Source organism: Megascapheus bottae, chromosome 32, assembly GCF_031878675.1.
Source record: "Megascapheus bottae isolate mThoBot1 chromosome 32, mThoBot2.hap1, whole genome shotgun sequence".
Taxonomy (NCBI): Eukaryota; Metazoa; Chordata; class Mammalia; order Rodentia; family Geomyidae; genus Megascapheus; species Megascapheus bottae.
In genome coordinates, this window is record NC_143540.1 from 5,124,254 (window position 1) to 5,185,201 (window position 60,948).

Below are 60,948 nucleotides of genomic sequence, written 5' to 3' on the forward strand. Positions count from 1 at the left end.
TGGGAACCACACTTTGAGAACCACCAACTATTTTTTCCCACAGAACTAATGAAATACAATGTATTCAAGGAAAGCTCCTGCTCACTCCTGTGTCCCTTGTGTCTAGCATGACATAACTAACAGGAATTGTGTATTGAGCTCACATTCTAGGCGAGGCACAGTGTCAGTGAATGAAGTTCTCAAGGATCCCTGGTTTGAAGTGTTTGGAGGTAAGTGGTGGCAAAACATTCACTGAAAGTGGTCAGTAGAGGTAAGGGATTCATTGTAATGACAATAATAACAGATATGACACCCAGAGGGTGTCTGTCCAGATGTTTTAGATACAGCTTCTCTAATTAAAGCCTTCTGGAAGCTCTGCAAGTCAGGCCTCAGCACCTCTGCTTTAAAAATGTGAAAACTAAGGTTTTCAAGGCTACACTAAGAAATATGAAAATCTATCCTGACAGCTCTATGTGATCTAGAAGTGCTAAAGGTGCTCTAGAAAAGTAGCTTCTACATTCTAGGACTGCCTTTTTTTTTTTTTTTTTTTTTTTTTTTTTTAATGCAGGTAAACTGGGCTCTGGTGGCTCACGCCTGTCATCCTAGCTACTCAGGAAGCTGAGCTCTGAGGATTGAGATTCAAAACAGCCCAGGCAGGAAAGTTCTGAGACTTTTTTTTTCTTCTTGTGGGACTTGAACTCTGGGCTTGGGTGCTGTCCCTGAGCTCTTCAGCCCAAGTCTACTGCTCTACCCATTGGAGCCACAGAACCACTTCTTTATAAGACTTGTATCTCCAATTAATCACAAAAAGAGTTGTAGCTCAAGTGATAGAGCTAGCCATAAATAAAAAGAGCCCAAGGACAATGCCCAGGCTCAGAGTTCGAGCTCTATGACCAGCAAAACAAAAACAAAAACAAAAAACAAATAAAAAAGCAGGACTATACCATGGGGGAAAAAAAAAGCTTTAGGTCCCAGTGGAAAATCCTGTCTACAAGCAGTACATTCCCAGCTTCAGGTCCTTCCTGGCAGATTCATGGCTCCTCACTTGGTAGAAGTAGCCACCTCTAGCAAAGTATTTTGGCTGACTTTTGGGGCTTTTAATCAATTCAGGTGGCACAGTTTTCTTTAGCTCTCGTTCTTCTCCTAGCTCCTGGATTAAGACAATGACCACTATAATCTGTGTCCAGGAAAGGTAACTACTAAATGGAATTCATCCTTCTCACTGTAGGGAAAATCCAGATCTGAATCTTTCCTCCTTATCAATCTGTTTCCCTATCCTTTGGAGGATAAAAATAACTCTCTCCAGGGCCTCTTTGAGGATGGAACAACTTCAGCTGGACTGGAAAGCATCTGCTTTCCTGAGGTGTGTGTGGGAGAGGGGGCCTTAGAATCAGAGCCCTGCAGGAATGAGGTGACAGGCTAAGTGACAAAGGGCACTTAGGTGCCTCTCTAGTGGAGGATTGCTTGGAGGATGTTTGACTGACATGGTAGGCCGCTCCCCAAAATAATTTACTGACAGCATGGATGCCTATTGGTGATTTTTAACTTCTAAGGAGACAGAAACTGCCAAGAATAAATGATGAGATGCATACACTCCTTCTGTGTGTATGCAAAATATACAGATGTAGATTGATCCAAGCATACACTGAACACACTTTTGAGCATTATTTCATATTACGTAGACAGATCCAAGCACACACTGACACACAAATCCACTTTTGAACACTATTTTATATTATTGGGGTCCTATTGACTCTTGGCATGGACCACAGGGTAAGAAAACAGCTGCATGATGAGTACTGTGATGCCGAAAAAATTTGTTTCAAGTCTGGGTAGGGAAAGAAAAAAAAAGAGGGTGATGGGATTGTGCTGGTACTGGGCTTGAACTCAAGACCTTAGTGCTGCTCCTTGGCTTTCTTCACTCAAGGTAGTATTCTACCACTTGAGCTACATTTCCACTTGTCTTTTTTTTTTTTCCTGGTTAATTGAAGATTAAACAGCCATACTCAGATCTCAGTCTCTTGAGTAGCTAAGGTTATAGGCATGAATCACTTGTGCCTAGCATATATTAAATACTTGTATGAAAATAAAATAGTGAAATCTATTAAAAGTTTACTAAAAGGGAAGACGGGTAGAATGGGGACAAGAAAGAGGGGTTGAAATTTAATAAAAATGTATAATTAAAAATCCCTTTGGACATTAATAGGTGCTGACAAAAAAAAAGAAACTATCCAATAGTACTGACAAATGTGGGGAGGGGAAAGAGGCATAATAATCTGTAAGATGGGGGGGCAGTGACTCATGCCTGCACTCCTAGCTACTCAGGAGGCTAAAATGTGAAGGATTATAAAGATAGCCCAAGAAGGAAAGTCTACTAGACCCCTATCTCTAATTACCCAACAAAAAGCCTCAAGCAGAGCTGTGGCTCAATTGGTGAAGCAACAGCCTTGAGCAAAAAAAACTCAGGGACAGCACCTAGACCCTGAATTCAAGACCCAGGACCAGCACCCACACACGCACACAAATTTGTGCTGGACACAAGTGCCTGCTACACAAGAGGCTGAGATCCGAGGATTATGGTTCAAAGCCAGCTGAAGCAGAAAAACCTGTGGGACTCTTATCTCCAATTAACCACTCAAAAGCTGTGAAGTGGAGCTGGGGCTCAAATAAATGATAGCGTGCCAACTTTGAGCAAAAAAAGTTCAGGGAAGCTAGGTATGTGGCTTAGTGGTCTAGTTGCTTTGCCTAGCATGCATGAAACCCTGTTTGACTCCTCAGTACCACCTATGCAGAAAAAAAAAAAAGCCGGAAGTGACGCTGTAACTCAAATGGTAGAGGGCTAGCCTTGAGCAAAAGCAGCTCAGGGATTGGGTTCAAGCCCCAGGACTGGCACAACTAAATGAATAGATCCTTCATTCATTCAGGGACAGCACGCAGGCCCTGACTTCAAGCTCCAGGGTTGAAGAGCATACACACTTTTTGTTGTTGTTAACTTATAAAAAGTCTAGGGAGTGTGTGTGTGTGTGTGTGTGTGTGTGGTGGGGGGGAAGTGAGAGAAAAACACAGGTGGGGGTCTCTGTACGTCACCGTGACCATAAAACTAAAAAAAAATATTTTTTTTTAAATTAAAAAAAGAAATACTGCTACTGAAGTCTAAGTTGTTTCTGAAGTTAAGGTGTGTGCGGCATGAACCCACGAGGGCAGGGGTATGTGGACACTGACACCCCCACCCCCCTCCCGCAGACGTGGGAATAAAGGATAATTCCTTGTCCCCACTAAACAAAAAGCAAAACAAATAAAAACAAAAGTGAAGGCATTTTTCCCTTTCCACCCTTCCCCCCCCGCCCCCCCCCCCCGCCCTCCTCCCCACTTCCCCACCCCGAGCGTCCGGGACCTGAGCGGCGCCCACCTCAGCCGCAGGCCTCACCGAGACCTCTCTGACAGACCCACGAGGGGTGGGGGAGAGGCGCCCAGCAAGCTGGCGACACGGCGGCGACCACAGGGACCGGCATAAAAGAAGGTGCCACCACGTCCGCGCCTCACCGGGCCGGTGTCACTTCAACCCTGGGCGGGCGGCCTCGAGACGCCGACCAGAACCCGGGCGGTTCGGGAAGGTGCGCGTCCGGGCGAGCGGCGCATGCGTGCGCGTTCCCGAGCCTCTAAGGCCGTACGCACGTACGTGCGTCCCCCCCCCGCCCTCCGGGGGGGGGGGAGGCATCGAGCACGCGCACGTGCGCGCGCCACCAGTAGACGATGCCGCCTGAGAGGAGGAGGAGAAGGAGGAGGAGACGGCGGCTGCGGCGGCGGCGCGCTCTGACGGTCTGAAGCGGGGTGGTGGCTGGTTGCCACGGGCCGGCGGCGCGATGAGTTGGGTGGCCGCCCCCGGCTCGGGGCTGTGAGGGTCTCGGAGCCGGGGGTGGGTAACGGCAACGCAACAGGTCACCGGCTTTTCGTCCGGGGAGCGGCGGCGGCGGCGGCGGCGATGGTGGGAACGGCGGCCGCCGCCATGCGCGAGGAGGAATCGCGGCCGGGTCCGGGTTACCTCCCTCGGGCTCGCGGCCTGAGAACCCCGCGGCCGCCGCCGCCGCTGGTGCTGCTGCTGCTGCTCCTCACGCTGCTGCCCGCGCCCGCAGCCGTCGTCGCCGCTGCCGCCGCCGCCGCCGCTGCCGCCGCCGCCGCCGCCCAGGCTCTGAGGCCTCCGGGGCTGCCACCCGGCTCCGCGGGGCCCAGCGTGAGCCTCTACCTGAGCGAGGACGAGGTGCGCCGGCTCATCGGTGAGTGTGTGTGTGTGTGTGTGTGTGTGCGGGGCGGGGTGGGGGGGAGCCGGGGCTGGGGCCCGGGGGTCGGGCGTTTGGGGCCGGGCCGCGCTACTCCCGACTCCCCCTCTTCTTCCCTCCCCCCCCCACCACCATCCCGGACACCTCCGCCCCACAGTTCGGGGGGTCACAGCGGGCCCCGACCTCCACTTGCGGTGCTGGGGACGTGGTGCGTCCGCCCCCCTCCTCCCCCCTTTAACCCTCAGTCCTCGTCCCGCCCCCGCCCCCGTCCCTTTGCTCCATCCAGATCAGCTTCCCTCCACCGTCCCGGGCCACTCTTCGCCGCCCCAAGGCGCCCCCACTCCGCCTCCCTGTCCCCCCCCCCACCCCCACCCCACCCCGAGCCTTCTCCCGAGGACCCGGATTCCCAGCTCCCGTCCTGACTCGCACACAACTTTTCTTCCATAAGTTTTTTTTTGTTGTTGTTATTTTCTTTTTTTTATCTCCATCCTCCACAGCCGCCTGTCACTATCCAGGGCCTCCAGAGTGTGCAGACAACTTTTTTATAAAGTTTTTTTTTTATTTTAGATTTTTATTTATTTTTTTTTTTGCAAAGCCTTCACTCTGTTTGATTTTTGTTGTTGTTTTGTTCTTGTTTTATGTTTTTGTATTTTTTTTTTTTTTTTGCATAGCCCTAGGTAGGGGGCCATGCTTCAAGTGTTCATTCATAGGATGATTCCGGTTACGTACTTGTAAAATTATTTTACCATAGTGGTATTATCTTTAAATAGTTCTTTATACATTTACTTTACTTGGGTTTTTTTGTTTTTATTTTTTTCGATTGGTCTTTAAATAGTTGTCCAGAAGGGTCGCAGTTCATCCAGTCAGTTTTATGTGGATGTTTGATGGATATGAGTGGATACTTTTTTTTTTTTTTTTTTTTGCCAGTCCTGAGGTTTGAACTCAGGGCCTGGGCATTGTCCTGGAACTTTCTCAGAGCCATAGCACCACTTCCAGCTTTGCAAGCACTCTATAGGAGGCCAAAGTCCTGGCCCTGGTTGGGTACTTTCATAAAAAAAACAAAGAGGAAAGGTTGGAAGGGTATTAAATGTTAGTGCAAACTCCATATCTTGGGACTAACATGCATATTTATTTATTTATTATTGTGCTGATCTTGGGGATTGAACTCAGGGCCTGGGTACTGTCCTTTAATGTGCTCACTCGCTCTCGCGCGCGCGCGCGCGCGCTCTCTCTCTCTCTCTCTCTCTCTCTCTCTCTCTCTCTCTCTCTCTCTCTCTCTCTCTCCTTTTTTTTTTTTTGCCGGAGACTAACCCTCTACTACTTGAATCACAACTAGATCTCTTGCATTTTGGTGGTTAATTGGAGATGAGTCTCTTGGACTACCTTGCCTAGGTTGGCTTTGACGCTCCATCCTCAGATTTCAGCCTCCTTAGTAGCTAGAATTACAGGCATGAGCCACCATTGCTCAACTTTATTATTGTTGTTGTTATTATTATTATTATTATTGGTGGTTGTGGGGCTTGAACTCAGCCTAGGTGCTGTCTGAGCTCTTCAGTTTAAGGTACCGCTCTACCCGTTGAGTGGTTAATTGGCGATGAGAGTCTTTGGGTCTCTAGTGTCTGGGCTGGCTTTGAACCGCAATCCTCAGATTTCAGTCTCCTGAGTAGCTACGATTACAGGCATGAGCCACTGTGCTTGGCCCAACTTATTTTTTTTAATATATTTTTATTATCATTAAGTAGGGGAACATAGGAATTGATATTAGTGTCACCCCTTCCCTGACCTTTTTTTTTAACTTTGTAGGCTATGCATTGAATTTTAAAGCATATATTTATTTATTTTTTATTGTAATGTATACAGGAGTTACAGTTATATTCGCCAGGTAGTAGGTACATTACTTCTCATACATTGATACCCCTTCTTATGTTTTTGCCCCCATTTCCCTCCCTGTAAAGCATATATTTAAACAGCAAACAAATCTCAAAATAGCAGGTCTTCGAGCTTCTACACAGTACTTTTTTTTTTTTTGGCATTTGTCATAGGCCTTGGGAAAGAACTTGGCATTGGGTCCCTCGTTGATTCTCTTTGCCTTTGTTGTTTGGGAAAATAATGTGAGAAATGACAGATTTGGTGAAAGGCCTGACATCCTCTCCCCCATGATAGTCAGACCTAGACATTGAATTCCTTCTGTGCACTATGCAGCTTTCAGTTCATCTCATTTTAGGGTTTAATACTTCTTGAGTATGTGAGGAGAGAGTTATTCTCTTAAGCGTTCCATTACCTGTGGGTTTTACTTTGTAGCTCCCCCCCCCCCCTTTAAGGTCTGAGATCAACTCAGTGTTGACATGGAATTGCTTTTAGCAGACTGTTTGGATGTTGATATATATATATATATATATATATATATATATATATATATATGGGTTTGTAGTCTTTAACCAAAGAATTCAGTGTTTTTGTAATGTGCCCTTCATAATCCTCTTTTTAGTGTAGCTGAATTTAGTCTAGCAGAATTGAAACTGCAAATTGGGTTAGTCCTGGAACATAAGACTAAATCATATTAAAATATCAATATATTATGCATACTTCTATCAAGATTTTTTTGGTGAAAAGAATTTATATAATTTGTAATATTTATGTAGATTTCTTCTCTGTTCTCAGTCAAGGGCAGAACGGAAGACATCTAAAGACTGACATTGATTGATTTCTTCTAAATACTTGCTCCTGTCAGGACTGGGAGTTTGGCCTAGTGGTTAAAGTGCTTGCCTAGCATGCATGAAGACCCGGGTTCGATTCCTCGGTACCACATACATAGAAAAAAGCTGGAAGTGGTGCTGAGGCTCAAGTGGTAGAGCTCTAGCCTTGAGAAAGTCCAAGGACAGTGCTCAGGCCCTGAGCTCAAGCCCAGGACTGGCAAAAAAAAAAAAAAAAAAAATATATATATATATATATATTAAATACTTGCTCCTGTGTACTTCACTAGTGACCCAGTGGGACAGATCTATTCTCATTTTAGAGATGAGAAAAGTGATGCTTTAACTTATTTAAGGTCACATAGTTCATTCATTCAGTCAGTCTATCTGTCTATGAAATACATATGTATACATGAAAATTTTGGCACAGGCTGCTGACCAAAGTTTATTGCCTGTAATAAAATATTGTGCATAGAGAAGTTTGATTATGGCATGGTGGAGAAACCGTCATTTTTAATTAATGCTTAAAATGATGTCCTTGTAAACCAGGAACTGATTTTCTTAGCAGTGTTTATAGCAGAGGAAGCTCCTGATTGATGACAATTCAGTGGGTCTGTTGTCTCCCTGAGCTGCTGCCTCCACTGCTGGAATAAAGGATCCTAGAAGTACTTTCTGTTTTGCACAATCGAGGCCTTCTGTTACCATGGGCATCTCCAGTCTCCATACAGCCCCACCAGTTCCTATCTTTCTAACCTCCATCTCTCTTCTTCCTTCTACCTTTAAAGGACTTTCAGGATCCCACTGGGAAGAGAACAGCAAGTGGTGCTTCTTGAGTACTTGTGCATCTCCCTCAGTCCTCAGAATGTGCTTTTCCCTGGGAGCTATTATGGTGCTTAAGACTACTTGAAATAGTGCTCTTGAACAGTATTTCTTAAATTCCTTACGAGTTAAATGCCTTTTGAAAGCTGGTACAAAAATTAACCATCATTTTATATGTCTTAAGACAGTAAATTTAGAATTCCAAGTAAGAAACTTGTAAGTTGATAGTGATAGCTTTATACATTGAAAGAATTGTGCCTGATATGAGAAGTTGTTTAAATCTAATAATACATGAAACACACACACACACACCACACAAATAATACTAGAGTCTTAAAACAGCAACAAAAACTAGTAACCTTCCTTTGGCTTCTACATCCTCCAGGCTCTGCTTTCCAGGGATTGTTGCTATCTCCACTATTCTGTTTATATTTTCTCCCTTTTTCTTATATTTCTAAACTAATGAAAAATAAACATTCGGCTTCTTAGTGTCAAATGGAGCTCTTAATTCCTTTTCTCCCTCTCTCCCTTCCTTACTCTATCTTTTCTCTTTTCCTTTTCTTTCTTCTTTCTTTGTTTCTTTGTTTCTGTGTATATGTGTATGTGTATATATGTGTAAGTGAGTGTGTGTTGGGGCTTGAACTTCCTGTTTTCTAGAGGTTAATTGGAGATAAGAGTCTCAGGTCTTTTTGTGTTCAGGCTGGCTTTGAACCTCGATCCTCAGATCTCAGCCTCTTGAGTAGCTAAGATTACAGGCATGAGCCACTGTGCCCAGCTGTTCTCTCTTTTTCTTTCTTTTTGTGCGGTTTCTTAGAGATAAGAGTCTCACAGACTTTCCTGCCCAGGGTGGCTTCAGCCCATGATCCTCGGATCTCAGCCTCCAGAGTAGCTAGAATTATAAACATGAGCCGCTAGGGCCTGACTTTTATCCTCTTTTAAAAATGTAGCCTATTTATTTTTACTTTTAAAAGAAAAATCTATTTTTTTTTCTCTTGCCAGTCTTGGGGCTTGAACTCAGGGCCTGGGTGCTGTCCCTGAGCTTCCTTTGCACAAAGCTAGCACTCTACCACTTGAGCCACAGCACCACTTCTTGCTTTTTCTGAGTAGTTTTTTGAAGATAAGATGTCTCATGGACTTTTTTGCCTAGGCTGGCTTCAAACCATTATCCTCAAATCTCAGCCTAGTTCCTGAGTAGCTAGGATTACAGGTGTAACCACTGATCCTTGGCTAAAAATTATCTTCAAGTAAATGCACAGTGGGGTTTCAATTATTCTTGTCAGTTCACGAATACAGTGCATCTTGATCAGTGTCATCCATTGTTCTCCCTCATCTTTCCTTTACCTCTTTTTTTTTCTGCCAGTCCTGGGCTTGAACTCAGAGCCTGAACACTGTCCTTGGACTTTTCTCAAGGCTAGAGCTCTACCAGTTGAGCCTCAGCACCACTTCCGGCTTTTTTCTATATATGTGCTACCGAGGAATTGAACCCGGGTCTTCGTGCATGCTAGGCAAGCACTCTACCACTAGGCCAAACTCCCGGCCCCTCCTTTACCTCTTTTTTATCCTTTTTTTTTTTTTGTTGTTTCATTCCAGTTTATTCTTACCATTTCACTACATTGATTGGAAGACTCTAGGGAAAAGACAAAGAAATAGGGCCATTTTTCTACTTTGCCCACTCTGTCAAAATCAGAAAAAGTCTACTTGACCTCAAATTCTATTAATATAGTATTGGTCAGAGTCAGGTAAAACTTCCAAGTTTAAGAGCAGCTAGAATAGGTGCAAGTCCTGGTCTCAGCGGTCATGACTGTACAACAAGAAGTAGAGTGCTTGGGTAAAGTGATTATGTGCATTGCACTGGGAGACCTAGGTTGGTCATGTAGTTTCTTTACTTTCCTGCTGAGCATTGGCCCACACCCTACCTCTTCAAAGAGGTAAGCCACTCTTCTGTAACTTTGGAAGAAAACAGAGAGGAAATAAGTATCATAGTGGCTATGGTTGCTTCAAGGCAGGTGGGCATGCAGGGATGAGCTGGCCATCATCTCTTTCCTACCGTGACTGACATGCATGTTTGTACTAATACTTTTTCTACACATGTATCTTCAATCTAGTAAGGCTTTTTTTTTTTTTAAAGGCACCTGCTATCTTTATTTGTTTTTATTTATTTTTTTGTTTGCCAGTCCTGGGCTTGGGCTCAGGGCCTGAGCACTCTCCTTGGACTTTCTCAAGGCTAGCTCTCTACCACTTGAGCCTTAGCACCACTTCCGGCTTTTTTCTATGTATGTGGTACCAAGGAATCGAACCCGGGTTTTCGTGCATGCTAGGCAAGCACTTTAACCACTAGGCCAAACTCCTGGCCCTAAGTAAGGCTTTTTTTATACAGAATAACAAGAAACTCCCAGTGGTTGCTGGTTATGTTCTCTTAGCAGCTGGTCGTGGTCTTTTTTACACCATTTTTTACCTCAGACCTGTTTTCACGGCTCAAGGAGCTCTACCCCGACACAACAACACTCCAGCCCACCAACCAGAAGTTACAGCCAACATTGCTGATTTTCACAAACAGGACTTTGGGTCCATTGGCACTGCCAGTGATAGTAAGCTGTTTCCTGGGAAGAAGAGGAAGTTCTCCACAAATCTGTTTGAGCACGTGCAAGTGGCATTTCAAAGGAGTCCCATACGCATGGAGTCCATCAGCCAGTAGGATAAGCAAAGATGCCTTGACATTCCAGGGCTGTTCAAATCCAATTCTGGTGCTTAGGAGCAGGGACCCATGCTGAGGCCCAAGGGCAAAAAGCCCCACTTCCTTTAATGGAGCAGCTTTGACCCTGATGCTCCTAAGAATAATTCTAGGCTTTATTTTTTTTTTCTCCTTTTTTCTGTTGGCCTTGTGCTGGGTTTGTTTACAAAAGATGTGTTTTGTTTAACCAGATATTAAAAATGGAAAACTACTAACAATCACTTTGGATAACTTACATTTTCTTTTCCTATAAATACATTTTAGAAGAGTTATGCTTATTCATATCTTACTTAAAATCAGTTCATACTAGTTTACATTGTTGCTTCCCCAAAAAGTCAAGAAATAATAATTTGCAGTCAAACTAAGTAACACATATTATAATAGAAAATGGTGATTAAAAATGATTAGATTCCAGCTGGGTGCCTGTTACTCATGGCTGTAATCCTAGCTATTTAGAAGACTTGAGATCTGGAAAATTACAGTTCAAAGCTATTCTAGGCTCAAAAGTCAAGAGAGACTCATCTACCAAAATGTTCAACAAAAAGTTGTACCTGGGGTATAGCTTAAGCGGTAGTGTGCAGAGGATTGGAGTTCAGATTCTCGTACCACTGACCCCCTCCCTCCCCAGACCCCCAAAATATGATAGACTCCACCTGAGGCCGAGCAAGGTCCTGAGTTCAAACTCTGGTACCAGAAAAGGGAGGGGGAAGACTCCTTTCCTTGGGGGGATTAAAATGTCAAAGGGGGCCTTTGTAGTAGTAACACTGAAATGAGTTACATTGCTGATATGAATTACTGTAGGAATGATTACTTCTGACCACAATTGATAGAAGTAAGTTATTATAGGAATGATTTTTTTTTTTTGGCTGTTAAGTATTTTTGAGAGTGGGAAGAGAGAGTGGGAAGAGAACTTAATGAGTTCAGTTAAGGTATGGGTTGTAAGAAAGAAAATATTTGCATTTTATCTTGAAGGATGAGTTGGATGGGCAAAAGAGCACTTCAGAGAAAATGGCAAGAACAGAGGCATAGAAGTGTGGGAGCAGATGTGTATCAAGTCAAAGAGTTAGAAAATTAATGTGGTCAAATTGGGAAAAATTAGCAAGGCTAGGGAGTGCTAAAATGGAAAGCTGGGAAGTAGGTTGAGATTCGAGTAGGAGTTTGAACCTTGTCTCACAGGGCATGAAAGGCTGTTGAAGAATTTATAACAAGAGTGTACATACCTGGTTAGGACTGAGTATAGAAAAGATAACTTTGAACCAGTGAAAAAGGTATCCTGGAGACTGAAAAGCTGGGTCTGGGAAATGGGGTGGTCAGCCTTGAGATGATAGATAAGTAGGGTCACTTGGGGCAGTTGAAGGAGTGGGATGGATCTTTGAGGAATTTGCAGAGTTTGGAGAAGATTTAATGGAGAGAACTGAGGGCAGGAGCCCCAGGAATTCAGGTTTCAGATAGAGCCTTCTGTGATCAGAAGGACCCTTTTCTTTTAGGAGAAGTGCTCCAGGGAAAGAAAAATAAGATGAGCCATGTGTTTCTCTCCCCCCCCCCCCCCCTTTCCAGCTCCTCTGTTTCCTTTTAAATCTCTGGCCAAATGCTGGGTGAGGAAGCCGGGTGGGGGGAAGGTGTTCCCTGTGTTGACTGGACTAGCATAACCTGCCATGGGCCCAGATACAGGGCTGTAGGGGTTGAGAGTGGGGGAAGGTGTGGTGGAAGTGGGCTAGCCCCTGCAGCCAGTCCTTAACTTCAGGCATCTTGGATAGGATTGGTGGTATCCACACAGCATTAATTTGAGTCCCATGTGTTCTTCATTGGGAGAGCAGAACTGAGACATTGTGCAATTGTGGGTTTGAGGCTTTTTTTCCCCCCTTTCTTTCTTTTTTTTCCCTCTACGCATATGGGAGAAAGTTCTATCCAATTATGGCTAAACCTGTCCCCTGTGAGTCATATCCTATACCATATTAGTTCTGAAGGTGCTGCTTAAAATGATGCTTGGGTTTTAAACATCACTTTAGGAGCAAATGAAATGTGTATATTTGTTCAAGTACTCTAAATTGAGAAGATGTGCAGCATTACTTTTGGTGTTTTGATGAAATTATGCCAGTGTTCTGAAAAACCTTACCAGCTATGCATAGGAAAACATAACAAAAAACTTGTACATGAAACAGAACCATTAGCCATTCTGAAATTATATTAGAAATATACTTTTTTGTTATGCTTGCTATATGTGTTTTTTTTTTTTTTTTTTTTTTTTGTCAAGGGGCTTGGCCCATGGGGCTTGACTCAGGGGCTCTGTCCCTGAGTTTTTCTGCTAAAGTATAGCACTTTGAGCCACTGCTCCACTTCCAGTTTTCTAATGGTTAATTGGAGATAAAAGTCTCAGGGATTTCCTGCCCTGGCTGGCTTTAAACCTGCATTCTTAGCTTTCACCTTTCTGAGTAGCTAGGATTATAGGCATGAGCCATCAGCACCCAGTTTGTAAATATTTTCCAATTAAAATGTTATTAACCAACTTCCATTTGTATGTTCTTAACTTCCATTTGTGTAGGACTTCTGAAAATTATATATACCAAACAAATCTCTGTATATTGCTTGTATACTGAATGTGTTATGTTGTCCCCAGTATTGGAAATGATAAATAAATTTTGTTCTAGTCCTATATAAATTTAAAGTTGGAATGGAAAGCCCACAAATCAAGGAAGTGTGATAGAGGGGTCAGTTTGATCCAGATGCATTGTATGCATGTGTAGAAGATTCGCAGAGCCCCTTTTGTATAACTTAAAAAAAAAAAGAATACAGAAGTCTAATTAGGAATCACTTATAATTTACAGAAGACTAACACATCTTACTACATTCCACATGTTCTCTCTCACGAGCTGTGGGATTGACTTTTTTTTTTAAGTTGGCATCAACTTATTTACTTTATTTGTTCATTGTGCCGGTCCTGGGTCTTGAACCCAGAGCCTCGGCACTGTCCCTGAGCTTCTTTTGCTCAAAGTTAATAATCTACCACTTGAGCCACCAGTGCTACTTCTGGCTGTTTTTGTTTATGGGGCACTGAGGAATCGAATCCAGGGTTTCATACAAACTAGGCAAGCTCTCTACCACTAAGTCACATTCCCAGCCTTTAGCTTTTTTTTGTGTGTGTGTGTGGGTCATGGGGCTTGAACTCAGCCTGGGCACTATCCCTGAGCTCTTCAGCTCAAGGCTACCACCCTACCTCTGGGTCTGGGCGTTGTCCCTGAGCTCTTCACCTTAAGGGTACGGCACTACCCTTGAGCCAAGCCCTACTTCCGTTTTCTAGAGGTTAATTGTTGATGAGAGTCTCAGGTCCTTTTATGCCCGAGCAGGCTTTGAACTTCGATCCTCAGGTCTCAGCCTCCTGAGTAGCTAGGATTATAGGCATGAGCCACCTCGCCGGCAACTTTTTTTTTAAACAGATAAAACCAAGGCTTGAAAAATAAAATGACAGAATTTGATGGGATTTTAGATTCTGTAGATCTCCTGACTCCATAGTGCTTGCCTTCTTTATTGTGCAGCCTCTGAAAATTAGTAGAATATTATCTGAGGAGCTTAAATGAAATACAGGTTCCTGTGTACCTGAGAAATTAATTGATCTGAAATGATGTTCAGTGAATGAGTGAATGCTATGTGTAATTGATTGTGAGAGGACAGTTTTTCCACTTTGAACATCTCTGAAGTCTTATAGTCGGTGGTGAATCATCAGTTAATTGACCACTTCTTTTTCCTTAGTGTCACAAAAAATGAAAGTATACTTTAGAAAAAATATAATTTTGCATCATCAAAAGATAACATTGCAACAGAAGCTTAGAAATAAATTGCCATCTTTGCATGTTGCCATCTGTCTATGACTGCACTGCTATCTTTGAGAGTTGTAAAATTCACTGGAGATATTTATTATTTGCTGGTTAAAATGGCTATATAATAATGTTCTTGTATGATGGATGAGATAATTAGGAATCACCTGTAATTTACACAGAAGGAAGACTAACATCTTGTTATGTTCCAGGTAGCAATAGCAAATTACTCTTCATCTATACTGACTTACCCAAGTTATCAAATTTGGAAGGCTTTATTAAGACCCCTAATGAAAGTTTCTGTGTGTGACTGAGTTTTTTTTTTTTTTTTTTTTTTTTGCCAGTCCTGGGCTTGAGCTCAGGGCTTGAGCACTGTCTTTGGACTTTCTCAAGGCTAGCACTCTACCACTTGAGCCTCAGCACCACTTCCGGCTTTTTGCTATGTATGTGGGGTACCGAGGAGTCGAACCCCGGTCTTTGTGCATGCTAGGCAAGCACTCTACCACTAGGCCAAATTCCCGGCCTGTGTGACTGAGTTCTGCAGAAGCTGGGACCTGTATTCTGACCTCTTATATCTCTGAGGAGTCCTGTGAAAAGAACATGCTTATAAATATTCTATTTCTGTTTTAAATAAGTGTTTTTTGAAAGTGTATTCATTGTTGAGTGTGTAACTCACTGGTAAAAATACTTGGCTAGCATGGCATGTGCATGAGACTTTGGGTTTGAGCCCCAGTGTAGGAGGGGATGTGGGATAAAATGTATTTATTTATTTATTTATTTTTTGCCAGTCCTGGGGCTTGAGTACTTGGGTTTTCTCAAGGCTAGAGCTCTACCACTTGAGCCACAGCACCATTTCCGGTTTTTCTACGTATATGGTACGGAGGGCTCAAACCCTGGTCTTCATGCTGCTAGGCCACCACTCTACCACTAGGCCAAACTCCTGGCCCACATTATGAATTTTATTCTGCTGGTGCTGAATATTTTTGTATTCTTATAAATATTACGTTTTCCTTTAGAGGCAGTTAAATTATTTAGAAATAATTTGACTTGTTGCATGGGACAGGAACAGTGCTCAATGTAGGGCTAATTATTCCCCATTACTGAGTCAAGACTCTTATGTACTTTCCCTGATGAACTGTGAAGTCTGGCTGTTGGGAATGGCTCCAAGTTTTCTAAGTGCTAGGCACTGTGTGCTTTTATCTTTTCTCTGTCTGTGTATCATTTTCTTATATTTCTGATTAGTTCTCAGCTGAATACTGGAGGGCAGCCATGTGCAGTTCTTGAATGTCTCTCTGTAAAGCTCTCCTTTTTGATAATTCGTTCTGCATATTCCAGCTGTCTTTCTGGACTTTAACCTTTGTTTTCTTAGTTTCTTAGCTCTGCAAATGTAGAGCTACTTTCAGGAATCATTGTTTCTTACCTAATACTCAGTGTTATAAAATGGTATTTCACATAGTTTTGTTTTGGTATTTTTTTTTGTTTATTTTATTATTTATTTAATCTTGCTGGTCCCGGGGCTTGAATGCAGGGCTTGAGCATTGTCCTTGGGTTTTCTCAAGGCTAGAGCTCTACCACTTGAGCAACAGCACTACTTCTAGCTTTTTCTATGTATGTGGTACAGTAGAGTCACACCCAGGGCCTCATGCATGCTAGGCAAACACTCTACCACTAGGCCAAACTCCCGACCTTTTTTTGGTTGTTTTAAATAAGAGGGTTAATCTGTCAAAAATAACCAAGAATTGTATATATTATTTATTCATCTTCCCTAAAGTTTAATTCCTAAAACTGTTTGCTAAAGGAGAGAACTTAGTCCAACTTAAAGAAATAATGCTTAAGGTTTATATGTATATGTGCATATACTTGTGAGTATATAGTAGATAATATTATGTGGGGGAGTATTGGGTTTGGAATGTGCACATTGGAGTTTTATTTGTACCCCCTTCTGCTGTTTTTGGATTGGCATGTTATTAATGTTTGTGTTTATTTTTCACATATGTAAAATGGGATGCTCACCAGTCCAACAACTATGATGTTAATGAAGATGATGCATAATTTTCAAAATACTTTAGTCACTGGCTGGCATTTGCATATATTTGGATTGAAAACCAGTGTCTAAAATATTTTGGCAGCCTCTTTTTTGACCCAGACTAAGCCAAGCAGCTGCTTTACTTTTTGTGAAAAAAAAAAAAGTCTTATTTAATTGTGTTATTATTGCTAGAACAATGATGGCTTGAGGACTTAGGTAATTTTTGTTGTTGTTGTTGGCCATGGGGCTTGAACTCAGGGCCTAGGCAGTCTCTGATCTCTTTGTCTTGAGGCTAATACTCTACCACTTTGAGCCACAGTGCCACTTCCAGTTGTCTGGCAGTTAATTGGAGGTGAGTCTCACAGACTTTCCTGCCCAGTCTGGCTTTGAACCATGATCCTCAGATCTCAGCCTCCTGAGTAGCTAGGATTACAAGCGTGAGCCACCAGAGTTCAGCTCTTATGTGATTTTTTTTTTGGACTGTGAAGAAAGGATATTGCCTTCCTATAGTTTTAACATTCATAATTCCTTGCTTATGATGTTAAATATAAAATATCAGCAAACTTTCTAGGATAATCTGATTATAGCTAGATTTAGTGGACTTTAATTAGCTATCTTATTTCAATTTACTGTTTTCTGTGCATTAGAAGTATTTGAGATATGATAGTTTTTGTGTTTGTTTTTGCCAGTTCTGGGGCTTGAACTCAGGGCCTGGGCACTGTCTTTGAGCTTTTTCAAGGTTAGCACTCTACCACTTTAACCAAAGCACCATTTATGACTTTTTCTGTGTATATGGTTCCAAGGAGTTGAACCCAGGGCTTCATGAATGCTCAGCAAGTACTCTATTGCTAGGTTGTACTCTGGCCTCTAATAATTTATTTTTATTTAGCATTGACTGAAGTATATTTAGTGGTTTAATGCATACTCAGTGACTTTTTTTTCCTCTTCTGATTAAGGGCTCATGAGATTGTCTTGACTAAATGCAATTTTAGTTTTGACTGGTATATAGGAATTATGGATGATATCATAGAATAATTGTATGTTGGCTGACATTTGCAAACCACGATGATATCATAGAATAATAGATTTTTATGGTTAAGGAGGGACAACACCATCTGGCCTAAATCTTTTGTCTTACAGTTGAGAAAATTTGATGTCTAGAGAAGGCAGTTAAATAATTGATAGTCAAAGGACACTCAGCTACTTAATAGCAAAGCCAGGAAGAGAAGTCAGTACCTTGAACTCTTGCTTCAGTGCTGTCTCTGCATTATTCACTTTTGTTTCCCTAACTTAACTGATTCCTGACATTTTTTAACATACCATTTCCTTTAAACCCATGTTTGATGTAGTCCGGTTTTACTATCTGATAGCTGAATTTGAGTAGCTAGAAATACACTGAGGCCCTGGCTCAGTTAAGCAAAGCAGTGGGAAACATGTGAACAACTCCTTGAAATATATTTGTGAGGTGCTATAAAGCTAACTCTTTTCATAAAGGGAGATGGTTTGATGATTTGCATTGGCAAACAATAGATAAGGCTTTTTGGTTTTTTTGCTTTGCTAGTCTTGGGGCTTGAGTTAAGGGTCTGGGCACTGTCTCTGAGCTTCTTTTGCTCAAGGCTAGTGCTCTGTCACGTTGAGCCATTGCGCCACTTCAATTTTCTGCTGGTTAATTGAAGAAAAGAGTCTCAAGGACTTTCATGCACAGCCTGACTTTGAATCACAGTTCGTAGATCTCAGCCTCCTGGGTAGCTAGGATCATAGGCATGAGCCACCAGCATTAGGCCAGATGCTACTATGATTGGTTTTGATATTTCCTTTTTTCCAGTTTTCTGGTTCTAGTTTGTTCCCACTTTCTTTCATCTCCTGAATGTGTACTTTGTGAAGAGATGTATATTTGAGTATATGATGAGAAATATGGCATTCTGTACCTTCTAGTGTCAGTAGAATGGAAAAATGTGCTGTGGATAGCTGAGGTTTGTATGGAGGAAGGAGAGATCCATGGAAGCTGAAAGTTTGAAGGTTTTGGCTCATACTTAGGGTTTGTTTGTGTTTGTTGTTGTTGGGGTGTTTTGTTTTGTTTTTGGCCGGTGATAAGGCTTGAACTCTGGGCCTGGGCGCTGTCCCTGAGCTCTTCAGCTCAAGGCTTCCACCCTACCCCTTGAGCACCACTTCCAGTTTTCTAGGGGTTAATTGGAGATAAGAGTCTTTGGGTCTCTAGTGCCTAGGCTGACTTTGAATCTCCATCCTTAGATCTAACCTCCTGAGTAGCTAGGATTACAGGTGTGAGCGACCACACCGGCCACACTTAGGTTTTAATTAGGTCTCCCTTCCATTTTGAATCTCTCTTGCTAAATCTGAATCAACTTTGAAAGAAAGGCTGTTTCTTTGTACATACCACTCAGGCAAGCACTTTCTAGAAAACAGTGTCATGTTCCTCAGAAGATAGAGTGTCTACCCAAGTTCTGGTCCTGTATACCGATTCTTATAGTTAGCTACTTTTTTCTTTTTGGTCAGTCCTGGGGCTTAAACTCAAGACCTAGGCACTGTCCCTGAGCATCTTCTGCTCAAGGCTAGTGCTCTACCACTTGAGCTACAGTACTACTTTCAGTTTTTTCTGTTTATGTGGTACTGAGGAATTGAACCTAGGGCTTCATGCATGATAGTCAGACACTCTACCACTAAGCCACATTGTTGGCAAAGATTTTTTTTTTAAATCAGTTGTGGGGTTTGAACTCAAGGCCTGGGTATTGTCACTTAGGCTCTCTGTGTTCAATGATAATGCTCTACCACTTGAGCCACAGTGCCATTGGCAGAGCTACATTTTTTTTTAATTAAAGAATTTATTAACATTGATTTTTACATCATATTTCAAATGACAGGTTTAACAAACAAGTGTTCAAGAAGGGAATCTCTATATACAATCACTGGCACTTAGTTTTTAGAACTTAATCAAAATTAGGCAAAGGGTTTGTATGTCATAGATATATATTAGTTTATGAAATAAAACATTATGTCTATACAGTCATAGGTTTTTATGTCTATATAGTTATGTTTATATTTCCATTACCATGTCCACAGCATTGGGTATGCAAATATTGAGTCCTCGCTCTTGTACTCTTTGGATCTAATAGCCACATATTAAGGATACCATGCGCCTTTTGTACCTTAGGTCTTGACTTGTCTCACTCAACAAGATTCATTCTAGATTCATCCACTTCCCTGCGAATGCCATTATTTTATCTTGTCTGTTGGCTGTGTAGAATTCCATTGTATATATATATACCACATTTTCTGTATCCATTCATCCGCAGGGAGAGCTACTTTTTGAGTCCTAATTTCTTCATCTTTGTGGGTGGTAATAAAATACAGTGTCCCCCTGTTTTATAAGGTAGCACAGCACATGTGTGAGATGTTTGTGATGTACATGTGTACATCAATATTCTCTTCACTGTGTTTGAGGTACTGATTGTCTTATTTTGAGGATATTTAGGTGCTTAATTATTTTTCCCTATTTTGTTCTAGGTCTTGATGCAGAACTTTATTATGTGAGAAACGACCTTATTAGTCACTACGCTCTATCTTTTAACCTGCTAGTACCCAGTGAAACAAATTTCCTGCACTTCACTTGGCATGCGAAGTCCAAGGTAAGAGAGCTAGTGGTTGGCAGTTGCCATGACAGGGCCACACAGACCCCAGAGGCAAGGGCTGTATTTGACAGAAGGGTCAGTGGGTGGTATGCCCTTATAATACTTAGTCTTTCCAGATTTATATTTTAAATTTTGAGCCTCTAAAGTTCCTGTACTGTGTTTGGCACATACTTGATCTTTTTAGGTTTTGTTTTGTTTTGTGGGTCATGGGGCTTGAACTCAGCCTGGGCGCTGTCCCTCAGCTCTTCAGCTCAAGGCTAGTGCCCTACCCCTGGGCCTGGGCTGTGTCCTTGAGTTCTTCAGCTCAAGGCCATCACCCTACCCTTAAGCTAACCCCTGCTTCCTGTTTTCTAGAAGTTAATTGGAGATAAGAGTCTGGGGTCATTTAGTGCCTGGGCTGGCTTTGAACCTTGATCCTCAGATCTCAACCTCCTTAGCAGCTAGGATTACAGGAATGAGCCACTTGTGCCTGGCCTTTTTAGGGTTTTTTATGGAATTCGGATCTAGGCTGGGGAAAGGACAGTCAGATCTGATAATGACCCTATTGTTCGGGAGACCCCACCTGTGAGGAGATTTGAGGGATCTGGTACATGTTTTATAGTTGTGACATTCAAGGTGAAAGCAAAGTGCAGCAGATGAACCCGTTTGTCTGTACTGTGATGCTTTTTAACCTGAGGGTTTAACCCCCAAAACTTAACACCTTTCCCCCCCCTCCCCTCATTGGTACCAGGGTTTGAATTCAGGGCTTCACACTTTGCTTGGCTTCTTCTGCACTCATGCATTCTATCACTTGAGCTATTCCCCTACCCTGCCCCGCCCCCCATTTCTGGCTTCTTGCTAGATAATTAGAGATAAGATTTTGTCTACTTGAGTTGGCTCTGAACTTGGATCCTCAGATCTCAGATTCCTGAGCCACCAGTGCCCAGCTTGCACTTCAGAACCTCTTGCCCAGAACCTTGCTTGTTGCTGAATTCTTTATATCTCCTCCAACTGTTCAGGTTCCTCGGATATAAGATTTTCCTCAGAGAGGCTGTATGTGGAACTTCTACTTCCTCTCTCCTAACCAAGATTATTTTTATCAAGTTTATATATAGGCTTCTGAGTAGAATCTTACTTGAGAAATAAAAATAGTTCCACTACTAAAAATAAGAATCCCACCAAGACATGAGAAAGGGTATCAATTTATGTGAAGTAATGTACCTTCTATCTAGTGAATATAATGTAACCCTTCTATTTACTACAAAAAAATATATGAAAAAAATCCCTATTGTGGCTATTTTTTAAATTATTACAGAGTAGTTATATGATATTGATTGTATTGAACTTGTGTGTGTAGGTATACATAAATAAATCTTATGCATACTTTCGTGCATTTGTAGAGTACTGAACAAGGTAACCTGATAAAGTCTCTGCTCCTTCATATAGAGTTGTACTTTCATCCCTCTTAAGTGGCTATATCATATTCCCTTCTGTAATTGGACTTTGATCAGGTCCTACAAGAGTAAACTAAGACCCAGAATTGGAAAGGGTCTTACCTAATCCTGTAGTGTAGTATGGTCAAAAGCAGCATGTGGACATGATCTGACATAGATAAGTCACCCCAAGAGGGCAGGAGAGGGACAAGTTCTTTACTTGGTCATTTGGCTCTGAGGCAAAGTCATGAATTTTCAGAAGGACAGCTGTGGTTCCTAAGCTCTAACACTTTATCAGAAACTCTCAGTTCCTGCTTTTGAAAATCTTCCAGAAAATTAAATACCTCAAAAGATCTTCAGACTCCCTAATATATCATTTCAACGCCAGCTATTTTAACATTAGTTTTCACATATCAAAGGTTTTGATAATAGTGTTGCTTTCCAATGTTTACATGACTGTTCTGTCTTGCCAAAGATTGTGGTTCCCTCAGAGACCTTAGTTGTGTTTGTCTTAACATGTATGTCACACATGCCTCAGTGAGTGCTAATTTTATTTGAGATAGACATAGATGCTCTCATAAGGCTATGTATATTTTTTTAAAGAGAGAGAAAACTACTGGGTTGTTTTCACCAGCACCTTGGTTCTTCCGTATTTCAGAACATTCCTCCAATGTTCAGGAAATAGATGCAATTACACCTCTTTAGGTGGCATACTTTAGCTGGCCCAAAGATACAAAAAAATACGCTGATAGCGCATGATCTCCCACCTCTCACCCTTTCTCTATAGCTGCTCTCTGGCTTTAGGGATTCCTTCAGCATTGTCAGGAAACTCTGTAGGTGCTTGCTAGAGTTCTACCAGCAACCCCTTGCGATCAGCCTTCTGTGTCCCCTCCACAGTGGGGTACACTGGCAGTACACTGGTAAGTTCAGAGAAATTAAAAGGCTATTGAGAAAAATCCAGGGACAGTGCTCAGGCCCTGAAACCTTAAGCCCAAGCCCAGGTCTGGGGGGAAGAAGAAATTAAAAGGCTATTGGCAAGGGTAGGCAAATGTATTCACTTTAAACTCGTACTGTATGTGTTCCAGAAGGAGGTAGATTTACTTGTCATCTGCCTATTTGCAATTGCCATTTGCTCCAAGTAAAGAATGATTGCCAAAAATGTTTATATTGTGGTATATTCACATTTTTATATTTTCTCTGGTTACTAAAGTATTTTGGCACATTCTTCTTTTTTTCCCTTAACAACTGCTGTTTAAATTTCTTCATTCCAGTAGATTATAAATTTAGCCTTTGAATAGATTGGTTTCTTCAAAGAGGAATTAGCAAAGATTCTTTAGAGATCAATACATGTGGAAAATGTGGAGAAAGCTGGATTTCAATAATAGATATTTTCTTCTTTGATTTCCAGAAATTGCAATTTAAAAGTCCCAAGGACCTCCAACATTTAGCAGTCCCTCAAAAAGCGTAGGCAGGTTTCCATGTTTTCATTCTTTATATTCTTCTAAGCTATTATTGATGATGTGCCCAAAAGATCACCTTTTCAGCCTCTCTTCTCCACTACTTTATCACTCCTTCCCAGCTCCCCTCAACCTCATCTTCACTGCCTGTTCCATTGCTCTACTAACAGATTAGTGCTAGACTGTTCTGCACCCTCTCTGCTTTCTTGGGGGTCAGCTATTCTTGCTTATAACATCGGACCTACAGTAAAGGAAACAGTGAATTTGGAGAAATGTAGTAGTATGTTCAACTTTGAGTCTGTTCAATCTGAAGGCTGTAGGATCATTAGATAGACAGATCGGCCTCATAGCTAATTGTACATGTAGGGGAGATTGATAATAAAGGAGAGCAGGAGAAGCAAGCTGATGTTAATGAGAGCTCATTAGTAGCTAGAACCTAGTGTACTAGGGAAAGGAGAATTTGTCTTTGGAAGAGAATAGAGTTTTTCTTGAAAGTAGAGTTTGAAGAAGAGGTCTTCTCACAGAAGGCTCAGTGCTGGAAAGAGGTCAGAAAGTGAGTTCCACAGTGTTAGTTGAGGGACAAGAACCTTGTTTGTGAGTGAGGTTGCAAGAAGGGCAATTTGTGAAGTCCAAAAGAATTTGTAAAGTCCAGAAGAGATTGGAGAAAGCAGTGGGGCGCCTGTGTCTCATGCCTAACTAATCAGGAGGCTGAGATCTGAGAATTGTGGTTTTAAGCTAGCCCCAGCAGGAAAGTCCGTGAGACTCTTATATCCAATTAATCACTGGAAAACTGGAAGTGGCACTGTGGCTCAAGAGGTAGAATGCTAGCCTTGAGCTGAAGAGTTCAAGAACAGCGCCCAGGCCCAGAGCTCAGAAGCACCACGACCAACAAAAAAAGAAATTGGAGAGAAAGCTCAGTGGAGGAGGGACTGCTGAGCACAACTCAGGGCCTCTCTTCAGGATGTGATTCCCTCAGCTGGACAGCAGCAGGAGTGGAGTAAGGGACAGTGAGATTGCTAGGGTCATCCAGCATGGTAAAAGAGGGAGCAAACCAGCTAAAGGTATCAAAATATTTGTGTCAGTAATACCCCTTTGGAATACAGACTACATAAAAGCCAAGTAGCCTGGCTGAGCTAGAGAAAAGATAGTTTATTTGACTCCTGCATCCCCTCATAGGGCCATAGCCTCATTCCCAGCCCATACTTGCCTAGCTAGCTCTCTGGCATCCTCTGGTGGTAACCATGGTACTGCCATGTGCTAAGGCTAGTAATGTTTCCTAGCTGAAATAGCAAGTCATTGACTCACTACAGCAGAATGTGGCACAGAGTCTGGCTTCTAATAGATGATACTCATGTTCCCATCTTATCAGAGAAGAAAGGTTTAGTATTCACATACATCTGCAGTGTTTAGCTTAGGAACTTTCAGGTAGAGTGTAGGGCAGGTAGAGTGTAGAGTGTAGGATAGGGCAGTAGCCTTGAGCTGAAGAGCTCAGGGTCAGCACCAAGGTCCAAAGTTCAAGCCCCACAACCCCCCCCCCCCCCAAAAAAAAGTGGAAGGTTTATTTGGCTTGTATTTATTGATGTTTCTATCCTTGATCTGTTTGGCCTGTGAAAAAGGCAGCACATGATAGGAACTTGTGGGAGAGCAGAAGTACTCATCTCATGACCAGAAAGCTAAGAAAAAGGAAGGGGCAGGTCTCCCCATCCCATATGGGGGCATGTTCTCAGTGACCAAGAACCCCTGACTAAGTCTACTCACCAAAGTCCACAAGCTTCCAATGGAGCCCTGCTAGGGACCAAACGTTAAACACTTGAACCTTTAGGTGATACTCATCATTCAAACTATAAATGTGGGAAGAGCAAGACTAGAGAATATGGCTTATGTGCTGGAAACTTTTTTAGCCACATAGATGCTTCCAGAGCTTTTTATTTTCATCCATGAGAGAAGGCATTGGTAAGTAGTTACTACCTGCAAAGTATGTATTACAATTCATTGGTTGTTTATCTGACTCTCCAGGCTTCTTTGTTGATGGCTATGTAGATCTCAGACGGATTTCTGAAATCATCTTTGATAGGCTTTAGGGGAGAGTGGTACTAGTATTCTGGACACCAAAGAGAGGGAAGTTTCTAGAACTGTTTCTGACAATGTAGATTTGATAGCTGAGTTATTTGTGTTTATGAAAGTTTCATTATTTGTAATGTTACAAAGCTAATCAACAAGGTTAATATATTAATGTCCTTTTAGTTATTACAGATCTGATGTGCATTATTTCTCTTCATTTTGCAGGTTGAATATAAACTAGGATTCCAAGTAGACAATTTTGTGGCTATGGACATGCCCCAGGTCAACATTTCTGTTCAGGGGGAAGTTCCACGCACTTTATCAGGTAAGAGTCCTTGAAGACAGAGGTAACATACTGGCTTTTGCTGCCCTTCCCATGTTCCCAGAAGGACAGTTTACTGATTTGTAGTGTCTTACTAGATATATATAGATATAAGTTCTCTGAAAAGTAATTTTCATAAGTATGATGGTTTACATTGTGTTCCTGAACTATTCCCTTTTCTTCCATCTTTCTGGAATTGTTAGTGCTCAGCTTTTCCTTACTTTCTTACGTGCATTGCTGACTTGGCCTCCACATGAGTCTCTGTCTCTGGTTTTTCCTTTCTTAGATTAATTTCCAGTGTGTCCTGCCTTGGCATTTCCCATGTACATCTGACCACATGGCATTAAGTTTATTAGCATCCCTTACTCCAGTAAACTTGTGGGAAAAGAATCCTAAACTAAACGATTGAAAAAATGATATTCATTAAAGCAGCTGTTCGATTATTACGGCTATGTAAGGTAGCTTTTCATAATTCCATCAAATCTGAGCCATCCCTCCAGCACTTATTTGCACTGGATATTTATTTATTTATTTATTTACTTTTTGTTGTTGGGGGGGGGAGGTGGACTGGGCCTGGTTGCTGTCCCTGAGCTCTTCAGCTCAAGGGTACCCCCCTGCTCCTTGAACCACAGCATCACTTCTGATATTCTAGTGGTTAATTGGAGATAAGTATCTTATGGTCTTTGGTTCCCAGCCTGGCTTTGAACCATGATCCTCACACCTCAGCCTCCTGAGTAGCTAGGATTATAGGCGTGAGCCACTGGGCCCAGCTGTGTACTGGGTATTTTTGAGATAGAGTATAGAGTCTTGCTTCCTGTTCTGGGAGGATAGTGCTTCCAAACATACTACATGACTATCAGTTCCCAATATGGATATAGTGGTATATTTTAAAAAGCTGTATTAGTTAACAACTTTTAAGCTCACAGGAGCTCCACCATCTTACAGTTTCAGTATTTATCTGATTTTCTTACTTTGACCCTATCTAAGAATGGTGGCATATTTTATTTTTGATGTCTCATGCTTACCCCACATAGAACAGTACATAATAATGATGCTGTTAATGCTATTTTTTATAGTGTTTACTTATTTTAATTTTTTTTAAACTCAGGGCATTGGCACTGTTCCTGAAGGTCTAATGCTTTACTACTTAAACCATGTAGCTCCACTTTTGGTGGTTGGTTAAATGAAGATAAAAGTCTCATGGACTTTCCTGTCCATACTGACTTCTAACCATGATCTTCATATTTCAGCCTCCGAGGTGGCTAGGATTGCGGGTGTGAGCCACCAGGTTCTAGCTCAGTATTTACATTTTTAAATGAATTAACTAGAACACTTAAGAACAATAAATAATTGTTTTTTGGTTCTGAGTTGTTTTTCTTTTTTTTATATGATTTTTGTTATTGTTGAAATGGTGGCTGGAAAAGTCCACGTGTTCTGCCTTATTCTGTAACTTTAGTGTATTAGAATAACAGGATTTGTAAGAAAAAGTGATATAGTAAAACTACTGAGCAAAAGTTGAAAATAATTGTTCATTTATGTCTGTTCTTCAATGTTCTTTTGTTCTTATATAACTGATTTTTTTGTTTCTTTTTTATTTCTCCTTTTTCCCCTCTCTCTCTTCTTCCCTCCCTCTCCTCCTCTCTTCCTTCCTCTCTTTCTTTCTTTTTCTTCTCCTTTTCTTTCCTTTTTTGATGCCTTTTGCTTGCTAGGCAGGTACTCAGCTACTTGAGCCATACCCCTAGCTCTTTGTATTTAGGTTATTTTTGAGAACATTGAATAGCTAGAATTACAGGCATGAGCCACTGTGCTCAGCCTTGTAAAGAATAAAATACTTATATTTAAAGCTATAGTGATCTAAAAGTATACTTTCTTATAGCTTTTAAAATTTTTATTTAAATGTATTTTTTATTAGAAATGATTTTGAAATGTCTTCTATTGATATTTGGGGTATTGATTTTTAGAAAATTAAAATATTTTTCTCTTTCCCTTTAAACAGTGTTTCGGGTCGAGCTTTCCTGTACTGGCAAAGTAGATTCTGAAGTGATGATACTAATGCAGCTCAACTTGACAGTAAATTCTTCAAAAAATTTTACAGTCTTAAATTTTAAACGAAGGAAAATGTGTTATAAAAGTAAGGAAGCTATTTAACAAAATATTTTATATAGATGTAAGAGGGTAATTGATACTTTGGTACCCTAATGCTATCGATAGCAGAATTCTAGACAAAATATGGTCTTTATTCTGTGGATCTCCCACTGCTACTGTCTGCTAAGGTTAATGTAATGATAAATAGAAGGATTCATACCTTCTCAATTTGCTTAATATGTACAAAATTGAGAAAATGTTATTATAGTACTTAAAGATTTCAATGCAAAAGAATGTCTAAATTATTTTTTTCTCATTTTAATACAGAACTTGAAGAAGTAAAAACTTCAGCAATGGACAAAAACACTAGCAGAACTATTTGTAAGTTTACTGTATTATCTTTCTCCATTATTGAGGGTGAAAAATGGTTGATTGCCTATGAGCTTGGAAGGCTTACGTTTTCTACTTTGTTAAACAATTGTAACACCTTGCTATGTATTTCACTGCTATATTACAGTTCAATATAGATTAAGTGAAACTTTGAAGATTTAATACCTTTAGAATTAAATTCATATGTTTTGTAATAAGTTGAACTCTTTTAGAAGCAAGATATTGTGATTTGCTTCATTGAGTGATCATAATTAAAGAAGGAACATAAAACAGGTGTAAAATCTTAATAGCAGAAGTTGGAAAATGCAGTTTGTGCCTTGGACCTAAACCCTTAGCCAATTTCATTCAGATTTTAAATTCAATGAAATAAAATTAAATTTTCATTCTAGTGATACATTGCCAGTGTGGCCAGAAGCCACATTTCTTGGCCTCAGAACATTTCTTGGCCTCAGAAAATTCTGAGACAGCAGTGCTCTAGTATGTGTTACACACTGGTGTATTTTAGTTATGCCACTTGTGCATATCTGTTATTAACCTGGTTTTATTTAAAATCGTTTTTATGAATATAGCAAAACCATCAAAAATTATGTGACCATATACCAACACCAATAGGTAACTGATAAAGTCAAAGGTGCATGAAATGGAACCTTTTTACAAAGAACATGTTATTCACTATGGATATTACGGTAGTTATTTGTATAAAAAATTTAATGTGCTTTTTTTTTTTAGATGATCCTGTACATGCAGCACCAACCACTTCTACACGTGTGTTTTACATTAGTGTAGGAGTTTGTTGTGCAGTAATATTTCTTGTAGCAATAATTTTAGCCGTTTTGCACCTTCATAGTATGAAAAGGATTGAACTGGATGACAGGTACTGTATATATTTTTGGAAATGAAAAAAAAAACAGATTATTTATATATGTGTGGAAATCCACATATTGTGCCACATACCCTGACACAGTGGGATGTTAGCTCTAGCTAAGAGAAAAATAATTTATCACTGTCTTATGTCTTGTAAAATTTGTATAGTCATGAGTTATAGTTTATTACTTATTGAGAAGAATTCTTTTAGAAATCCAAGGAGTTTTCTATCCCATTGTCATGATTTCTCCTGCTTCCCATTGCCTTTAAAATAGTTCCTTCTTCCATCATTTTCCATCCTCCCATCTTTCCATCCACAAATGAAATACATCATTGAGTGTCAGGGAGAACCTTTTGAACCTACCAATACCTTCCAGAGATTCTGATGTAATTGGCTGTGTCTGAGCATCAGCCAATTGCATCAATTTTTTTTTTTTAATTTTTCATCTGTCCTGGGGCTTGAACTCATTAACATTCTTGTTGTCAAGGCTGACATTCTACCACTTCAGTCACAGTGCCACTTGCATCTTTTTCTGAATAGTTGAATAGAGGTAGGAGTCTCACAGATTTCCTGCTGGGGTTGGCTTCTAACCACAGTGCTCAGATCTCAGCTACCTGAATAGCTAGAATTACAGGCTTGAGCCACTAGCACCTGGCTTCATTATCTCTCTCTCTCTCTCTTTTTTTTTTTTTTTTTTTCCAGTCCTGGGCTTGAGCTCAGGGCCTGAGCACTGTCCTTGGACTTTCTCAAGGCTAGAGCTCTACCACTTGAGCCTCAGCACCACTTACGGCTTTTTTCTATGTATGTGGTACTGAGGAATCAAACCCACGTCTTTCTGCATGCTAGGCAAGCACTCTACCACTAGGCCAAACTCCCGGCCCATCAATTTCTTTTTTACAGCCAATTTCTTCTTCTTTTTTGGGGGGGGTGAGGGGCCTGGGCGCTGTCCCTGAGCTCTTTAGCTTAAGACTACCACCCGACCCTTGAGCCAAGCCCCACTTCCCGTTTTCTAGAGGTTAATTGGAGATAAGAGTTTCAGGTCGTTGTGTGCCCAGGCTGGCTTTGAACCTTGATTCTCAGATCTCAGCCTCCTGAGTAGCTAGGGTTACATGCCTGGCTGTCAGCGTTTTTTTCTTTTTTCTTTTCCATATTTTTTATTGTAATTAATAGAAGGGTTACATTATATTCACCAGATAGAAGGTGCATTACTTCACAAACATTGATACCCTTTCTCATGTTTTGGTCCCTATTTCCCTCCCCCCATCCCTAATCAGCGTTTTTCTAATGTACCTTCAGTTTGAGAAATAGTGGGTGAGATATTATGCTGGATTGAGAAGATAAAAATTATACTACTAAGGCTGTCAAGTAGTTAATCTTTGACATTAGTCCATAATTATAAAAGTTTATAAAATTGATGCTTGTGATATTGTAAGCACCCACGTGGGTGAGGCAGAGATGAGGCCAATGTGAGATAGTCACGGTAGAGTGGGAGCTGAAGAAGGAATTCCAGGCATTTTTCACAACCAACAGTTCTTTCCCATTCCTAATGATAGTCAGTGATTCTCAGTTACTGACTGACATAGTCCTAGCTTTATGATTTGGTAATCCATTAAACCTTCTTAATGTCTGTTTAATTTTTCCCAGTCCACACCCTTTCCATTCTTCATACTTGACACACCCCCCCCCGCCCGCCTTGCCAGTTCTGAGGTTTCAAAACTAGCTCTCTACCACTTCTGGCTTTTTTTGTGTATGTAGTACTGAGGAATCTAACCCAGGACTTGGTGCGTGCTAGGCAAGCACTCTACCCCTAGGCCACACTCTTGGCCTCTTTGTACATTTTTAGATGTTATCTGAGTAAAAGCAATTTAATATTTTCAGAGCACAGCCCAGTAATTAGTAGGAGTGCCTCAGAAGCTAAGCCATCTGTGTTTGAATTTTATCTGTAAAACTTATTTGTGTTATGGCCTTAAATGAGTTGTGTGCCTCTCTTTGTCTCAGTTCTTATCTGTAATGCACAGGTACCAGTGATGTAAGGTTCTAATGTTCTAGGGCTGTAATTTCATTCTAAAGTAATATCTCCATAACTAATATTTCTTATTTCTGAGAAACAAATGTATAGTTTCATACTATTAGCAAATACACAGTTTGATGTTATAGTGGTGTAGCTATGCAAATTAGATGTCAGGTCACTTTTCCATTGCTTCTTGTTGCTGTCATAGTCAACACAGATTCTTTCCACTTAGCATAGTGTTTTGCTTTCTGCTTATTTGCTCCCCCTTCCACACTCAGTAATCGATTAGAAAAACAGACACAGATAGCCCATAACACTTGTTTCCATAGTCTCTCAAAAAAGTTCTGAGGAGACACAAGAGTGCCATCTACTGTTCAGTTGACTTGGAGAAATGGAATCCATGTTTATTTAGCAACCAGTGATGTTTGCAGGTAGTATTTAAGTTGTGCTTTCACACATATAATAAATTTGAGCTCCACAGAACGATGTAGATTTTTGAATCCCATTTTACGAATAAATCATTGAAATTTTTTTATTTCCTCAACTGATTTATTTCTTCCCTTTTTTTTTTTTTTTGTGGGTCATGGGGCTTGAACTCGTCCTGGCTGCTGACCCTGAACTCTTCAGCTCAGGGCTACTGCCCTACCCCTGGCCCTGGGCGCTGTCCCTGAGCTCTTCAGCTCAATACCGTCCTACTCTTGAGCCAAGCCCCACTTCCTGTTTTTTCTAGCAGTTAAGTGGTTCTTTTGTGCCCAGGCTGGCTTTGAACCTTCATCCTCAAATCTCAGCCTCCTGGGTAGCTAGATTACAGGCATCCTCAACTGATTTCTAACTAGATGCTCTAGTCGTACTCAGATATGCACATTTCGTAATGCCTGTAAGGATTGGGATGCATAATGTTCATAATAATAAAAGCAACTGGTAATAAGAGGGTCAGTGTATAAATGTTTTATTCATTCATCTCTTCTTGTGCTCTTATTAGCCATTTGGTCATGGGGCAGTATTCTCTGATCTCTAAGGAGTTGGAGGCTCAGAAAGGACTGAATAGTTTTGTCTAACTCATGTAGCAAGGATTAATGGTATTGGCAATCATGATTTCAAGACCTGTGTTACCTCTTATTTTATTTTTATTTTTTTGCTAGTCCTGGGGCTTGAACTCAGGGCCTGAGTGCTGTTTTTGGGCTTTCTCAAGGCTAAAGCTCTGCCACTTGACCCACAGCACCACTTCTGGCTATTTCTATGTGGTACCGAGGAATCAAACCCAGGTCTTTGTGTATGCTAGGCAAGCACTCTACCACTAGACCAAACTCCTGGCCCCTGTGCTACCCCTTTACTATACTACCTGTACCTGTAGGCTCATGTAGATCAGTTCTTGAATAACCTTAGTCCTTAAAAAGTCTTCTAGAACTCTTCTATGAAGGCCTGATAAATCCTTGAGATACAAAGTATCTTTAGCAAACTAGGTAGGGTAACTGTTTATTGGTGGGCATCTTGCCTTCATTTTTAACATTCACTTTTCAGAAGTGTTTGTTACAACAAACAATAGTAGGTTGTTCATTAGTGATTTGAAAAAAAGGCTACATAGGGGTTTAAAGTTCTTATTTCCCTTTTACATTTTTAAATATATGTATGGGCTTTTGAAATTAAAAAAAATTCATGGAGAAGTGTTGTGGAATACATAGCAATATATAGTCACTATATGTTTTTAAGTCACTAGTCTTTCAAAATACAGACATAGGTATAGAGAAGTAGTTAAACGATTTTCCATACTTAGGAAAGTTGGACCCTGTGATTGGACTCCACTGATTGTGTACTTAAGAGGCATGGAAGGCCTGTTTTGCCATCTGCTTTCACTCTTCATGCTCAGTTAATATGGTTCATTTCTGTACTGCTGCAACATTGAAAGGACTAAGACAGTGAAGCTGGAATGTGCCCAAGGGTGATCTCCATGGATCCTGCTTGCTACCCACTGAGGGGAGCATTTATAGCACTCTCAAGCACAGGATTAACAATTACATGTGTCTTCCATTTCCTGGATCTCCTGTTTTAGAGTTTATAGCATTATATACTGTCCCTATCCTACAGACTTGCAAATTCTTTTTAAAAAGTGCCATTGGGGAATTGGGAGAAGGAAAATGAATGTGATTAAACAAACTTGAACCAGATAGGATATTGCTTCCTAAACTTTGAACATGTTGGCACATTGATTTGATGTGATTATTCTCTCATCTCTCGGCCTTTTGATTCATAGCCATCATTAAAAGCCCTTCTTTTTGTTCCTTTTATAAACATAAACAATCTAATTAAACAGCATGGGCTTTTCCTTGAATGATGGACCATAGTTCTCTAACATATCTTCATGTGAGGTACAGGGATACATATCCTTACGTAAGATCTGAAAACTAGTACCTCCATTTTTTAATTAATTAATTTTTTTTTTTTTTGCCAGTCCTGGGCTTGAGCTCAGGGCCTGAGCACTGTCCTTGGACTTTCTCAAGGCTAGAGCTCTACCACTTGAGCCTCAGCACCACTTCTGGCTTTTTTCTATGTATGTAGTACCGAGGAATCGAACCCAGGTCTTCATGCATGCTAGGCAAGCACTCAACCACTAGGCCAAACTCCCGGCCCCATTTTTTTATTTTTTATTTATTTATTTTTGCCAGTCCTAGGCCTTGAACACAGGGCCTGAGCACTATCCTTGGGCTTTCTCAAGGCTAGAACTCTACCACTTGAGCCATAGCACCACTTCTGGCTTTTTTCTTTGTATGTGGTACCAAGGAATCAAACCCAGGTCATCGTGCATGCTAGGCAAGCACTCTACCACTAGGCCAAACTTCCGGCCAGTACCTCCATTTTTTAATAACTTTGCTCAGATGAACCTGCATGTTAATTTTGTGGGTAGAAATAGAGCTCTACCGTATGAGGTAAATGGAATTTTCAATATGGAACCTGTGATAGTGATTTGTGCATTACTGTGATCGCCTTTAGGATTTTAGGCAGACAATAATGCTACTTGCATTTTGTAGGAAAAGAAATTTCTTGTTGAAACTCATCTGTCAAATACTTGTCTCCTAAAAATTATTTGCAGCATTAGTGCCAGCAGTAGTTCCCAAGGGCTTTCTCAGCCTTCTACCCAGACAACTCAGTATCTGAGAGCTGACACACCCAACAACGCAACTCCTATCACCAGTAAGAGTTAATTTAATTCTAATGCTATTTTCTGTGGTCTGTCAGTGATCTCCTTTGGTCAATGTACTTATGACACATGTACATCATGTTGTAAATATAATTTGTGATAAATTAGATCTGAACTTCAGCCTTTGTTTCTGAAGCACTGAATGATATTCGGGGGCTGGGAATGTAACTTAGTAGTATAGTGCTTGCCTGGCATGCATGAAGGCCTGGGTTTGATTCCTTAGTACAGTATACACAGAAAAATCCAGGAGTGGCACTGTGGCTCAAATTGTAGAGTGCTAGCCTTGAGTAAAAGAAGCTCAGGGAGGGCCCGGGAGTTTGGCCTAGCGGTTAAAGTGCTTGCCTAGCATGCACAAAGACCCGGGTTCGATTCCTCGGTATCCCACATACACAACCAAGCCGGAAGTGGCAGAGACGAGACACAACCAAACCGGAAAAGTGGCAGAGACAAGACTGCGACGGCGACAGAGAGCGAAAGAGCGAAAGAAGCGAGCTGAGCTGAAGTGAACAGAGCCCAACCGAGTGGTGGCCGGAGCGTGCGGGAGCGAGCCGGGGCCGGAGCGAGCGGGGCCTGAGCTAGAAAGGGGGGCCTAGCCGGGCCGGAGTGAGCGGGGCCGGAGCTGGAGGGGGAGCCTAGCCGGGCCGGAGCGAGCGGGGCCAGAAAGAGAAGGGGGCCAAAAAAAAAAAAAAAAAGAAGCTCAGGGACAGTGCCTAGGCCTTTAGGTCAAACCCGAAGATTGGACAAAAATGTACGAATGAAATTCAGATTTTATTTATTTATTTATTTTTGGTTGGTTGTGGGACTTGAACTCTGAGCCTGGACACTGTTCCTGAGCTCTTCAGCTCAAGGCTACTGCCCTACCCCTGGAGCCAGAGTGCCACTTCTGGTTTTCTGGTGGTTAATTAGAGATAAGAGCCTCACAGATTTCAGTGCCAGGGCTGGCTTTGAACCATGATCCTCAGATCTCAGCCTGCTGAATAGCTAGGATTATAGGCATAAGCCAACATGGCTAGCCAAAATTTAGGTTTTAAAAGTGAAAATTAGTATGAGTTGCTAGAACCTCATTCATGCTAGTCAATTCATGTCCCAAGCCACTAAGTTCCTCTTTTTTTTTTTTTTTTTTTCAGTTGACTGTAGGGCTTGAACTGAGGGTCTGGGCACTGTCCCTGGGCTCTTTTTGTTGAAGACTAGTACTCTACCACTTTGAGCCACATCACCACTTCTAGTTTTGTTTTGACCAGGCCTGGGACTTGAACTCAGGGCCTGGGCACTGTCATTTATCCTCAGACTTTCTCAAGGCTAGAGCTCTACCATTTGAGCCACAGCACCATTTCTGGCTGCTTTTTTTCCCTATATATGTGGTACCAAGGAATTGAACCCAGGTCTTCATGCATGCTAGGCAAGCATTCTACCAGTATGTTAAACTCCTGGCCCTACCACTTCTAGTTAAGAAGTTAATTGGTGATGAGTCTCCTGGGGACTTTTCTGCCCAGGCTGGCTTTGAACCTTGATCCTTATATCTCAGCCTCCTGAATACCTAGGATTATAGGCATGAGCCACCAGTACCTGGCTTAATTTCCTTTTAATGAACAGATTTTTTGATGTGTGTTTTCATGTGCTATAATATGAGATGTTTGGGGGGAAGTAACTGAATTGTTTCACCCCTATACCATAATTAAGGGTATTTATATTGCTTGGTCTGGCTTTGTTGGCTCCTCAGGTTATCCTACCTTGCGAATAGAGAAGAACGACTTGAGAAGTGTCACTCTGTTGGAGGCCAAAGCCAAGGTGAAAGATATAGCAATATCTAGGGAGAGGATAACTCTAAAAGATGTACTTCAAGAAGGTATTTATTATCTAAATGTCAGTTTTGAAAAAAATTATTTTTGATTTCACATTTGTTTTAGGTTTAAAAACATCTTACACAGCTTTGGTTCAGTTCTTAATTTTTAAGTATATAAAGCATCATGTTTGCTAACGTTAAGGTATATTTTGTGTTTTATTCTAAATAATGTAATCATTTCCCAGCAGGCCTCTTGAAATACTGTTCTCCAAGTGTTTTCTTTATGACAGAGAGTGTAGATTGTAGCAGATGGAATAGAATAAAGTTAGAACCAAATTCGACTTCCAGCATATATTACTCTGCATGACCTTAGAGAAATCATGTGATATCTAAGATCTTCAGTCTCCTGTTCTGAAAATGTAGACAGTGTTCTGGTTAAGTAGTAGTAGTCTTTGTAATTCTTAGACTAGTATGAAGATTCGATAAAAATAAGGTTCATGACATTAAATAACAACTAATAGTATTAGGTAGAGAGCTGTAGCCTTTCCTTTCCCTCTTGCTAGTCCTCATTTTCTTTTTTGAGTTTTAGGATGTTGATTAGGGACATTCGAGAATTACTTTTTTTCTGGCTATAATTTATTTTGAAATGTTGTGGATGCATATTTTTCTTGTATCCATCTAGTGGTTAGGTTTAAGGGACTTAAATTGCTCTCAATGGCAAGTGGTAACTAATGGAAGCAGATTCTTTTCTCATTCATTTTTCAGTATTTGAAGACTATTTTATAAACTTATTTATTTCATCAACCTAGCTAGTTTATAGACCTGTACTCAAGAGAGTAAGTAGATGTTAGCTTTTATTAATTAATTAAAAGCTTGAGAGCCCAGTGGTGCATGCTTGCAGCCTCCCGAGTAGCTAGGATTACAAGCATGAGTCACTTGCACTTGACTAGGATGCTTCTTGTTAGCAATGTCCTAATTATATTCAGAGTTCATTTTTAGCCACTCCCCTTCCCATTCCAAAGATTACAACTTTTCTTCCTACTGTTAGTTTTTAGGAATATGTTACCAATGACTTAAACAGCTGCTCTAAGACCTTCAAAATAGTGAGGGGTAGAAGGATGGAGCCCATTATCTTTATCCAAGATCTGTACCCTTTGATGCTCCCCTCTATATCTCCTTTTAAAGCTGTGCAGCAGAGAGAGAGAGAGAGTCTGTTTTTCTCCTTTCATATTTGCTCCGAGGCCAATCCCAGAAGCTCATAAATGATACCTGTATTGAGAGTCCATCACTAAACTCCAGTGCTCCTGGTTATGTAACTCGTTTATTTAAGTAATGCAGAGAAGAAATTTCCCTCTACTTAGTTTAGATACTGTGTTTGAAAAAGCAAGATAAAGTATTTCATAGTTACTAAGAACCTCTCTTACAGCCATTCAATAACAGTAATTTGGGTCATTTTACTCTAGGTCTAGAATAATATTGTTGATAGTGAATGCCCTTGTCGTTGCCCTTGTGTTGAAATTATATTGTACCAGAAAGCTGTATTGTAACCTTATGAAGATTTCCTATAATCTTATAAATTATTACTTTGTTTCCTTTTAGGGACTTTTGGTCGTATTTTCCATGGGATTTTAGTAGATGAAAAAGATCCAAATAAAGAAAAAGAAACATTTGTAAAAACAGTTAAAGGTAGGATTTTTTTCCCCCCTTCTGTACTGTTTCCATTAATGCTTCCCTGAAGTTGACTTGTGCCAGCAAAATTCTGTCCCAGTTTTATAATGTGTACTAAGAACCTCTCTTACAGCCATTCGCTAACAGCGATTTGGGTCATTTTACTCTAGAGCTAGAATAATATTGTTGATAGTGAATGCTATCAACATAGTCCATGCTAATTTAGCTCACATGAGCTAGCTTTTGAGAAGTTAGGCTTAGAAAATAGAATGTTTACAAATTAAGACATTAAATATCTATAAGATATTATTCCAACTTGTTGGTCCAAAGGATGCATACGCCCAAACTTTGATAAATATTACCATATTGTTCTCTAAGTAATAATTGTTCTCTAAGCACTATTATATTTTCGTGAACAGAATATTCTTTTTCATATATTTTTCTTTTGGATTATATTTTGGAATGTGATACCTAAGTTTGTATTGATTTATATAAATAACTGAGATTTCCTGTCAGTTCTGCAATATTATTTGTATATAGCTTAATCAAATACCAGTTAAAAAAAAAAACTTGAAAATATTAGGATTTTAGTTACTTAAAATTTACATTTATAAAAACTGCATCCTCTTATCCCTCCTTCCTCCCTCCCTCTGGTTCCCTTCCTTGCCTCCTACTTCCTGTCTTCCTGGTGGCTGGGTTGGATTTCGGGCATCACTGAGCCTTACACATGCTAGTCCATTGCTCTCTTCTAAGCTGCATCTTTAGTTAGTTAGTGTGTTTTAATTTGCTTACTTTGGTAAGAAAATGTGGTAACCTACAAGGTGCTTAATGTCTGTCAGTTTCTGATATGTACTGAAGTAAGAAGACCTTAATTTCTGAAAAATACATTTAGCTCTTGAAATGTAGAGATGGGAGAAGAAAGATCAAACTAAATTTTATGAGGAAAGTGACAAAATCTTCTTAGAAGACTTGCAAAATTAATTTTATAAGAACTGTGTTTCGCCAGGCATGGTGGTGCATGCCTGTAATCCTAGGGACCCTAGCTACTCAGGAGGCTGAGATCTGAGGATCGCATTTCAAAGCCAGCCCGGGCACTAAAGACCATGAGACTCTTTATCTCCAATGAACCACTAGAAAAGAGGAAGTGGGGCTGTGGCTCCAGGGGTAAGGTGGTAGCCTTGAACTGAAGAGCACCCAGGCCCCAGGGTTCAAGCCCCTATACTGACCAAATAGAACCAAAAAACAAAAAATGATGTTTCTAAAGTTCCATGAAGGGAAATTTTACAGAGCTTATATTTATTATTTCTAAAATATTGAGTTATAACAGCCTTTAAAAAAAGCCTTTGGAATTTAATTGCTTATAATTTAGCAAAATTGCTTTTTTAAGGCTGCCACAAATTCACATACCCCTCATCCCTCCCATTCTTTCCTTTTCTAAGCAAATGGTTTAACTGACTATATTGTTTTATGTTTGTCATATTAACCCATTTTTTGCAGCTCCCAAAACATTCTTAGCTGTTAGTACTTTAATATAAACGTAGTAGGTTTTCTGAAAGATAGTTTATAATTACTCTTTGTAAATATAAAACTTAAACCATAAGTTATAAAACACCTGCTTTTTTGTTTTCCCATTTTTTTTAAAAAAAGAAACATTTCTTCTAATATTTCTTCTGTGTTTGTAACTATTCTGTGAGTTGCAAGGAGTCTTGACTTACTATTAACCGAGGTGATTTTCATAGAGAATTAGGTTGATTTAAGTCTGGAGGGGAAGAAAAGGAAATAATAATGATAAGAAAACATAATAAGGACATTGGGATTCTTTTACTAAATAAGGCATCTCTTCCCCTATAGACTTGAGTTACAATTGCTTGGTTGTTTCTCCACTGTAATTAGAATGGGAGGAAATAAAAGCACAGTGAGTTCTTAGCCAACATATTGTCATTGTTTATATGGGGAACAGAGAGGAAGTGTACCAGGGCACTTGGCCCAGAATCCTCAGATACTTTAACATGATTGAATATCTTTGCGTTTCTTTTTTTTTTTTTCTTTGTCAGTCTTGGCTTGAACTTAGGGCCTCACTTATCCTTGAGCACTTTTGCTCAAGGCTACCATTATGCCACTTGAGCTACAGCATCACTTCCAGTCTTTTCTGTGTATGTGGTAGCAAGGAATCAAACCCAGGGCTTTGTGCATTCTAGGCAGGCACTCAACCACTAGGCCACAATCCTGTCCCTGAGATTCATTCCATTGGAATGTGTTTTTGAAATTAAAACCAGGAGCCGGGAGTTTGGCCTAGTAGTAGAGTGCTTGCCTAGCATGCATGAAGAGCTGGGTTCAATTCTCGGTACCACATACATAGAAAACAAAAAGCTGGAAGTGGTGTTGCAGCTCAAGTGGTAGAGCTCTAGCCTTGAGGAAAAACCCAAGGACAGTGCTCAGACCCTGAGTTCAAGCCCCACAACTGGCAAAAACAAAACGAAAACATAAAATTAAAACCAGTGTTGCCAACAACATTCTTCATGGCTGGACACCAGTGGCTTACACCTGTAATCCTAGCTACTCAGAAGCCACTATGAAGATCATGTTTAAAGCCAGCCTGGACATGAAATTCCATGAGACTCCAGTTAACCACCAGAAAACCAGAAGTGGTGCTGTGGCTCAAGTGGTAGAGTGCTGGCCTTGAGTTGAAGAGCTCAGGGACAACGCTCAGGCTCAGAGTTCAGGAATCACAACTGACAAAAAAAACAACAAAAAGTCTTCACAATTCTTTTTGCTTTGTTACGTGCGTCATAATTAGAATTTTCATGCAAAATACAAAAAGTTGGGTTTTTTGTTGTTGTTGTTTTTTGTTTTGTTTTGTTTTGCCAGTCCTGGATTTGAGCTCAGGTACTGAACACTGACCTTGGACTTTATCAAGGCTAGAGCTCTACCACTTGAGCCTCAGCACCATTTCTGGCTTTTTTCTATGTGTGTGGTACCAAGGAATTGAACCCGGGTCTTCATGCAGTTTGTTTGTTTTTTTTTTAAGAATATGCAGAAAATTAAGAGTTTTGCTTTTTTTAAAAAAAAAAAAAAATCAAGATCTTGGGGCCAGGAGTTTGGCCTAGTGGTAGAGTGCTTGCCTACCATGCACAAAGACCTGGGTTCGATTCCTAGGTACCACATACATAGAAAAAAAATCTGGAAGTGGTGCTAAGGCTCACTCAAGTGGTAGAGTGCTAGTCTTGAGAAAAATCCAAGGACAGTGCTCAGGCCCTGAGCTTAAGCCCAGGACTGGCAAAAAAATAAAAATCAAGATTTTGTGCAGAGTTAATGTAAATTCAATATTAATGTCTAGAGATCAAAATTAAAAACAAAATATTTATGAAACTGTGTATATATTCCTCCTTTTATATAGAAATGAATCAGTTTGAAGTTTCTGGCATTACTTTTTAATTTAATAGCTGCAAAAAGTTCCCCCCAGATCCTTATAGCTGTGGCTATAATTTCATTATAAATTATTTAGATTGTGCAAAGAACAATAAAAGCACATTTTGACATTTACTAAAGGACCCCAATTTTTTTTTCATATATTTTTATTGTAATTAATAGAAGGGTTACATGATATTTGCCAGATAGAAGGTGCATTAATTCACATACATTGATACCCTTTCACATGAAGGATCCCAAATTTTAAGGAATTTTTAGACTATTTTAGCAGACACTAGTGGAACACTCCTTTTTCTAAAATGGTAGCAGAAGATCAAGTCTTTGGCTTTCTACTCAAGCATTTTTACATTCCTACAGAAGTTTTTAAGAGAAGTTTTAGGAGAGAAGATACTATAAAGAAGAGGGGATGAAGCACAGAAATTCCAATAGACCTGGAAACAAATGAACATTGCAATTTCTTAGCTTGTTCAGTTATATTTTTGTTTTATTGAGAAAGAGTCTTGTGATGTAGCCCGGACTCTTGCCACAGCCTCCAAAGTGCTGGAAATACTGATGTGTGTTTTTACAATTGTATTGGTTTCTTGCTTTTTCATTTCTCAGTAAACTATATGATTTTGCTCTCTGCCTATTTCTATTATTCCCCCCATGTTGATTTGTATTAGCTCTTTAAAGAAGAAGATAGGAAATTAGTCCTTTATATGTCTTATGTATTACCGATAATTTTCTAGTTCGTTACTGCTTTTTTCTACTATGTGTATGAAGCCTTCCTAATTTCTAATTTTCAATGAGACTACTACAGTAGAGTTTCAGACTAGATCTGTTTAGATTTACTTGTAACCTTTAATGAGAATTTAACTTCCATAGTCCAGTGTCATTATGTCCTAACAGTAGAAAATATTGCCATGTGTATATAGTATCATTACTCCACCCGTTTCCTTTTTTTATGTAGATCAGGCCTCTGAAATTCAGGTGACAATGATGCTCACGGAGAGCTGTAAGCTGCGAGGTCTTCATCACAGGTGAGAGCAGAGGCCACCGGCATTTCAGTACTATACACAGCATTCCTCTGTGCTGTGTTTATTTAAAGAGCATTGTGTTATGACAAGTCTAAATTGAAAGCTTTTTGGAATAGCTTGTTTCTTTAATTTTTAATGTTGTTTTTCTAAATATAAATGTAAAATGCATTCTCATTGCACCATTTACAAATAAAGAAGATAGAAAATAGCATGTAAATCTCCACTTGGATAATTACAGCTAAGTTTTGAAGAGAGTTTATACATATTTATGGCATATCTTTTTTAAAAAGACTAGTAGAGGTTAAAAATAGAATGGTTAAAAATATTTGCTATTAACCTTTTGAGCACTAAAACCAAAATAAGCACTAGATACAGTGATGGTTAACATTTTGTCGTATTTATTTCACATATGTGTGCATGGGCATGCTTATATCTGTACAGATCTATAATCTTGGTCTAGGGGTTGAGGTGCAGCTCAATTGGCAGAGCACTAGCCAGGGTACCAAATTCGAGTCCCAGTGTTAGAAAAAAATATATATAATCTAGGTTTAGATGTCTATCTATCTGTGTGCTTGTGGAGATACTTTAGTAAATTAGACATCTCAAAGTGTATGCTTTCAGTATGTTTTTTTTTAAATGAGCATTTCCTACATAATGACAATATTTTCCCTCCCTCCCTCCTTCCTTCCCTCCCTCCTTTCCTTCCTTCCTTGCATGCTCTGTGTTTATGTGTGTGCATGCTTCCATTGAACTTAGGACCTTGCTCTCACTTTGCATTTTCACTCACAGATGGTCCTATACCTCTTGAGTCACATCTCTAGTTTCGTTATTCTCTTCACAGCTAGCATACTTCTTGATAGAAAAATTTTTGTAGCTTTACATGTCAGTAACCATAAATCCCTGTCTCCATTTAAAAAATACATAGTGGTTCATTGAATGACTCTACTACATTTTGTTTAATTTTTTCTTTATATGTGTCATTTAGTTACTATATAAGTTAAAGAAAAATACTTGTGGTTCTTCATGTAAGTAGTAAAAATGTCTTCTTCTGAACCAGGAGAGACAGAAATATATATAGCATGTGCAACAGTATCAGTGTATAGAAATAGTTAAGTTTGATCAAATGCTTACAAAAGGTACTGTGACCATCCCTTTTGGCAATGCCTATGGACTCCTGTAGAAAAGGATAAAGTGGGACATGAAAAAGGCATCTTGTATTTTAATTTCTGTGTTTTGATCAGTTATGTGAGCTCTGCTGAGAAGTGTGATGATTATATAAGAGCCCTAAGCGCTTTTGCTCAAGGGTAATACTCTACCTCTTGAGCCACAGCTCCAGTTTTGGCTTTTTGCTGGTTAATTGGAGATACGAACCCCATGGTATTTGCTGCCCAAGCTGACTTCAAACCGTGATCCTCAGACCTCAGCTTTCTGAAGGGCGAAGGTTGCAATCATGAGCCACCAGTGCCCGGCTTTTTACTGTTTTTTGGTTTGGGGTTTTTTTGTTTTTTTAAAGATTTTATTAACATTGATTTTTATATCATATTTCAAATGTCATATTTAAAAACCAAGTATTCAAGAAGGGATTCTCTATACACAATCACTGTTTATTTTGATTTTTTTTTATTGTGGTGGTAGAAAACAAGTCAGGAGTTAGGAGGCAACTCTTTCTGATATGATAGAACATAAAATCCTTATAGCTTAGATTCTGGCCAACCAAAGGTGAAGCAAGCATTAAAAGTTGATGTAAAAAAAAAAAGGAGTAGGAATGTGGCTTAGTGGTAGAGTTCTTGCCTAGCATGAATGAAGCCCTGGGTTCAACTCCTTAGTACCACATAAACAGAAAAAGCCAGAAGTAGTGTTGTGGCTCAAGAGGTAGAATGCTAACCTTGAACAATTTGTTCAGGGGCAGTGCCCAGTCCTTGAGTTCAAACCCTAGGCCTGTCAAAAAAGAAAGAAAAAAAACATGGCCTTCCATTTACATTCCAAGAATAGAAGTTACCATTGGCTGAAGGATAGATGGACACATCATCCTTTAGGCAGTTTTTCTAACAAACACATTTTATCTCCCTTTGGCTTTTGACAAGAACTGGGAAATGATCAGTTGGAAGTGTCCTTTTTGGCAGTGTTGTGAGTGCGTGATGTTCTTCTGGTAGGAGAGAGTGCCAGAAGCGTTTCATACTAGTATATTGTATCTAGCACTTTTGCACCTAGCCAGTGTTCTTACCCTGATGAAAACTCTGCACTCCATCAGCCAAGAAGGTATGTGACAGGGATAAGTGTAGACAAAGCAAGGGTTTTCCCAAGAAACAGTTTGATATCCACTGTAGCTCTAAACATGCCTTGGCTGAAAAATGTTCCAAGTGAGCATTTGCAGCATTCTCTATGCTGATTAAGGGTGTGTGGATTTCCAACAGTTCCAAGATATCCTCCGGGAACAGAGGGGAGTGACGTACTGAATTTTGGAATATTTGATAGTGAACACTAGCAGGGGAAAGTGTAGGCCTTTTAAAGGTTGTAACTGGTTATGGTTAATTGTTCATCTTGGCTGTGTATTATACTAGGACTCCTAGTTAAACTGGAAAATATACATTATTAATATATAGAAAGTCTGCTATGCTTCCTATTTACTATTGCAGTTCATCTTATTTGTAACAAGCCTATTTATTGTGCCTGAATAAAATGTCTTTAGTTTTGGAAAAGGGGAAAGGGATCATCTTTGAGAGCTAAGGCAACTCATCATATTCATCTTGAAGTTGCTGTTTATTCAGATCGACATGAGCACTGTTGTGTGCATAGGAGATACCCTGTACTCATTCCTAGATTCCTCTTTTCTTTCCTGCGAAGAACTATCCCAGGGGAAAGCACAGGGGTTTTAGAATCTGATGAAGACCTGAATTTGTAAAATTTTTTGGTGTAAAGTAGTCTTTGTTTTTCACATTACCTAACCTTGGGATTCTGCCAATAAATGGATGCCGTATTGGCTGCTCTGGTCCTGTGATGCAAGCAGAAGTCCTGGGAGAGGTTACCTCTTACAAGTCCCCACCTCTCACAGGTCTGCTGACCTTCAAGCGGGTGTTGCCATTCCTCAGGGTCAGTGTTGTCCCAGTTAGTAATTCCTCTGAGCACAGGCAAGGCCTACCTGTGCAGGTGGTCACACCAGAAGTTAGTGACTACTTTGCAAAAGGAATATATACTCAACTGAGCCAAATTTTAGGAACTACAGAAAGGCAGTATAGTTCTAAAGTCAGACAACAACACTCTCTATATTCATTCATACAGACAGTATGTGGGGCGGGGGGGGTGTGCATGCGCGTGCCCTTGTCCTTGTGTGGGAGTGTGTGCAACCTAGGCACTATCCCTGAGCTTTTTTGCTTAAGGCTAGTGCTCTATCACTTGAACCACAGCTCTACGTCTGGTTTTTTGGTGATTAATTGGAGATAAGAGTCTTGTTGACTTTCCTGTCCAGACTGGCTTTGAACTATAGTCCTTAGATCTCGGCCTCCTTAATATCAAGCCACTGAAGCCTGCCTTACTCTTGGTATAATTCTGTAGGGTTTTTTTTTTTTCCTTCCAAACTTATTGTTGTCCTATAAACATGAATTTTCTCTATTGCTTTCCTTTTGTCAAAAGCTCATAACTTCTCTTTGTGACCATTGAATTGTTGCATGCTGTCCTATTCTTTTATTATTCCTGGGCACTCATGTCATTGCAACTTTTTAACTACTAATACTACAACATTCTTGTTCAAGAAGCTTTTTATATTTGATACTACTTCTTTATTCTTAGATTTACTTAAGTATGAATCTTTTAAAGACTTCTGCTATATGTGTTTCAAATATTTATTAAATGTTCATCTTCATGGCACAAGGTACAAATATTGAATATAAAAATTAAGAGTCTACAAAGGAACATAGGCTCAATGGTTTCCCTCATTTGTCATAGTCAGTAGAAACCTTGGGCTCTCCTAGCAGAAATGTACAATAGAACAAAATCTAGATACATAAGGCCATATAGGATGATGCTAAATGAAAGGACCTCCAGGATATAGAAACAAAAGCCATATAATGTGTGATTATTGTGCTTAATGTACTATGTTATCTCTCATCTCTTTTGCTGTCCCTTGGTTATATGTGTACTTGGTTATTTGAAATTGGATAGGGAAGGGGGGAAAACAAGATGGGGGATGGGGGGAGGGAAATGGGGACCAAGACATGAGGAAGGGTATCAATGTATGTAAAGTAATACACCTTCTATATGGTGAATATAAGTTCTAGAATACTTTGCTTTTATATGCTTCAACTGAATGGTGAAACCTAGAGTATGATAATGTATCATGTGTTTATCTCAGCATATTGAGAATCGTTGGTAAATGATTTCAAAATATGATGTGAGAAAAATAAATACCACTGCATAAATTCAAAAAAAATTAAGAGTCTATATAGTTTTTGTTTTCTAGGAATTTTCAACGTAATGAGAAAGATGAGATAACTATGTAAAAAGTTACAGAACTAAGTTGGTGTGGTGGCTCATGCCTAATCCTAGCTACTTTGGAGGCTAAGATCTGAAGATTACGGTTCAAAGCCAGCAGACACTAAAGAATGAGAGATTCTTACCTTCAGTTAACCACAAGAAAACAGAGTAGTGGAGCTGTGGCTCCAGGGTAGGGCTGTAGCCTTGAGCTGAAGAGCTCAGGGACAGCACCCAGGCCCAGAGTTCAAGTCCCATGACCAACAAAAAGAAAAGAAAAATGTTACAAAACCAAATTGAGAAAGTGGCTTAGTGGTAGAGTACTTGCCTAGCATACATGAAGCTCTGGGTTCAGTTCCTCAGCACCACATAAATAGAAAAGGCTGGAAATGGTGCTGTGGCTCAAGTGGCAGAGTGCTAGCCTTGAGCAAAAACAAGCTCAGGGACAGTGCCCACGCCCTGAGTTCAAGCCCCAGGACTGGTTTTAAAAAAAAAAAAGTTACAGAGCTTTGGAAAATATTAGCAGTTATTGCTAGACATTATGAAAGGGGTTGAAATGTCTATATATGTGCTCCATAGAAATTAAAATAGGAACAAGATTATCTACATACTTGCATTATTTCACACATGGTAGCACCCTCTTACATTTGGTGGGATCTTCATGTTATAAGTATGAAAGCTAGGCCTGAGAGTCTAGGCCTAGCCTAGACAGTAAATGGTAGCATTTTCAAGTAAATTAATTCTAAGTCTTGTGTGACTAGCTAAGGACTTCTTAGCTTTTTTTTTTTTTACTGTTTCAGCCTCTTAAAGACTTTATGTAATTACTATTCTTGTCTGTGGTCTGGGTCATTTTTAAACAGTTGATTATAACTGAGTAGCTCACCCCTGTAATCCTAGCTACTCTGAAGGCTGAGACAAGGAAGATCACAGTTTGAAGCAAGCCCAGTCAGAAAAGTCAACAAAACTCTATCTCCAACTAACTAACAAAAGACTTGACTGGTAATGTGGCCCAAGTGATAGAGACCTCAATTCTGAATATTAAGCCAAACAAGACCAGGCGGCCCTGAGTTTAAGTCTCAGCTCTGGCATACATGCATGCGCTCGCACACATACATACCCACACAAAACAAAGTGTGATAATAGAGAGATGTCTTTTTTTTGTTTCTTTCTTTTTTTTTTTTTGTGGGTCATGGGGCTTGAACTCAGCCTGGGCATTGTCCCTGAGCTCTTCAGCTCAAGCCTACCAGCCTACCCTTGAGCAAGCCCCACTTCCCGTTTTCTAGAGGTTAATTGGAGATAAGAGTCTCAGGCCCTTTTGTGCCTGGGCTGGCTTTGAACCTTGATCCTCAGGAGAGATGTCATATTCTTATGTCCAAGTCATTTCTAAGTGCCTTAAGTGGTTTTTAAACCTTGTTAAACAGCTTGGAATAAAGACTTACTTACCAAGACAGCACATTTGAGAGCACATGAGCACACTTGTAAATCCGAGCATTTATAATAAAACTTTTTAATGATAAATGTATTGTTAAGAGTGTTTGGGATTTTATTTGTTTTGAATTGTCTTTATTATCCTTTTATTTAAAATAAGCCAATAATATAATATTTTAGATGTCATTTGCCTTTCTCCTAATTTCTTATTATTTTATAGAAATCTTCTTCCTATTACTCATGTGTGTATAGAAGAAGGAGAAAAGCCTATGGTGATACTGCCTTACATGAATTGGGGGAATCTTAAATTGTTTTTACGGCAGTGCAAATTAGTAGAGGCCAATAATCCTCAGGTGAGACATATTTGCCCAAATGCTAACTATTTGTAGTAATTTTTGATAGTATATTTGAAAGTATTACCTTGGATATGTACTGTTTTAAGATCTTGAAAAAGAAGCTAAAATCAAGGCAAAAGATATTTATAACCTGCTGATTTAGAGGAAAATGAAGATGGTTTTATGAGTCCTCTATTTTTAGATGTCTCCTAATTCTAAATCCCATTTGACTAGCTAAGGACTTCTTACGTTACACTTGGCTGGCGCTAAGGTTTTTCCTTAGCTTCCCTGTATGTTGATTCTTTACTACCTCAAACTGTCTGTAACACCATCTCAGCCATTCTCCTGATCACTCTCTTAAGATGCTTGTCCTAGGCCTTCTAGGTATGAGAACAGACTTTTCAGAGGCCTTTGGCTCATGCTGTGGTGATGGCTGGTGTTCACTGGAGATCGGAATTATGGGAGATAATTGGGTATCTTCTTGATATGCTTGACTGTAACATGCCAGCCATACATGGAATAGTTAGTAAAATGACAAGATTAAAGCTGTGGTTTGCAGCAAGTGGTTGGTCTGTAACCATCAGCAACCTTCTTTCTTAGCTTTCTTTCTTAGCTTGCAGTGTTGGCATGCATCTAGAAGAGCATGTCAGTAGACTTTTGTTAGCTTGAAAATGGTCCCTGAGGGATAATCTCTTAATAAAAACTGTAGTTTTGAAAGGAAAGACAAATTATTGCAAAATAAACATTTGAAATAACACCTTGAGAACACAGCCGTTGAACAGCTGCTACATATGCTTGATTTCAGAGAGACAGAGTATAACAGATGTGAAATGACAAATTTAACAGGTATCAAAATGAGAACTGTACTGAAACAAGTATGGAGATAAGAGAATCTATTCTTGGTCAAGATATAGGTTTTAGCCGGGCACTTGTGGATCATACCTGTAATCATAGTCACTCAGGAGACTGAAATCTGAGAATCACAGTTTAAAGCCAGCCTAAGCAGGAAAGTCTATGAGATGCTCACCTCCAATTACCCACCAGAAAACCAAAAGTGGCACTGTGGTTGAAAGTAGTAGAGCACTAGCCTTGAGTGAAAAAGCTCAGGGACAGTGCCTATGCCATTCAAACCCCAGGACCGGAAAAAAAAACCAAAAAACAATTTTTTTTTTAACTAAAGTTATGGTCAGGCTCTAGTGGCACATGCCTATAATCTTAGCTACTCAAGAGGCTGAGATTGAGGATCACAGTTGGAAGCCAGTCTGAGTAGGAAAGACTGTGAGCTGCTTAACTTCCAGAAAGCAGAAGTAGAGCAGCAGCTCAAGTGGTAGATTGCCACCCTGAGCAGAAAAGCAGAGGGACACAGCACCCACACCCTGAGTCCAAGCTGTAGTACTGGCACATAAAAAGTAAGTAATTTAAATTAAATGTATAGTCATAAAGGAGTATTTGGGGGTAGAACAGGCTTGTGGGATAAAATTAGTAGCCGTTATCATAAGCTTTGTACTGTCTTCAAACTTTGTCATTTTTCTCTTACCACAGGCAATTTCTCAACAAGACCTGGTACACATGGCTATTCAGATTGCCTGTGGAATGAGTTACCTGGCAAGAAGGGAAGTTATCCACAAGGACCTGGCTGCTAGGAACTGTGTGTAGGTGCCATGAGCTTGTCATTATCTTATTGGGTCTTAGGTTGTGTTTATGGCTAATCACAATATTTTTACTTTTCAGCATTGATGACACCCTTCAAGTTAAGATTACAGACAATGCCCTCTCCAGAGACCTGTTCCCCATGGACTATCACTGTCTTGGAGACAATGAAAACAGGCCAGTTCGATGGATGGCTCTTGAAAGTCTGGTTAATAATGAGTTCTCTAGTGCTAGTGATGTGGTAAGTCTTGGGACCCCCCAGATAGTACAGAATGAATATCCTATTTTATAATGCTTTGCCATTGTTGCACTTTTATGTTAAATCTAATGCTTCCCCCAATTTTTTGTTCAAGAAGCAAGTGTAATTAGTTGCTAATTGACCTGTTTACAGAAGCAATCTGTTGACCCAAACCATGGTCCAACATTGTATGTGATCTTACTTTATCCTCATAATTACCATGGGAGGGCGCTGCTAACCTCTGGTAGGCACTGTTATCCCAGTTTAAAGGTGAGAAGAGTGAAACTTAGCAAGGATGCAGTAACTGATTCTCTCCCTCTCCCTCCCTACCTTTTTTCTTTTCTTTTTTTGTCAGTCATGGGGCTTGAACTCACTGCCTGGGTGTTGTCCCTAAGTTCTTTTTTGCTCAAGGATAACACTCTACCACAGCACTACTTCCTTAAAAAGAAAAAAAAAATTTTCCTGGTAGTTAATGGGAGATAAGAATCTCACAGATTTCCCTGCCCAGCTGGCTTTAAATCGCAGTCCTCAGATCTTGGCCTCCTCAGTACTTAGGATTACAGGCGTGCGCCGCTATGTCGCTCCATGATCTGCTTTACATGTAAAACCTTATAGAATAATTTGGGTTGAAGTATCAGTTTAGACTTAAAATGTATCTGGTATCTCATAGAGTCTTTTATTTCAAAGTTTGTGTGCTTTGGGGATTTCTCTTTTAATAGTATAATTTCACTAAACAATAGACTAATCACTAGTTATATTCATTAGTGCACAGTCTTCCCCTATGTATTAGTTTCCACAGACTACTATTACAAACTTTTATAGTGGATTAAAAGAACAGAGGTTGATTAATGTACTCTGTCTTAAAAATAATACATTGCATCTTTATGCATCTTTAGACTTTAATAATTATTACTGGAAAGATCTCATAGTTCAGTATGTCAAGATTCTCATAATGTTAACATCAACTTTTAAGTTTTGAATTTAAGAAATATGTGTATAACTGATTTAAGTGGTTATAAATGTCTTTCTAGTATTATTCTAAGATAATGACCTCATCAGAGACATTCTTATGTCTGGATTGTTTTTATTGTCTTCAACAGATTTGGATACAATTATAGGGATTTTTTTTTTTTGGTATGTTGGGACTTTGTTTTCCCTTATTTGAAAATTTGATTTATATCTTCTTTGAACTATTTAGCTAATCATACTAGCTCATATAATACTACTATTAAGATAACTACCTCCTATTAACGGACTAAATGCAATCAGAATAGCACATTTGTTGGTCTTTTTATGGTATTATATTGTGTTATAAACCTTTTCTTGGGAAAAACAAGTCAAGGAAACACTTTTCCTGCTAATCTTTTTTTTTTTTTTTTTTTTTTTTTTTGCGGGGTTGGGGGGAGAGGATGGAGGGTGTCATAGGGCAACTCTGTCTCTGGGAGCTGTCTCTTCAGCTCAAGGCTACCTACCCTGGGCCTGGGTGTTGTCCTTGAGCTGAAGGCTATCATCCTACCCCTAGCGCTTCAGCCCACTTCCCTTTTCTAGAAATCAGTTGGAGATAAGAGTCTCACCTCTTTAGTTCCTCCCTCATCAGGTGTCAGCTTTCTGAGTAGCTAGGATTACAGGCTTGAGCTACCTAACCCAGCTCTTTCTTGCTAATCTTATCAGCGTGGCATATGGCAATGAAGAGATACTTTCTAGCCTGGAACAATTTTTAGAATATAAAAATGTCCCTTGAGCCTTTACCTTGTTCTTTTTGTTGATGTTAATAATGGCTGTCCAGGAGAAGGAGAATTTGTGAAGTGATCCCAAGCTTGCATCTGAAGAGCATTGCTTCTAATGTCCAGTTGCTCAGTGCCATCCATTGCTGTTTCCATAGCATAATTGAAGAATCCTTCAGATTTATAAAACACCCCAAAAACTAGTTGTTGGACTACTATGGTCTCACATAGAAAGCTAGAGACACCAGAGCATTTATTATTATTATTTTTTTTTTTTTTTTTTTTGGCCAGTCCTGGGCTTGAGCTCAGGGCCTGAGCACTGTCCTTGGATTTTCTCAAGGCTAGAGCTGTACCACTTGAGCCTCAGCACCACTTCCGGCTTTTTTCTATGTATGTGGTACCAAGGAATCGAACCCGGGTCTTCATGCATGCTAGGCAAGCACTTTAACCACTAGGCCAAACTCCCGGCCCGAGCATTTATTATTTTCCAAAGTACAGAAAACTTTTTGTTGTTGTTTAGGTTCTGAGTAGTTCTTTCCTTCAGGGTGGCAGAATCTATACATAAAAAATGTTAGATCTGCTACTTAAGTAAAGACATTAAGAAAAATTTAGAGGTAAAGGCTCTTTTTTTGACCTTAGTTTAAGATGCAAGAATAATTCTGGGCTGGAAATGTGGCTTAGTGGTAGAGTGCTTGCCTAGCATGCATGAAACTTTCGGTTCCATTCCTCAGTACCACATACACAGAAAAAGCAGGAAGTGGTGCTGTAGCTCAAGTGGTAGAGTGCTAGCTTTGAGCAAAAGAAACTTGGGAACAGTATTCTGCTTTCTAGACCACTGGCAGCACTACCACCAGAGGTAGCCAGATGGGCTCCTTGATGATAGGAGCTGCTCCCAAACAGGACAGAGTTAACTTTTCCATAGCTACTTGATAGTAACTGAAGATGTGAAAAGCAAAACTAGATACTGGTAGGGGTATGTGACGGACTAATGTGCTGAAATCAGCCTGGCATTTTAAGCTCTTAAAGTAGTAGAATGGAAATCTCTTAATTTGATAGCCTTAACTTCAGTCAGTACTATATTAAAAAGAAAAAGTATGTAGCACAAGGCACTGGTGGCTCACACCTATAACCCTCGTTACTCAGAAGGCTGCAATCTGAGGATCACAGTTTGAAGCCATCCCAGGCAGAAAAGTTCTCATGAGACACTTAACTCCAGTTAACCACTTTCAAAAACTGGAAGTGGTGCTGTGTCTGTGGTAGAATGTTAGCCTTGAGCAAAAAAAAGGAACAGCTCTCAGGTCCTTAGTTCAAGCCCTACAACCACAAGAAAAGAAAAAGTATATACTTTTTGGGCAATTCATAGCAGTTACATGTTTTTAGTGGGGAAAAAGTTTCATATCCTGTGGCCGGCAAAGTAGGGAGTTGAGAGGAAAGCAATAAGACTTTTGAATAATATTGTTGCTGGGCATTGGTGGCTCACACCTATAATCCTAAGCTACTCAGGAAGCTGAGATTTGAGGATCATGGTTTGAAACCAGGGGGGGCAGGAAAATCTGTGAGACTCTCTATATCCAATTAAGCACCAAAAAAAGCTGAAAGTGGAACCATAGCTCAAGTGGTAGAGCACTAGCCTTGATCAAAAAAGCTCAGGGAAGTGTCCAGACCCTGAGTTTTAAGCCCCAGGTCTGACACCAAAAACATGGTTCCTCTCTAAGTGTTCTCTCAATGAATGTAGCTGAAATCTCTCATATAACTGTGGAAAAAACAGCTTGACCTTCTTTCTAACTACGTCAAACAGAAGGAAATTATGGAATAGGTCTGTCTAGATGTTAAATGGCTTAGTTATCAGGAGATTTGAGAGAACAAATTTTCCACAAATCATCCTTGTCCCATTTGGTCATGAGTTTTCGTTTTTAATGATTGGTTAGACAGCATATAATTAATCACTGTTGTTGGGTTTTAAAGAAATGAACATGCAGTATAGCTTTTAGCTTGATTCTTTTTTGTAGTATTTTTAAATATTGCAGCCTTTGCTAGCAATACTAATATCCAAATATGGTGAACGAAGGGATTTTTTTTTCTCCTCAGTGCTGGAGTTTTGAGTGTATTAGGCAAATAGCTATATACTGAACTATGTTATATCCACAACTCAAGAGAATGTTACCAGTCAGCTTGTATACATTGTATTGTTACACTACCTGTGTGTAACTCCAGGTATTTCCCTACCAGTATTACTGAGCCCTAGCCAACAGGTGTTAACAATATCTCTACTGTCCATTGAGTTACTTTCCATCTATGAATGCCAACATTTTCTTGCCACTATTTCCCATTGTTTTTTCCTCCAAAATGTAATTTAAATTGTTTCCTCCTCCAGTTCTGCCACAGTCAGTAGACAAGAACGAGCCCACTCTGTCTCATGCAGAAGGAATGGAAACCTTTTTCACTTAGCCTTCTCTGTTTGTCCGTATAGCAAATTACCCACTCTGGAACTTAGACACTATTTAGAAGTTAAACATTACCTTACTAAGTACTGTTAGTAAGCTATCACAGAGTTAATTTTTGTTTGTTTTTGCTTTTTGGTGGGGGGGGGAGGAGATCAGTTGTGGGGCTTGAACTCAGAACCTAGGCACTGTGTTTGAGCTCTTTTGCTCAAGGCTAGTGCTCTATCACTTTGAACCACAGTTCTACTTCCAGTTTTCTGGTGGTAAATTGGAGCTAGGAATCTCACAGCCTTTCCTGTCCTGGCTGGTTTGAACCACGATCCTCAGATCTCAGCCTCCCGAGTAAATAGGAGTACAGACATGAGCCACCCGTGCCTGGCTCAGAGTAAGGTTTTAAAATGGGAAAATAAGTGGATGTAAGTACACGCTGCCATTTAGCTTTTATTAATTTAAAATAATTTTGATTCTTTTGTTTATTTGTATTGGTGGTGTCAAAACAAAACATGAGGCTTGAAATAATTTTTGCATTTTAAACAGAATAGAATACCCTAGTAGATGAAAGGAAATTCTAGTAGGTTCCAAGTTACTGGGAATGTTAAAATTGTATGTCCATCTACCTGTCCCCTGTCTTCCCATTCCTCCCAAAGTACACACTGGGTATTGCTCTACTAATAATGATAGTAGGTTCTGAAAGGCTAGACCCAAGCCTGATTGCTTGCCAGGAAGCATCCATCCACCTGAGCTATATGACCCCAACTCATTTGTTTTTGTTTTTTAGTTATGGTCTCAGCAGCTTTGCCCATGGTAGCCCCATACTTCAGCTCCTGCTTCCACTTCATAAGTATCTGATAATGTACACCACCATGCTTAGCCATAGACTTTGTTTATAAATACTCTCCGGCTTTCTTGAAAGTTAAGCTGGAGTTCTATTTCTGGCCTGTAGCTGTCTGTAGGCAGCCATTCCAAATGTCGTTTCATTGTACTGCTGCACTTTTTTTCAGTGGGCCTTTGGAGTGACGCTGTGGGAGCTCATGACTCTGGGCCAGACTCCTTATGTGGACATTGACCCCTTCGAGATGGCTGCTTACCTGAAAGATGGTTACCGAATAGCACAGCCCATCAACTGTCCTGATGAACTGTGAGTTGTTCTTAATCTTGAGTACAGGAGTTTTATTCTATCTACTATATTGTCATGAAAGAAAAAGAGCAGGTTTTCATGTTCAGACAGAATGTGGAAGCCTACTCTTTGAGGATATTGACACTTTAGACTTGAATTAGGCTCTTGTAGCAATCCACACTTGGACAAATTCTTTCAACTGTACTTGACATGTTGTATTTGTAGTGCATAACATAAGCACTACGGAGTAGTCTGAGGTGACTGTAGTGGAGAGAAAAATGACAAGAGTATTGTCAGTTACCTGACTTGCTTAAACAGACTTAGTACTTTCAGAGCCTTTTACATTGTCATCTTAACCTGCAGTTGATGCCTAGGGATGCTGCTTTGGGCTAGTGAGTGACATAATTGCTTCTGCCTCCTGCATTCATCACATGGCTAACCTTGCATATCATGGATATGGGTTGCAGGGGATGGTCAAGGCAAAGTAGCAGCTTTGTGGTATACTCAGGGTTTCTGGTTAGCACTTCCTCCAACTTCTTCCTCTCAGAACTTACAGGATGACACAAGTTATTTGGATTGGTCTCTGTGCTAATGTGAACTCAGTATTTGCTGAAATCTTTTGGTTACGATGTCTTGAAGGATTGAAATCCACACATGTTATCCAAATAATTCATTTTAGCTCCTTTTTCCATTGTGCAACTATAACCATGTATAACCATGTAGTAAAATCAATCTATTTTTAATGTTATCTTCTCTGTATCCACATTTGGGCAGCAAGCATAATTAACATCAAATTGACCAAAAGGTAGGAAGTGCTGTGTGATGATTATATGCCAGCTTTTCTATTGTTGTTACTGTAGATTTGCTGTGATGGCCTGCTGCTGGGCTTTAGATCCGGAGGAGAGGCCCAAGTTTCAGCAGCTGGTCCAGTGTCTCACCGAGTTCCATGCCGCCCTGGGAGCCTATGTCTGACTTCACACAGTCCATCGCATCAGAAGATGGCTGCCATGGATGCTTCGCATGTAACGCAGTGCCAGCAGAAGCATACTTGTCTTCCAGAACACCGTGCCTTAGAAATGCTTTAGAGTCAGAACTTTTTAAAGAGAAACTTAAAAATGTGGGATATTTTCTCTAAATATCACTTTTATTAGGTTAAACTGAAAGAGTTTTGTAAATTTTTTTGGCCAAAACTTTTTTTAAAGAACAATTACTTTGAACTAGGAGTGCATTCTTACAAAATAAACAATTTTTAAAAGATTATTTAGATACAAATATTTGGAATAGTTTAGTGCCAACTGCTTTTTATGTCTTTACTTCATTGAGGTAACGTAGGTGACTCACCTTTAAAGTTGATTTAATATTTTTATCACTACTTTTGGGAACGGTTTGTCTTCAAGATACAGAACTTTTCTTCAGAAAGGAAAAAACATCTTAATGATGATTTTCATTTGGGGGGGAAGGTAATTCGAGGAAGAAAATCTAGAAGAAAAGGGCATTTTTAAAAGTGCTTATGAGAAACAAACTGACCTTAACCTGAAAAATTGTTTCTTTTGGTTTAGAGAAAATGAGTTCTGCTTTCTAAGAGGAGCAGGCCCTGCGTTCATCACATCTTTAAAAAAAAAAAATTGTTTTTAGAAATTAGCTTTCCTGTGAGCCAGAAGAGGGTAAGGTTAGTAGGAAGCAATGGAAACTTTATTTATTTTTATTCTCTGGGAAAAGAGACAGTGCAGTTCCAGAAAGTGAAATCATGTTTCTAAGGTTAAGATTCCCTTTTATTGCACCTAGAATAGTGCTATGCACAGAGTGGGTGCTTGAGTTTGTTGTGGGGTTTTTGTTTTTGTTTTTTAAATTTGTAAAATGGTCATTTGTGTGCTTATCTTCAAGGCTGGCTTAAGTGTAAAATTGTTTTATAAAACATTTGAAAAATTAAAGGATTTGTTTTATAGTATAACAATGTTGAAAATATTTTTGGTGTTTCTTTATAGGTTAAACAGGTGACATTCTATAAAAGAATTACTGCTTAGAGTAAAAGAGTGACTACAGAACATAGGAAGCTCTGACCAGCACTTGTGGAATGAGGGAGGATACAACACAGCATAAACCCAAAGGGGTTCAGACTATTTGAATGGATGTGGTTGGACCAATGCATGAGAGAAGTCACTGGCTGAATCAGACTGGAGCTGCTATGGAGTTGCTTAGTCTGGGGAGCAGATGGTGGACATTTGGTGCCCTGAGTGTTGAGGTCATCTGCGCAGCCCGAGAGCAGGCTTGTCTAAGGAGTCCCAGCAGGCCACTGAGCATAAGCCATGTGCAAGCCCATTTGAGAGAGCCTGGGTATCTGCACCAGCAGGACATCAGTCTTCTTAGAAGGGCTGTCAGAAAGGCTATTTCTATTAAAAGAAGTTAAACATTTACTTTGTAATATATCATATGAATTTATTAGACTGTATTTCCATTCATGGGAGGTTCACATTTGACCTGACACTAATTTATGTACTCTGCATCTAAAGAACACTTAAGAAGTTGTCTGTTTAACTCAAGAGAAGAAGATACTGTGCTAGAGACTATGATGGACTTAAGAAGGAACCGGACAGGGGTCCTGACTACAGAAAAGCACCAGAGTTAGTATCTTTAACAACAACAACAAAAAGTTCCTCTAGGGCTGGGAATGAGGCTTAGTGGTAGAGTGCTTGATGAGCAAAAGCAGCTCAGGGACAGTGCCCCAGCCCTGAGTTGAAGCACCAGGACTGGCACACGCACGCGCACACACACACACAAATTTCCTCTAGCCCCAACTTGTGTCTAGCCAGAATGGCTTTGATCTGACTAATGTCATCCTCAGGAAGTACCATGCTCAGTAACATGTGTTTTGAGTTTTGTGTTGGAATTTCTAGGCTGTGTTCCTCTGGCCTCTGCCCCATTCCCATCCCCAAATGACTTCACTGAAAGGTGAGGGGCAGCTTTGCTTAACTTGACAGGAATTCTAGGTCAGCTTGGCAGAATTGTCTGGTGGTAAGTGCTCCCTATTGGCCTTCTCACTGCTTCTGGGAAAGCAGGAAAAGGAAGAAAGGAGCCTGGGCTGCCAGACACTGTGGAGACCTGGATTGGCTTCATACCAAGGGGTTTTCCCTGCTCCACCTTTGCTGGCCACTCCAGACCTCTTCACATTCCTCAGCTTGCTCTGTTGCCAGCCTCAGCCTCCTTCTTGTATGTTATATTGCCCACTAGAAGGACCTTAGCTCCCTTCCCACAGGATGTGACACTACAAGTATATTTAAACAATGTAAGATTTAGAAGCAGATATAAATATTAGTTTTTCCATAGCTACTTTGCATAGCATTGTTTTAAAGATGAAAAGATTGTAACCAAACTCTTTTACTAGTTTAGGAAATAGGAGTAGGTACCACTTCCCACACAAAGGGAAAATAAGGTCTTTCTCAAGTTGTTTTATAGAAGTGGGTATGCTTTTTTAGAAAGAGATTTATTTAATAACGACTAGCATTTTAATAATAAATACCTGTCAAATGAGTACACTTTGATTTTATTTACTTCATTCTTTTAGATTCACGGACAGATTATTATTATTTGGAGCATAGTATTCAAGGCAGAAAAAGTGGCAGGAGGTAAGATTCCAGAGGGAAATGGCCCATGTATCATGAGGGCCCCATGTTAAGAAGTTTAGACTTTGGGCCGGGTGCGGTGACTCATGCCTGTAATCACAGCTACTCAGGAGGCTGAGATCTGAGGATCAAGGTTCAAAGCCAGCCTGGGCACAAAAGGATCTGAGACTCTTCTCTCCAATTAACCTCTAGAAAACGGGAAGTGGGGCTTGGCTCAAAGGTGGTAGGCATGAGCTGAAGAGCTCAGGGACAATGCCCAGGCCCAGGGGTAGGGTGCTAGCCTTGAGCTAAAGAGCTCAGGGACAGCGCCTAGGCTGAATTCAAGTCCCATGACCCACCAAAAAAAAAAAAAATACTCTGTTGTGGAGGTGGTAAGTTGATAAAAAGGCTTCCATTGGGTGGAGATGTTGGGCACGTTCGTTTTAGCAATGACAGTGGTAAATTACTGTTGCTCATGTAATTGTGACAATACTCCTGTGGACTTAGCTTCCCATTTATATCCTAGACAGGGCACACAAATAGTACACAGTTGAAGTGTGGTCATAAGTCATTGGTCTGAATGCCTACCTTGCAAGAATAGGCAGGAAGAGCTGGCAGTGTCTCTTACTGGTAAAGTATAGCCTTGAGCACAGAGAGGCGTAGGGACAGAGCCCAGGCCCTGAGTTGAAGCCCAAGACTGGCCAAAAACAAAACAAAAACAGGCAGGATATTTTAGTAAACTCTATTTGTTAGTCTCAGTATTTCTGATGATGCAAGAATGGTACCTTTAATTGGGAGTGAGAGGTTGATTTGCAGCTTATAAGCCTCATTAAGAGTTGGAAGCCCGGGCCGGGAGTTTGGCCTAGTGGTTAAAGTGCTTGTCTAGCATGCATGAAGACCCGGGTTCGATTCCTTGGCACCACATACATAGAAAAAAGCCGGAAGTGGTGCTGAGGCTCAAGTGGTAGAGCTCTAGCCTTGAGAAAGTCCAAGGACAGTGCTCAGGCCCTGACTCAAGCCCAGGACTGGCAAAAAAAAAAAAAAAAAAAAAGAGTTGGAAGCCTATACTGAGGGAGACTTGAAAGGAAGTTGACCAAAACAAGGGAAAGTAAAACTCATTGTGGTTGGCCACAAGGTACTGCCCTGGTTGGTTATGATATTTTTCTCTGTAAATCTGGTTGGAGTGGAATCGGCTGTAACAAATAGATTAAAGGAATGTTTGCTTCTTTCTCATATTGCAGTCCAAAGGAAGGAGGGTTGCATAGGCTATTCATCTCCATCACAAGTTTCTTGAGGCTGGAAGTGACTGACAGATTACTCACGGATGATCTGAAAGCCACGATACCCACTAGAGATTTTATGCAGGGCTGGGGACTACTTAGACTCTGTCATTCCACTTGTTCCAAGCAGTAAACGTTTTCGGTCCTCTGAGAAATGAAAGTGTAATGGTCAGATCCATGTTGGCATCAGAACATCTAGTTAGCGTTCTGGGTGAAGGGGCTAAGGTCCTGTGGAAGCTGATTCACATAGTAAGAAACACACTCTGTCTTTGAGCCCACAGCCCTAGCCAAGTGTTCTAAAGTAACGTACACTTAATCAGAACACCAAGAACACCTCCATTATGACACTTAATTATTATTTAGGATGGATTACAAGGGTTTATGGAGGTGGAGAGCTTGGTGCCTTCTAGCTGTCCCTAGGCACCTCTACGGCTGTACCTTTGCATGATGAGCGTGACTGTCACAGCTACTACACTGACAGTGGTAGTCAACCATGGACGATGGTGGTGGAGGCCTGTGACCTGGGAGGAGACCTAACAGGCCTCTTACCCTGACTCCTTGGCTGGCTCTTGGGTCCTGGACAAACCCTATGACCTAGTTGTCCATGTTTAGAGAAGGTAAGTGCCTCCTTACTTGGATTATTGATAGGATTCCATCAGTAATTCTATCAGCCTTATCAGTAGGATTGATGTTGATTTGACAGTCCCTGAAAGTAGCCCAAGAACCTAGTCATGTGACATGTCCCAAATGATAGGAAGGTAGACTCTCAAGGCATCCTCTTTATCCAGACTCAAAAAAGTGGGCTCCACATAATAAAATTTGTATTTGTTAATGTAGTCTGCCTCCAGAATCTGAACAAAATCCAATGCCTAAATAAAAAGAATGGTTGGGGTAGGACTGTGGGCATGCAATTAGGCCAGTCCAGGAACGGGGATGGACGGGCCTTGGTAAACCATAAAACCTCATAAGCATGTTGCCTGACAGTTTTCA

At 40.3% G+C, this 60,948-nt stretch overlaps 1 protein-coding gene across 2 annotated transcripts; it reads left to right on the forward strand.

Annotated features, from left to right (window-relative positions):
* Positions 1-3,737: 3,737 nt before the first annotated feature.
* Ryk (receptor like tyrosine kinase) lies at positions 3,738-57,042 on the forward strand. Of its 2 annotated transcripts, none has more exons than XM_090323617.1 (15): positions 3,738-4,253; positions 19,860-19,981; positions 25,140-25,239; positions 27,233-27,367; positions 27,649-27,702; positions 28,441-28,585; positions 33,676-33,776; positions 35,495-35,629; positions 37,166-37,252; positions 41,613-41,682; positions 47,795-47,927; positions 49,452-49,561; positions 49,641-49,800; positions 54,964-55,100; positions 55,940-57,042. In XM_090323617.1, exons 1-15 carry the CDS (start codon positions 3,962-3,964, stop codon positions 56,049-56,051), a joined length of 1,893 nt encoding a protein of 630 aa, XP_090179743.1. In that variant the 5' UTR covers positions 3,738-3,961; the 3' UTR covers positions 56,052-57,042. The 2 variants fall into 2 exon arrangements, with proteins under 2 accessions (XP_090179743.1, XP_090179745.1); XM_090323619.1 differs by having other exon boundaries at positions 35,504-35,629.
* The last annotated feature ends 3,906 nt before the right edge of the window (positions 57,043-60,948 follow it).

Excerpts from the sequence above, each read along its gene's own strand:
- Ryk (XM_090323617.1), top strand. The coding sequence starts at position 3,962 with ATGGTGGGAACGGCGGCCGCCGCCATGCGCGAGGAGGAATCGCGGCCG. Across the intron at positions 33,777-35,494 it reads CAACGCAACTCCTATCACCA|GCTCCTCAGGTTATCCTACC; the intron begins GTAAGAGTTAAT and ends CTGGCTTTGTTG. Across the intron at positions 35,630-37,165 it reads AAAAGATGTACTTCAAGAAG|GGACTTTTGGTCGTATTTTC; the intron begins GTATTTATTATC and ends GTTTCCTTTTAG.